At 35.2% G+C, this 72089-nt stretch overlaps 2 protein-coding genes across 2 annotated transcripts; one reads left to right on the top strand and one right to left on the bottom strand.

Annotated features, from left to right (window-relative positions):
• Window positions 1-7006: 7006 nt before the first annotated feature.
• LOC128984407 (tubulin gamma-2 chain-like) lies at window positions 7007-10632 on the bottom strand. Its single transcript, XM_054403725.1, has 3 exons — window positions 10596-10632; window positions 9009-9211; window positions 7007-8275 (listed from the first exon to the last, which is right to left on the bottom strand). Exons 1-3 carry the CDS (start codon window positions 10630-10632, stop codon window positions 7007-7009), a joined length of 1509 nt encoding a protein of 502 aa, XP_054259700.1.
• A 28241-nt stretch (window positions 10633-38873) lies between these two features.
• Window positions 38874-42506, top strand: LOC128985530 (uncharacterized). The gene is made up of 2 exons (XM_054405117.1): window positions 38874-39093; window positions 42000-42506. Exons 1-2 carry the CDS (start codon window positions 38949-38951, stop codon window positions 42413-42415), a joined length of 561 nt encoding a protein of 186 aa, XP_054261092.1. The 5' UTR covers window positions 38874-38948; the 3' UTR covers window positions 42416-42506.
• Window positions 42507-72089: the final 29583 nt, after the last annotated feature.

Here is a 72089-nt window from a genome sequence, read left to right as displayed (position 1 = left end):
TACATGAAATAAATAAAAATGCCTGCGAATCACTTCCATCTTTGACCTCATCTAAGCACAACTTTATCACGCCGAAACATACAGTAAAGTCTAGTAACCTATCAATAGAATCAAACCCAACTACAACAAACAACAGTTTTTCAGCCCTAGCAACGGATTATTCTCAACAACTCGCACCTTGCGGTCAACTGATCCACGTCCAGGCTCAAGTCCATAGACCAGCATCACCTTCTGACGTGCCGAAAAACAAACACCAAAGAACCCCAGACCCCGCGCCGGTAGACACCAAGAATAAAAAGAAGATTACAATACTGGCGGACAGTCACGGAAAGGAGCTAGCTAAATACCTAAAGGAGTTGGAAGAAGAATACGACGTCTTTGTATATGCTAAATCCGGAGCCAAGATTAAGCATGTTATTTATAACGGATCTAACATGGTGAAAAATTTTAATGAAGATGATTTCATAATAATACTGGCCGGTACAAATGACCTACATCACAACGAACCAGCCTAATTCACTATTGCTCAGGGGTTAAATTCACTGTTTTCGCTTACAGTGTACCCTATCGTTATGACAACCCATCACTCAACGACAAAATATTTTTTACGAACTGCTCTATATTAAAAAAAGTGAAGTGTTACAATGGAGGACTTAAATTGGCTTACCAAGATATTAATAGCAATCTAGCTAGGACCAACTATACAAAGCACGGACTCCACCTCAACCGACATGGGAAACAACGCTTAGGAAATCTGATCACAAGATTTATAAGACAAAGTAATAAGCAGTCGCCAAGTTTGACTTCGACTCCAGTAGACATCTCAAATTCATCACAAAGATATTCCATCCGTCGACAAAAGAGCTCCCATTCCCATGAAAATATCTAATGATATTACTGATGTCATTGATGTCTACCCTGAAGTATCGTCCAAACGTTCATCTCAAGCGTCCACCCCGGCCTCATCAGTTTGGCAAACTCCTGGCCTGAGCCTGACCTTGCCCGACCATCCCTTATCTCCAGAACCACATTGCAGCACCACCTTGACCCGGTCAATGGACGAGTTTCCTCCTCTGCGGACTTCGTCAACAACAGAAATGTCTCCCACGTCACTCAGATACACAGCAAGAAGGTTATCAACCACGGGCAATGACGCTGGAGATTCCACAGGATCAGGATCAGTGCCAGCCCAGCGATGTGAAGGAGAGACTACCAACTCGCAAGTTAATCCTTGTAATAATTTTTTAGGGCCATGTCTTTCACCCCTGGGTAATACTTAGAACCAGTTAAAGAATTTAAAATCTTACACCAGAATATGCAAATTGCAACTAACAAAATAGATGAATTGTTTTTTCTAACAAATGAGCTAAAGCCTTCAGTTTTTGTCGCCTCTGAGCATGGTTTTACCGATAATACTTTGGATTTCTTTAAAATTAATGACTATGAGTTAGTTGAGTCGTATCAACGCAAACATCACAGAGGTGGTGGGATATCTGTTTTTGTTAAAAATGAATTAAAATATAAACCACTCTCTCTAAATAAATTTGCTTTTGATCTTAATTTTGAATTGAGTGGAATTGAAGTAAATCTCAGTAAAATAGGAATTGTCAATATTATAGGTATTTATAGATCCCCTAGAAGTAACGCAGAGATATTTTTTGAGCATTTTGATAGTCTATTATGTAAGTTAATGTCTAAGCAGAAATTATTTGTACTTGTAGGGGACTTTATTATAGACGTCCTGAACAAAAATGACCCTGTGACTAAACAGTTTCAGGACATACTCATGACCTATTCACTCCAATGGTCGGTGGACTCACCTACCCGTGTGACTGCCACCACTAAAACTGCCATTGATAACGTCGTCACCAACGTGCTCAATAGTCATGTTACTGTAATTGAAACTGCTATATCTGACCATTTTGCTCAGGAGACGGTTATCGGAGGATGTTTACCGGAACTTGACCCCCTTTTATTAGTATGAAACGTGAAGTCATATATCTCTTTTAAATGAAAATCTCACTAAAGAGACATGGACATTTATAGATAGTTTTCTATCAACAGAAGAAGCTTTCAATGCATTTAATAAAGTTTTAATTTCTAATCTTGATGTAGCCTGTCCATTAAAAAAGTTTTGAAAGAAAATAAAGAACACAAAGAATTCCTGGATCACCCAAGGAATTCTGGTTTCACGACAAAAGATAAAATCTTATTCTCTGATATATAAAACACCCAGCGATGAGCAATTCAAAATATTTTTTAAAAGATACAAACTAATTTATAGGAAGGTTTAAAGTAGCAAAGGCTTATGCTATCAATAAGAAAATAAAAAATTCAGAGAACGTCTCAAAAACAATATGGAGTATTATCAACAATATAAAAAATGATAAAAAAAGTCAATCCAATTGCACTAAACGTCAATGGAAACCTTGTGAATAACCCAGAGGATGTTGCCAATGCTTTCAATATTTTTTTCCAGTCAGTTGGCGAATGTAACTTAAAACAAAACCCAACACCTCTTAACAGTAATTTCTGGCCCACTCCGGTTTCATCAATGATTTTAGCTCCTGCCAGTGAGATTGAGGTTGCACGTGTCATTCATGATCTTCCATTAAAAAAATCTGACGATATTAATGGCATGTCAATGTGGACAGTTAAGCAAATTTATCTGCCAATACTGATCCCATTGACAAAACTCATCAATCTGTCACTTCAGTCAGGAACTTTCCCATCTGCATTGAAAATTTCAAAGGTCATTCCAATATATAAAAAAGATTATCCACAAATTTTAAATAATTACCGCCCAATCTCAATCTTACCAGTTATGAGTAAAATATTTGAGAGGATCTTTCTCAATAGGCTTCAAAACTTTTTGGAAAAACATAATATTATCTCAGAAAATCAATATGAATTTAGACAAGGAAAATCCACCATAGACGCTGTAAATAAATTTATTGAAGATGTCATTGAAGGACTAGAGAATCGAAAAAAGACACTTGGTGTCTTCATCGATCTTTCAAAGGCGTTTGATTGTGTTGATCACGACATACTGTTAAGGAAACTGGAGCTCTGCGGTATCCGTGGAGTCCCACTTATGTGGCTTAGATCTTACCTTATCTGCAATGATGGATGAAACCTGCCTGAAAGAGGTTGATTCCACAAAGTTCTTAGGGATGCACTTGGATAGAGTGCTGAACTGGCAAGATCATGTAGATAGCATCTGTCCAAAAATTGCAAAAGGGGTATTTGCCTTGCGTAATCTCAAGCCTTTATGTTCAACACAAGTTTTGGTCATGGCCTATTATGGCCTCATTCATCCCCATCTTTCCTACGGATTAAGATTGTGGGGGGGGGGGTTGTGCCAAACGAAATTTTAACAGGGCATTTAGGCTTCAAAAAGGAGCCATCAGATTAATTCCAAATCTGAGGCGGAGAGAGTCGTGTAGACAAGCTTTCAGGGAGCTTGGAATTTTGACCCTACCTTCCCTGTATATGTTGGAAACGGCTGTATAATGCCGGTTTCAACATGTGCCTATCCAAGGCACTGCTGTGCACAGCCACGGGACAAGAGCAAGGGAAAGTTTTCGCACTGTCCATCACCGAACAGCTGCATTTGAGAAACTTCCTTCTCAAGTAGGTGTCAGGCTCCTTAACTGTCTTCCTGAAAGGCTTAAAAGTCTGGAAAGTTCCCTTCTATTCAAAACGAAACTGAAGCGTGACTTAAAAAATCAGGCATTCTATTCGGTTGATGAGTTCACAGCACACCGTTGGAGTTAAGGGCCACAGTATTATATTCCCCAGGGGTTATGAGTTAAATATTTTAAGGTTTTCTTGATAAATGTATAATGTTTTTTAGTTTTCATCAAATTCTTAAATGTAGGCCTATTGATTTATTTGTTTAAAGTTAAATTTAATTTAAAGTGTAATTTTATAAAATAACCTCTATGTAATTATAAATATTAGAATCACACAATGTAAAAATGCTACACAATGTAAAAATTGTAAAGAGAAATAAATAAATAAATCTACTGGTGCATTGAGTTCAGATAAGGTGATAATTTTAGAGAAACCTTCTACTTTCTACTGATCATGATTACTGTGAAGTTGTTAGTTCTATGTCTAGTGGTTCAAGCACAGCCATACTCTTGTCCCAAGATATCGACGGTGACTGTAGTACAGTACTTCTACATCAACATCGTCCTACAGTTTAACACCAGGATGTAGCACCAGTATCACGGTATACATGCATGACATAATTGTGACGGCAGATGACATACTGTAGATAAAATGAAAGTTGACTCACCAGATCCGAAATCCAAAGGTAAGAGCAGGAAAGTAAGGAAATATCCAGTGAAACGTAAATTTGTCAGCCAGTAGGAGAAACCAAAATTCAAATACTGGATTACTAAAGGGAAAGAAATACTCAGAGGAGCTGATTGTGCATACTGCAAAGTAAGCTGTACTATTGTAATGTCCCACAAAACAGACCTAAGAAGACATCAAGAACGCTTAACACCAAATTGCAGCAGACACCGTTTCCAAAGTTATACTAATTCCTAAATTTTCAGATGTCTGAATCGTTACATGTAAACAGAGCTATGGTGAAACTGGTAGGCTTTAATAGCCACCGAAAGTCTAGCAATCAGCCTAATGGACTGTGGAAGTGGGCACCATGTCGCCTCTGATGGGAAATTTGTTCCCCGGCTCAAAAATACAGCGGCCTCGCTACTTTGAAAAAAAAAATAAATAACGAACCCATTTTAGTGCGATTTTGTCCAGTTTTCTCACAATGTTTACTATTACATTTTATGAAAAAACGAAGAGCTGTTTGGAATAATTCTTACTTCTAGCTGTCACTGATATGTTTACATCGAATGATGTTTACAAATACCGCAACCATTTCCGATCACGTTTTGTAAGCGCATCCAAACCAATTGGGATTAAAATCATTGTGCCTTATATAACGGATCTGATTAATCGCAAGTGCAACAATTATTTTTGAGTTTTGATCACCGGGGAAAGGACCGTGAATCAGTGTTGTATAGGCCTGGGAAACTTAAATGTTTTAATCGTCGTCGCCAATAGCTTACAAACAAGGTATTCACTCATTGACGGAGCTTCAAGGACAGTTGTGTAAAGTGCAAAGTAAAAAATCACAACTACAGTGGGTGATCGTGGATGTTGCTGTGTTTTTGGAAGATCTTTCCGATTACGCTGTGATCGTAACAGAGGTTTAATTTACAGATGTAGCTAAAATTGCTTTTCCAATTTGTCATTTTTGGTTTCTACTCACCTATTTGTGCTACAATCACTGGACCATACCTCCAATCTTGGCCCATAGCCCATCTCTTGGGTGCGTGGGCATAATTATTCACAATCACATTTCGACGACGATTCTTGATACCGGTATTTACATGCCCCTAGAATACAAAGCCTTCCTACTTAGGATATAAAACTACAAACGTCCAAAACTCCAGCATTGTGCGAATTTGTCACATTTCCTCCTAATGTTTGCTAATACCAATCATTGTTTAGAGATTACGCCATCTATCTATATAAATAAAATTCGAGTTTTGTGTGTGCATAGCTCAGAATTATAAATTTTTAGGTTATTTTTTGTTTTATACATTAAAAAAGCCGAAACAAGTTTCATCTCAATTTCTGTCTGCCTGTCTGTCACGGCCCAAGAACAATTATACGCGGCCTTCTCCTGAAAAAAAACTAGAGTATCTATCAAGATCCAAATCATTTTAATGTATTCACTATGTGTTTTTATGTTTATTTATGTGTTTTTAGCTACAAAAATATGGCCACACTAATTTTAATATAAAATGACGGACGTTTAAAAACCCAATTTTGTGCGATTTTTGTTAAGTTTCCTCCCAATGTTTAGCACATAATCATCTGTGAAATAACGGACAGCTGTTCGGATCAAGATTATTTTTTCTAGTTGTCACTGATATGTTTACATTAAATGCTGTTTACAAATACCGCATCCATTTTCGATCATGTTTTGAAAGCAAATCAAAACCAAGTGAGATTAAAAATGTGTTTCCTTACATAACGGATTTAATTAATCGCGAGTACGATAATTTGTAGGGTAACCGTAAATGAAAATAGAGATTCTTTGTGTATACAATTGTTCTTGAGTTATAATAACAGGGAAGAAACCTTGAATCAGTGTTATGGCTGGGAAACTTATATTTTTTAACAAGCGTTACCAATAGCTTACAAAATTCAACTCATTGATGGCACTTCAATGGCGGTTGTGTAAAGTGTAAAGTGACAACTACAGTGGGTGATTGAATATGTATATATATTGATTTTTATATCTAAACGGTTTTACACGTTGTGGACTTATTTTTCTTTTGTGCGTGTAAAAGAAATTATTTTTTTGTCGAGACGCAATCTATCCCTTTTTTGGGTAAAAGATGAAGAAGGAGTAAGTAAGTAAGTAAGTAAGTAACAGAGGTTTACGGATTATGCTCAACTCGCTTTTCCAATGTGTCTTCTCACCGCTGTGTGCTGCAATCGCTGGACAATACAGCCGATAGGCCAATTGCTCATCTCTTGGGTTCGTAGGCCTAAACAACTATTCATAACCAAATTTCGACAACGATCCTTGATACCGGCACATTTACCTATATAGAATAAGTCAACGAATACTAGCTACGTCTTCCAAAAACGTAAAAGAAACCGGTGTGAGGTACAGTGTGTGTGCTGTTTAAAATAGATTACCGATATTGACATGTTTTATAAGAATCAAAACCATTTCCACCATAAGAATATTAACTTACCGTACCTTTATTTATTTATTAGAGTTATAATGTATATTAGGAGTGAATTTTTTTATTGTTTACATGTTTTAATTCAGAAAAATGCAAAGAATGCAGAATATATTATACTGAATTTTTAGACTAACTATGATGCCTCTATTGTACATACCGTGCTTAGGCCTATACGGACAACCAAAACACCTTTACACACTTTGTAGAGCATATTTCAGTCAGTTGGACATATTACTAGAATAATTACTTGTTAACGCTGACTCATATTCTAAAATAAGATCTTCACAAGAAGTCTTACAAAGTTCCAGTTCATTTTCAAGGTCATCGAAACCAGAAAGACTCATCATCTGTGTTATATAGGCTTTACGTGAGTAGAGCTTGCCAAACTGTGTAAGTGTGCTGTAGAAGAAACTGACAATGGCCGAATGGTTCACCATACTGAGCCCTGACACTCGATTGGGATGAGTTTGGTAGGGCGACCAAGGACATAATGTTGTCTGGTACAGAGACATGGGCTTTGCCCAGGCTAGATAACTTGCCTTCTGTAAAAACTCTTGGCGACTATTTTTCAACACTCCCAGATTTTCTTTATGATTATTTCCTTGGATAACATTAAAAACAGAAATGTAACCGTGACGAGATATTTTAGGATATTTTATGGAAACTAACATATTATTCATCTTTCCCAGATGACTTAACACTGATTCTATTGACGTTTTGACGACGTTCACGGAAGCTGGTGAGTTAAAAGACCTGAGAGGTGTGTATCCGGTCATGAGGAAGTGAAACTTAGGAGCAGGTGTGAGGGCAAGTACCACCTCACTCAGTGAGTTGAACATCATGCCGGGGTATCTGATTGGACCTAGAGAAGCTGTCATTACATCGGAAGCGACTTTATTGATATTAGCAAAAGATGGAAGGGGGAGGAAGTTAGATTTTGATGTTTTATTGTGTAAAGCCAAGTTGTCCAATACTATCACACTATCCGCATAGTTGGTCAATCTCATAAGTGTAAGCAATGAATTGTAAGGTTCTATAACCACGTCTGTGTACTGACCTTCCTTCAATCCCGATTCAGACACTTGGCTTACAGAGGTTGGAAAAACACTGTACGTTTGTATAGTTTTTTTGGGATACACCTCAGTGAGGAGCTCCAATACGGAAGAACCCATACCAGCTCCTGTTCCTCCTGAAATAGCATGGGTAATTAAAAATCCCTCAAGACAATCCATTGTCTCTGTCTCACGCTGAATCAAATCTAAAAGAATCTCTTTGTATTTCTGAGATTGGTTGAAGCCTGTAGCCCAGTTGTTCCCTGCTCCACCACCATCCTGCCCGATGAACATGTTCTGCGCATCAAATAGCTTCCTGCACGCAGAATTGCGTATGTTATGAATGACTCGAGGCTCTAGATCTAGCATGATACATCGTGGGACTAGTCGCCCAGAGTCTAACTCATGGAAGAAACTATTCTTGTTGTCAATTCCCTGTAGAAAATTTGAAGGTCCAATTTGGCCCTCCAAGTTCAAACCATGTTCCAAAGCCATGTTTTGCCAAAATTGCAGCCCAATTGAGTTTCCACACTGCCCGATTTGAAATGAGAGTATTTGTTTTGACATTTTTCTAATTTAAAATTGATACGTGGTTAACGAATTCATAAAAAGTAAGTAATCGTATCGTTTAAAAGCTTAGATTCTTTTGAAACAAACTGATCATTTTATAATAAAAATATTTACATAAAAGTATGAAAATGTACAGATGTTATAAGTCATATGTTATTAAGTGTTAAAGATAGTCCAAATGTTCTAAACAAATCTATTGTGACTGTGATCAAGGCATCACTAGAAAAACGTAAAAAAATTGTTTCTAGTGGGGCCTTACTGTGATACTATCCAGTCTAGCCTGAACATGGGTGGATCCAAGAAAGAGATGTATTTCCTTCCACCATGGCCCCCCCTTTTGAAAAATATATCTAAAAATATCAAAACCTAAGAACATTAAATGTGTTCTTAAAATAATATTTTGAAACAAATTTTGTCCATAACAGTGACATGTCCATTGTTATAAACAAATGTAATTTAAAAGAATACACGAAATAAAAATGTTATTTTATATATTTTTTTTTGTTATTTACAACTTGTACAATTACCTTACAGTATATTTAGTTAAACATTTAAATCTATAATTGCAGGAGATTCATTTATTTTTCTGACCACTGACTCTCATGGTTGTCCCCAACCTCTTCATGAGACTTCTCCAGCTCAGTGTTTGCTGCTGTCTGTTGGTTGCTGTTGTTTTGGCGTCTCTCTTGGCTGAACCCTCTCCAAGTTGTGCCGTGTCTTTCTGAGGACCAAGCTCTACCAAGACTTGCGCATCAACATTCCTGCCGAGTCTGAAGCCAAGTCCAAATCTGGAATCTTGGCCTAAAAAACACTACTTTATTAGTATATTTTAGTATAAGTTATACAGTATGTTGAAACTATAGGGATTAAATCTTGATTTTGTTTAATGGGAGTGGAGCTTTCATTGGATGTTGTCATTACATTTACATCTAAATCTGATTTAGCATTTATTTCCTCTTCTTATAATAATGATTTATTTAGATTTTCTTGATAGATTTCTAAATCCTGATCAGATATTTTATTTTTAACTATTAAAAATTTCTCTGACAGATCTCTTATCTTTGATTCTAGCTGCTCTAGTGTGATAGCTAAACTTGGGATGACTTGACATTGTTTTAGGTTAGTGATTCTTAACTGTACATGACTTAACTTAGCCTTTATCTTAGCTATTTGTAGGTTAGTAGGATTTTCTTCAGCTTGTTCAATCAATAACCCTAGTAAGTCTATTTTAGCCTGTACTGTGTTAAATTCTTCATTTACACTAAGTTTGCCAGTTAAGTTAGATATATCTGGCAATGTACTTATAATACACCGTAGTTCCTTTCTTAATGCTTCTACATTATCATGTGTAGATTCTTGATTTCTACACAAAATCTCATATTTGAGTTCGTCCTTACTCAAATAATTAATATTGAATTTTTCCATTACGGAAAATTATTATTCAATTTAATTCACCATTTAATTTCCCTGTGATTATTATGCTTGAAATATAATCACTTCATATAATATTGACAGTCTGTTTTGTATTTAGCTTGAAGTTTGCTTGTTAAATAAATATTTAATTTTTTTTAATTTGGCAAGTTGACAAGTCAGCAGAGTCGCGCACTTTTATGTACCGCAAGCCTTGAACCAAGTGCTTGCATTTGATGGTAAAATGATTAATTGCATAATTTGCACTTTTTGTTCAAACACTTGATGATATAGGGTAATTTACAAGATGTTTTAGATAGCAGCAGTGTTGGTTCCCCATGTATCACTTTGCCCAATTATATGCCAATTTTGGGACAAACAGTACTTTACTATTTGAATTTCCCCTTGTCTAGCCTTTTTAAATATTAAATATTATTTTCTTCTTCAGATATTCATATGCTATACTACAATTGGTTAAATGGTGAGCAATCAACGATCTTCATAGTAATATACATGACATTTAATTAAATCAAATTCTTCCCTTCTAAGTACATTACTTCTTGTAACTAATTACTTCTAATATAAAAAAAAACAGTCTTACTTTAGTCAGTAGACTTGCAAATATAGCACCGGACTGGTACCCCAGGGCTCGGATTCGAGTTGTCAAATTGATAGCCACAGCACACTTGAAACTCGTTCTGGAAATATGTCCAGAAAATACTAGTAAAAGGTAATCATTATTTTAATATTAGAGCATTTTAAAATATATTCATACCTTTCACAGCATGTGATTTCCTGACCAAAACAATCATGAATAGTACTGTGACAATTGTTACTTTACATTTTAATTTAACAGTTTCTCAAGGTGAAGTTATATAAAATCATCACATACTTATTAATTCAAACATATTAACATTAATTAGCATAGCTTGAATAATATTTAATTAATTTTCAATATTTGTGAAACATGTGCTTTTTATACAATCTGTAACAGGAAATTGACTTTGTATTTACATTACAATATTACACTTTGTGATCACTTGCAAAAATATGAATTCATTATTTTTGACCATATAAGAGTCTTGATACCTGAAATACAATACATTATACATTTGTTCAACTTAATATTATAATTAAATAATTGTAACTTACATGACAACGAGTGTGTGTTTGCTATGGGGCCCAGACATGAACTAGAACTGAACTAATGACTTTACCATGAATCTCATCTTTGACCAAGGATGATAACAGCTGATTTGCAGGATAGCCAACAGGTTAGAGTGATTTGCTCTTCTTAACCAAACAACAAATTATATCATATACTGTATTTTATCCTAAGTGCTCATTTAATTTACTTTGTTTTAAAATGATGAAAATTAAAATATTTACATAGTAGTACAAAATATCCCCACGCTTCTCAATTTTCAGCTATTTTAAAACTAAACACTTTCATTTATGAACTATTATAACTTAAAATAATATTTCCTTCTTTTCATTTATCATTTGAATTCGTGCCTTTTTATCAACAATGCTAAGACAACGTACTGCACAGCTGATAACCTGCAATAGTACACATCTTTGCTGTCTGAGCGCAGCACTGACCAGGCGGCGGGTCATTGCATTATTACTGTAATACCAACCTCATGTTTTACATACAACTTATTTAATTGCATCCATTTCACCGATATGAGTTTCATAACTGATACATTTTGCCCTTCAAATTACTAAACGACCTCTATTTACAAGAAAATTCATTATTATAATATAAACCAAACCATGTCTGTGAGTTTAAAATCGTAATACATTTATTTAAATACAACATTTCTGTATTTCTCAAACAAGGAAACAAGTTGCGTTGGCAATACTGGTCGCGTGATTTCAGATATTATTTTATTCCTAGCTACACATTCTTCTTTTTCATTATGTATCTGTTTAACGTGTGCGTGTGTCGTGTTGTGTTTGTGTTAAATCGTGTGTTTTTAGTGTTTAAAATTCATTTATATACAATCGTTCAGTGTAGTGAAGTGTTATGTATAGCAATTAATGTCTCCTAATACTAATTCTCATTCTCTCTCTACATTTATACACAAATATACAACTTTCGCATCACATTCATCATCTAACATACAACACATTAACTCTAGTCATGCATCCCTCTTGTGATTTAACCTTTTAATATCCGAAATCGTTCGCGTTGTAAACTCTAATCCAAATCGTTACGTTACACAATTAATTATTGTATTACGACCTTAAATCATCCCTAAATAACATACATAAAATAATTAATTCCCTTCTCAATCTCTGAATCTCATCATGTTATCTCATGTTAACTTTTCCCTACATGACTTAACAAGTTAAAATTCCAAGTATTCCCAGTAATGTTTTGCATCTTAACCTTTTTTCTTATTTACATTTTCTAGTAATGCGACTATAATACAAAGTACAATTCTTAGACTCGTTTCAATTAACCTGGTTCATATAATTTCAAATCTATTATATGTACCTTCCTAACATCAAGTGGGTCACTTGTTCGTTGTATCAAACATGTTACATCAGTTAACCAATGTATTATGCGAAAAATTCCTATGTATCTGGGGGCTAGTTTCTTACAAAACTTGTTAACTTTGCTACTTAAATAATGCGTTCTGACATATACTAAACAATTTAGCTTAAATGGATGTTTAGTTCTTGAAGCGGAGAATCTCTGACGGTTTCGGTTGAATTGGATACTTTTTCTTGCATTCATTATAGCTTTCTTCAGATTTTCTTTTCTTTCTTCTAAGGTTAATTCCGATGAAATTAGGCTCTTGATGTCCCATAGGTTAGTCAAGGCGCAGCTAGGCTCGTGGTTAAACATCAGTTTGAAGCTACTGGATTTTGTTGAAGAGTTTACAGCTGTGTTGAGACTAATCTGAATTAAATCCAGCTCTGTATCCCATTCAGTTTGTTTATCATGATAAAAACTTCTTAATACGGCTCCTAGGTCTCTAAAAATGCGTTCCGTTTTGTTTCCACTACTTTTATATGCAGGGGTACATCTTTGGCTGATAAAATGTTTAAATAAATATGACTTAAATTGGTTTGATACGAAATAACTAGCATTATCTGTAACAATTGTTTTTGGTATAGAAAAGTTGGCAAATGTCCATTTCAATTTTTCAATAATGGATTTTGAATTGCATTCCTTCAATGTATATAGCCAAGTATACCTCGTGAATGCATCGTGTAATGCTAATATATATTTGTTCCCTTTTTTGGAACGTACTAGAGGTCCTAATACATCCATGTATATTGTATCCATAGCATTTTCAGCAGTAATTGAAATTAATTTTCCCTCATATTTTCTTTGTGTACTTTTTGACATCATGCAAATGTTACAGCCTTTTACTTTTTGTGCTATGAAGTTATTTAACTGAGGATGGTAAAAATATTCATTTATTCTGGCAGTAGTTCTTGCAATTCCAAAGTGAGCTCCAAAAATGGTGTTGTGGTAAAATGTAAATATTAGATTAAATAACTTTTCAGGCAAGTAGATCCGTGGTTTATCTTTGCTATTTTTGTACATTAAAATATTGTTCTTCATGAAATAACAGTTACTATGTTCTCCTTTTGTTATACTAGCTTTTATCTTAGTACAGTCCGCGTCATTATTCTGTTGGTATTCCAATTGTGTGAATGCTAAGGGAATTTCATCTACTAAATTGCAAAAATGTTTATCTTCAATGGATGACTTCGGTGATCTGTTATCTCCTTCATTCATAGACTTTGTTCTAGTGTGATTTTGGGTTGCATTCTTCTTATCAGTTTTGCACTTATTTAATATCATATTTATTTCTTGATGTGACTCCGAAGTTATTTGATCATCTTCATTTGGAGTTTCCGCATATAATCTTGATAAACAATCCGCCAGTATATTTTCGGAACCATGACGAAATTCAACACTGTAATCTAGATTTATTAATCGCTCTACCCAACGAGCTAAACGTCCAATCTTGCGTTTTGTGTTTAGGACATAACTTAAAGCTTGATTGTCAGTAATCAGTTTAAATTTTCTCACTTCCAAATATTGGTGAAAATGTTCCATGGCATATATAGCGCTTAAGGCTTCCTTCTCATAGATGGAATATTTTAATTCTGCATCTGTAAATTTTCGGGAAAAATATCCTATCGGTAATAAATCTTCTAAGTCATTGGCTTGTAAAAGTACAGCACCAGCACCTATGCTAGAAGCATCCGTTTGTAGTACAAATGGTTTGTTAAAATCTGCCAGTTGCAATAACGGTGGGTTACTTATGTGTTGCTTTAGTTTTTCAAATGCTTCCTGACATTCATTATCCCATTTAAATTTAACACCCTTTCTCTTTAGTCGATGCAATGGCGCGCATATATCTGAGTATCTCGGGATATATCGGCTCCAGTATCCGCACATACCTACGAATCTGCGTACCTGTTTTACTGTGTTCGGTACGGGAAAATCTTTAATGGCCACGGTGCGCTCGGGATCAATGCATATAGTGTTATCCTTTATGCGATGGCCAAGAAAATTTATCTCCCTGCAGAAAAATTTGGCTTTTTCTACATTTACGGTAAGGTTGTTTTGAGATAAGCGGTTTATTACTTCCTTTAAATGCTTTAGATGATCTTCTTTGTCCTTGCTATATATTACAATGTCATCCAGGAATTTTATTAAATATACAAACTTTATGTCGTGAAATAAACCATCAAGATAACTCGATAATACGCTGCTACCTACTTGAAGTCCAAAGCTGACTCGCTTATATTGGTATTTACCAAATGATGTGCAAAAAGCTGTTAAATGGCGGCTGTCCTTTGTTAAAGGGCATTGTAAAAATGCTTTGTTCAGGTCTATTACAGAAAAATATCGGGCTCCTTGTAGATGTTGGTATAGGTTATTTAGGTCACCTATCGGGTAATCCATTTTTACGAGTTTCTTATTTAGTTCTGTATAGTTTATAACTAATCGATCCTTTTTGGTGAGGAATGCGGGTGATGAATATGGACTAGTCGATACTTCAATGATATCTTGAGCTAATAAATCGTCAACTATGGTTTTCATTTTTTGTAAGTTTGGCGGACTTAAGTAGTAAGGTCTGGAACTTACTGGAATGTTATCTGTAACTTCAAGTTTCGCCTCTAGATTTAATGCAGAACCAATTTTATCTGTGAATACATTTTGATAATTATTTATTAATTCGTTGACTTCCTGTCTCATGTCAGAACAACCAATTAACATTTCATTTAATGATTCATTTTCTTCATTTAATGAATTGTTAAGCTTTATTATTTTTCCAGGCTTATATTTGAAGTAGCAAACATTATTCTCTAAATCAATTATCAGTCCTTTGTTTGACATAAATGGCATGCCTAAAATCATGTCATAGTTGTCATGTTTCATGACCAAAAAATCCTCCCTCCAAGTAAATGAACCAATCTTGATTTTAAATTTACATTTACCCAACACGTTTATTTCGCTATTGTTAGCAGCGAACATGGTACCTTTCCAATTTGTTAGTGACTTTACAACCTTTAATTTGTTAAGTTGCTTATATAGGTCATGTGTTATGAAGTTTTGGCTGGCTCCAGTATCCAATAAAGTATTTACAATTAAATTTTTATGTACATTGACTTGAATACAAGGTAGCTTATTATTTACATATACTTTCACTCGGTTATGTTTTACATTCCTGAATTTATTCCAATCCTTTATTATTTTTCTCAACTCAGTTTTATATTCAGGTGATTGATTTTCAGTATTAGATATCTTGGTGTCATCGGGAATACAAGTATTTAAGTTAGTATTACTCAATACTCCCTCATTTATGAGTTTTTTTTCTTCCTATAACATTGGCTAGCAATATGACCTGTTCTATTGCAATTAAAACATGTTTTAATCCTAGCATCATGATTAGAGCTTGAATAATATGGTCTAGCTTGATTTTGGTGAGGTTTAGAATGCTGATTACACTGAGGTGTGAAATTAGGTCTCAAGTTATTGCTGGTGGGTTGACAATATTGCTGAGGTGTGAAGTTGTGGACTTGAGTTTGGTTAGTAAACATGTTATCCCGTAAGTAATCATTGTATCCAATGTTGTTGAGGCTTATACATAATTGCTCTAGGTCACTGAATGTTTTAGGATTACTTTCAAAAATTATTTGATTCCTAATTTCTGGTCTCAATCCGTTCTTGATGAAACAAATAAGCTCAGGTTCAGATAACTTAGTTTTAAGGATCTGATTGCTTATCTTGACCTCGTTTATGTACAAAGATAACGGTTCATTTGGGTATTGGGGTCTGTATATTAATTCTTGCTTAAGTTTTTCTCTCAATGTTATTGGAATGAAAGTGTTGACAATATCTTCATGTACTTTATCCAAAGTTATTCCCTGTATTTTCCCTTGTAATATTTTTGTACTGAGGGGAGGTTGCGAATAGCTTGGCAAAATTTCATAAAGTTGGAAGTCTGTTAAATTGGTTTCAGATCTTATTTTAACCAAATTTCTTAAAAATGCGAGTAATGGGTTTATGTCAAGTCCATTTGTGATTGTTATATTATGTAAATAAGCTTCAGCTGGGTTAGATAATTTATTGAAAATACTTAGATTTGGATTTGAGTTTGGAGCTTGCTGTGAGTTTAACATAGCTACTTGAATTGATGGGTCTTGCACATTTATTGGAATCATTGGGTAAAAGTTTGGGTTAGCTTCAAGTGTAGTTTTAGCTTCATTAACTATTACTTGATTTTGTTTAATGGGAGTGGAGCTTTCATTGGATGTTGTCATTACATTTACATCTAAATCTGATTTAGCATTTATTTCCTCTTCTTCTAATAATGATTTATTTAGATTTTCTTGATAGATTTCTAAATCCTGATCAGATATTTTATTTTTAACTATTAAAAATTTCTCTGACAGATCTCTTATCTTTGATTCTAGCTGCTCTAGTGTGATAGCTAAACTTGGGATGACTTGACATTGTTTTAGGTTAGTGATTCTTAACTGTACATGACTTAACTTAGCCTTTATCTTAGCTATTTGTAGGTTAGTAGGATTTTCTTCAGCTTGTTCAATCAATAACCCTAGTAAGTCTATTTTAGCCTGTACTGTGTTAAATTCTTCATTTACACTAAGTTTGCCAGTTAAGTTAGATATATCTGGCAATGTACTTATAATACACCGTAGTTCCTTTCTTAATGCTTCTACATTATCATGTGTAGATTCTTGATTTCTACACAAAATCTCATATTTGAGTTCGTCCTTACTCAAATAATTAATATTGAATTTTTCCATTACGGAAAATTATTATTCAATTTAATTCACCATTTAATTTCCCTGTGATTATTATGCTTGAAATATAATCACTTCATATAATATTGACAGTCTGTTTTGTATTTAGCTTGAAGTTTGCTTGTTAAATAAATATTTAATTTTTTTTTAATTTGGCAAGTTGACAAGTCAGCAGAGTTGCGCACTTTTATGTACCGCAAGCCTTGAACCAAGTGCTTGCATTTGATGGTAAAATGATTAATTGCATAATTTGCACTTTTTGTTCAAACACTTGATGATATAGGGTAATTTACAAGATGTTTTAGATAGCAGCAGTGTTGGTTCCCCATGTATCACTTTGCCCAATTATATGCCAATTTTGGGACAAACAGTACTTTACTATTTGAATTTCCCCTTGTCTAGCCTTTTTAAATATTAAATATTATTTTCTTCTTCAGATATTCATATGCTATACTACAATTGGTTAAATGGTGAGCAATCAACGATCTTCATAGTAATATACATGACATTTAATTAAATCAAATTCTTCCCTTCTAAGTACATTACTTCTTGTAACTAATTACTTCTAATATAAAAAAAAACAGTCTTACTTTAGTCAGTAGACTTGCAAATATAGCACCGGACTGGTACCCCAGGGCTCGGATTCGAGTTGTCAAATTGATAGCCACAGCACACTTGAAACTCGTTCTGGAAATATGTCCAGAAAATACTAGTAAAAGGTAATCATTATTTTAATATTAGAGCATTTTAAAATATATTCATACCTTTCACAGCATGTGATTTCCTGACCAAAACAATCATGAATAGTACTGTGACAATTGTTACTTTACATTTTAATTTAACAGTTTCTCAAGGTGAAGTTATATAAAATCATCACATACTTATTAATTCAAACATATTAACATTAATTAGCATAGCTTGAATAATATTTAATTAATTTTCAATATTTGTGAAACATGTGCTTTTTATACAATCTGTAACAGGAAATTGACTTTGTATTTACATTACAATATTACACTTTGTGATCACTTGCAAAAATATGAATTCATTATTTTTGACCATATAAGAGTCTTGATACCTGAAATACAATACATTATACATTTGTTCAACTTAATATTATAATTAAATAATTGTAACTTACATGACAACGAGTGTGTGTTTGCTATGGGGCCCAGACATGAACTAGAACTGAACTAATGACTTTACCATGAATCTCATCTTTGACCAAGGATGATAACAGCTGATTTGCAGGATAGCCAACAGGTTAGAGTGATTTGCTCTTCTTAACCAAACAACAAATTATATCATATACTGTATTTTATCCTAAGTGCTCATTTAATTTACTTTGTTTTAAAATGATGAAAATTAAAATATTTACATAGTAGTACAGTTTTAAACTCAATCGTAGTTTAGTACCAAAAGACCTATAACTTATGATATGGAGAAAACACCACAGTCACAGCTACTGTTTTTCTACGGACACTTCATTTCAGTAACTAACTGATGTTTCAAGACTTGAAAGAATTGTTCTTGCAAATGTTTTGTCACATTCAGATTTTTTCGTTAAAGAGTAGAGAATTCCAGAGGCTTCCTCCTGCACATGACACTGACACATATGTGCATGTGTCACTGACATCCTGACATCTTTATTTCCTGATGACGACTTCTACGTGAGTAAAAACTGGTTACAATTTAGCAACACATTGGATCGCATATGAAAGCAGGCATTTACATTAATTTATAGTAAAACAACTTTGATGTTAAATATATGATAAATACTAACAGAGTACCCGTCCTTCGTACGGGAGTGGCATATAAGTATAATATGCTTAGTACAGTTATACTCAAGCTTAGCGTTTGCAATGAGGGAGGACAAAGTTTGATAAAATTTGCTTGTTTAAATTTACGGTATACTATAGTATTACACATCTACGATAGCCAAAATGTTCTACCACTTCACCCAAACAATAGAAAAAAATGAATTATTAAAGATTCACAAAATATCGCAAATTATTCGTGAAATTAAAAACATAAACATAACTGTAAACAGACAGTTCTCATTGTGTATCACAGTTTTTTCTTGCTGCTTAGTTCAAATTAGCTGTTTTCATAAATGAAAAAAAAATAGTGCTGCATCCTGTTGGTAAATCTTATAACTTTTAATGCCTTTGCATATCATAAAACCAACCTTTTTAGTTGAAACAGCTGACTAAATTCTTTAATTCCGTAAGGTTAACCTGGGAAACTCTAGAGCCACTTTTGAGACAAAAATATGCCTATATGTTAATCAGGAATGTGAGCTATCAATATGCCAAATTTGAGCCCAATCCATCCAGTAATTAATACGTGATTGAACTTCAAACACACAAACAAACAAACACACAAACTTTCACATTTATAATATTAGTAAGATTTTACATTAAATGTGTTCTTAAAATAATATTTTGAAACAAATTTTGTCCACAGTGACAAGTCCATTCTTATAAAAAAATGTAATTTAAAAGAAAACACGAAATAAAAATGTTATTTTATATATTTTTTTTTGTTATTTACAACTTGTACAATTACCTTACAGTATATTTAGTTAAACATTTAAATCTATAATTGCAGGAGATTCATTTATTTTTCTGACCACTGACTCTCATGGTTGTCCCCAACCTCTTCATGAGACTTCTCCAGCTCAGTGTTTGCTGCTGTCTGTTGGTTGCTGTTGTTTTGGCGTCTCTCTTGGCTGAACCCTCTCCAAGTTGTGCCGTGTCTTTCTGAGGACCAAGCTCTACCAAGACTTGCGCATCAACATTCCTGCCGAGTCTGAAGCCAAGTCCAAATCTGGAATCTTGGCCTAAAAAACACTACTTTATTAGTATATTTTAGTATAAGTTATACAGTATGTTGAAACTATAGGGATTAAATAGTGTATTTAGGATAGATTTCAATTGTGATAATTTTACCTCGTAATTAATAGCCTTCAGATCAAATCCTAGGTTACAGAAATGAAAAAAATGGATAAGTCAGAAATTGTTAACATTATGTCTAGATGGGAAAATGGCAACGAACACTAAAAGTTGCCAGCCATTCTTATGGGTCACACTTAATGAATTGCTGAGTTCCTAAAAAAAGACCAGACAAACTAAATTTTCAAAAAGGAAAAAAATTACGGGTAGAAATAAAACATTATGGAGTAAGAAATTTAGGTTTATAGAGCAAACTAATTAAAATAGTAATACCTTTAACTATTTATACAATCCAATAGTTAATGGTAGTACTCAAACTCAAGGTAATACTACATAAAGTCAAAATTAAAAAAAAACCCTGCATCAGAAGTTGGTTCGAAATATGTACATGGGTTCCATCGGGAACGCGTCAAGGCGCCACCACATCAACCCGCCACCAAAAAGAAGAAGACGTTTGAGGTGGCGGGTTGACGTGGTGGCTCGTTGTCAGAGTGGCACGTTGACTTGACCGTACACGACGACCCGCCACCTCGGATAAATGTGGGGTAGCGAGTTGTCGTGGTGGCATGTTGTCGTCTACGTGCGAGGTGGCGGGTTGACGGCAGCGATAATGGGGCGTACACGACAACCCGCCAACTTCGTTGGCCAAAGCCGCGGCTGTTGTCCGTGCATTATAAAATGCATCACTTTTTGCAGTTTACCTGGACATGTGTTATCTAGTTTACTGTTAAGTTAACTAGACATTAGTAATTGAGCAGAGCGAAGCGAAGCTCTTTGGGATCAACTTCAATGCAATCTTTATAATACTTACCTAATCTCAATAACGGCTGAACATATTCTAGCCAAACTTATGAACGTTGTTTTGTCGAATGTTTAGATGGTTTAGACGGAACTAATTTCAATTTTTGATAATGCCTATATAATTTTAAAGCAACTCAAAGTTTGTTTTAAATTTTAACATTGGTCTTATGGGTTGCCATGGTTGTTACAAAATAACAACGTAAATGTAAACAAAACAAAGAATCATAGCATATGTTTAAATCAAGCCATGGCCTAAACACAGTACAAAGGAAAACAATTTGAAGATGACAACTGATCAAATAATACAGATAAAGTCTTAGGTTTACATTTATATAAGTCGCAATTTAGAAACGACCACTGATGGAATATAGGTACAGTCATAGATAAATAATACTTTCATAGGTACAGTAGTTAACAGATTTGATTTACGTAGCAAAATAATAATTATAACAAATAACATTTTATCTTAAACAAATTGTAGGTAATCAAATTCATGGATCAATCTCATAAATGGCAAACTTAAACAGGTCCATGACATAGGAAGTGGTGAAGGAAGTGTAGTAAAGGCGAGAAGTGCAGAGTTTGGGCAATGTTTGTGGCAGTTACATTAATGTATCTGCAATACTAAAATGTTATGGGAAGGGAGGGAAACAGGCCCACCTTAGGAAGTAGTGAAGGAAATAGTAAAGGGGAACGATCTGGAGTGTGGTAACCGTATGTGGCAGTTAGATTAATGTATCTGCAATACTGTAATGCTATGGTAAGGAAGGGAAACAGGTCCATGACGTAGGAAATGGCGAAGGAAGTATATGGAGTTTGGGAAACGTTTGTGGCAGTTACATTAATGTATCTTGAGCCGTGACTACTTTCCACCGGCGAATGTCACGACTCATAATCAATGGTCAAATTGTTTTTTTTTTTTTTTTATAGTAGGTTAGTATGTGTTCGCTTTGTTGCTGTTCAAGCTTCACTCAATGACTCTGTGCGTCACGTTTTCTCCCCTGTGCCGAGATTGTCATAGGTTGAGTGACCGTGTTTGTGACTACATCGTCCGTCTACATTTATCTACTATCATCCAAGTTTTGTTTTTTCAATTACTTGTTTTTTGGTGATTTTTAAATTGCTGTGGATACCTTTTAAATGATGGAGTAGTCTCTCGTGCCACCGGCACCTTGATGGGGCCCGTGAGGAGGACTATGAGCTGGACCGTTTCGACCTTGGCGAAGAGGAAGTTTGCAACACCCTGGCTGCCTCTTGGACTATGGCCCCATCTCCGCCCTGCTTGCTTCCCCCTCCGGTGCTGAACGTATAGACCTAGCCCAAAACTCAAACCGCACAACCGCAAGTTACCGCCTGTTGTTATGTTTTGTAGATTTTTATTTATAAAAAAAAAACAAGGAAGAGACTCTATTTACAGTTATGGTTATAGGCCTTCACAGTCTTTATTAGTTGTTATTGCTTTTTAAATTTTATTCACTAAATTCCTTGTTATTGTTTTTCAGATTTTATGTCAAAAGCCCTTATAATTTTTAATTTTAGATTCATTCTGATTTTTGGGGCCCCTAAATAATTCAAGTTACCAATTCTAAATAAAAGAGTTATATATATATATATATATTTATATATATATATTTATATATATATATTGTTGCTATTTTTAATATTCATAATTTTTGAAGGTTAAAACTTATTAATTTCCTTTTACTGTTACTAGCCTATTTTGACGATTAAAAAAATGTTTGTAAGTTAGTAGGCTATTTGGGTAGCCAAATCATTTTAAGTTTATTGAGGGTTTCATGTATTATTGTTAATGTTTGTAGTTGTTTATTTAAATGGTTTATTACAGCTCGTTTCTCTCAAATAGTGCGTTGTTCTTGAACCTCCATCCATGGTTCTCACTTTGTTTGTTTTTTTTTTGTGGGCCGCTCCTCGGGCCTGCAATACAAGTCGTTGGCCTGGGTGCAGGTACGAGGGCGCGGTTCAATCTACAATACTAAAATATTATGGGAAGTGAGGAAAACAGGTCAAAGACGTAGGAAGTAGTGTAGAAAATAGTAAAGGCGAACAATCCGGAGTGAGGTAACCGTCTGTGGCAGTTAGATTATCTGTAATACTATAATGCTAGGGGAAGGAAGGAAAACAGGTTCACGACGTAGGAAGTGGAAGTAGTAATAGCTAGCAGTGCAGAGTGTGGGAACGCTTTAATGGAAGTTAGATTAATGTATCTAAACTATTAATATGCTATGGGAAGGAAGGGAAACAGGCCCATGACGTAGGAGATGGTGAGGGGAGTAGTTTAGCAGTGCGGAGTGTGGGAACGCTTTGGGGCAGTTAAATTAACGTATCTAGGATACTAAAATACCATGGGAAGGAAGGGAAACAGGTCCACGACGTAGGAAGTGGTGAACGAAGTAGTAAAGGCTAGCAGTGCGGAGTGTGGTAATGCTTTGGGGCAATTAGATTAACGTATCTAAAATACTAAAATACTATGGGAAGGAAGGGAAACAGGTTCACAACTTGGGGAGCGATGAAGGAAGTAGGGGAGACCGGGACTGGTTGTCACATGGGCTAGTTGTCACAAGGGTTGTAGGTCCTCTAGTTTCCACTAGAATGTGCCGATTTGTGCTTCAGCCTATGCAGCATCCTTCCGTTGTTTGTTCAAAGTAGTATCAGACCCTTAAGTAAACAGGTGGTTGTGTTGTGTCCAAAAATCATTTTTTCTACTGGCTGAGTAAGTTTTTCTTCGTTAACATATTACAATACTGTACAGTAGTACTTAAGTTATTTGAAGGGTTAAGTGGATGAAGGTGGTAAGTAACATTTTTGTAAAATATGAGTTAGCTAGATGGATGAAGACTATAAGTGATGCTTTATTTGGGACACTGGTCGCCTTAGTCCAAAACACAACAATAACTGAGATAGTTTTTACAATTAGGGGGTAAGTGCAGGTAACTGAAACAAATGTAATGAATGAAGGTGGTAAGTGTTCCCACTTACCACCTTCATCCACTAAATTCTACACTTACCCCTTTTATCCATTCACTGATGTGCATTCCACCATGGATGTGCACTTATTGCTTTCATCCATTACTCTATGTGTACTTATTCCCTTCATCCAGTCAATCAGCTGTGTTTATGTTTACCTTAGTTGGGTTACAAACCATAGTGTGTTGATGCTATATAAACAAGTTTTTCGTTTTATAACAATTCTAAGTAGTCATGTCTCGCAGAGCAGATAAAATACTAGGATTACTGACTAATCCACAAACAACTATTGAAGTAAATGATCCTGCAAGTGTTGAAAAACTACCTAATGATTGTCCTAACCTACCAACCACAGAGGAGAATAAAGAAAACCAGAAAGTGAATGCCTTGTTTGAAACCTTTGAAGGTAAGCATTTAGGTTATATATTATTCAGTAAGTTCTTTTTAATACATTTGTTGTTGATTCAATTTAATAGCAGGTTATTGTTGATGCAACTGTTTTTTTTCATGTGTAATATAAGGAAATGCCACACGGAATGAATACCCTAGTGTTCCTAATAAAACCTTAATTTTTAGATTTTGTGCCTACTAACTTATATTTGGGACATTTACTGAATGCATATTATTTTGTCTTAAAATTAACTGAAAACTAGTTATACTAAACTACCCCACTTCATGCTGCAGCAGTAAGGTTATGTGAGTTTGTAGGTAATAACCCTTGGTTTGTTGTACATTTTAAACAATGGTAACCTAACATAATCTTAACTGGCTTTGTAATCTTTATTATGTACTTCTAATTTCTCCTGTTTCTTTCAGGTGAATTTGTGTCGCCATCAAGTACGCCTAGTGAAAGCTCAATCTCCGATCTCTTCAGCTCTGACGGCGAAGAAGAATACGTACCGGACTTAAATGACCTTTCATCAAGTGATAATGATCTAACTTTTGTTAAAAAGGTAACAAACAAAATTGAAAACAAGAAACAAAAACGTTATGTCGATATCAGTGATGAAGAAGGGATCGCTGGAAGTACTGATAGTGACAGTAATAGTGGTAACATTGGTTTCTCTCTTATAACACGTAAATATTCATCAAAATGTGTAAAGACCAGTGAAGTTGAAAAACTAAGTAGGCCTAGGCCTAAATCAAACCATCAGGAAAATGTGTATGTTAAGCCTAATACTGCGGTTGAAAACCCAAGTAAAGTAACATCTGATCAGGAAAATCACGATCATTGTCATGCTAACGATGACCAAATCAGTGATTAAGAAGTGATCGCAGGAACTACTGATAGTGATAGTGATAGTAACATTTATTTCTCTTCTCTAACATGTAAGTATTCCTCAAAACGTGTAAAGACCAGTGAAGTTGAAAAGCTAAGTAGGCCTAAATCAAACAGTCAGGAAAATAGGTGTGTTAAGCCTAATACTGAGGACGAAACCCCAAGTAACGTAACATCTGATCAGGAAAATCACAATCATAGTCATGCCAATAATAATCAACAAGGACAAGAAACTGAACCTCCAAGAAAAAAACAAAAAGTGTTTAACCTGCCTGAAAAAAAATCAAGGAAACGAATTTGCAATCCTGATACTTGGAAGAGAAATAAAGCGAAAATTCTCAGACAGCAGGGAAAAGCCTACACCTCCCAGAAAGGGATAGTCATGAATGAAAAGGTTGTTAACGAAGTGATATTATGTACCTAATGGAAATTGCAGATTCAAATGTAACGAGAACTTTAATCTTGAACAAAGAAAAGAAATACTATCTAGTTTTTATAAACTGGATGTTAACTCCAAAAACAACTTATTGTTCAGATCGATTGTGCCTGTAAAAGTTGAGAGACCCAAAAACAATGTCCCAAAAAATAGAAGTGCCTACCAGTTCTATGTAAGAAGCAATAATGATGACATAAGAGTCTGCAAAAAAGCCTTATGTTCGTTATTTCAAGTAGGTGTTAAAAAAATAGATTTATTACATGCTAAAATGGTAGATGGAGCAAGTGCACCTCCTTCTGACGGAAGAGGCCGCCACGATTCAAGGCCTCATAAAATAACACATGTAGTAAAGAAATATATACGGGAGCACATTCAGTCATTTCCAGCCGAGTCTTCGCACTACTCAAGGAATGTAAATCATTACAAGAAGTATCTTTCTCCATTACTAGATGTGCCCAAGATGCATAAATTGTACTTAGAGCTATGTGAACTTGAAAACAAACCTTCAGAGTTCAAAGTGAAAGAATGTTCCTACCGGAAAGTATTTAATCAAGATTTTAATTTATCATTTGGCCATCCCCGTAGCGATACATGTTGTAGGGGAGACCGGGGATACTTGATACATAGGGAGACTTGATACACCCCACCTAATTTATTACTCTATGGTTAGAATCAGCTGCAAATCAAACCAGATACTCTTTAGGTTGTTTCTAGTTTCCTGTGTTGTCTGGAATAATCTGCTGCACATGATCTGCATATGGTCTTGAAATATTTCATTTCCACACTTAAAAGTAAGTATTTCCTATATCTATATAAATGTGTCTCACGCATATAATTTATATTTTTTAGTTGAAATAACATGTTACATTGTAAGGTACATATTTAGTATATATGCTCTATCAACCTCAGCTCTTCTAAGTTAACCTCAAAGGAGATATGGAACTTGTTATGAAAAATGGTCATAGAGGGACACTTGATACAGTTTTCAAAGGGATATTTGATACACTGTATCAAGTCTCCCTATATTCAAATTCATCTTCTTTAGCCATTTTTTATAAATGTTTGTTATAAATATTTATATATCTGTGTCAAATACTGTTGGTTTTATTGGCTAAACTTGTAAAATGACCACTTTAAGTTTAACCTATAACTATGTTAGCTTGTGTGATTTGAGTTTGTAGTTACCGGTATTTTGCCATTTATTTTTTATTTGTGTAGTTATTTACGGCCTAATAGGTCTAACTTAATTAGCCCACTTATAACCTCAGACTTTATGAGCCTAGGCCTAAACCTAGGTAAAACTAGGTTACAACACTAATCCTTTGGACTAACTTGTTACTACAAGTGTTTTTTTCTTTTTTTTTAGATGCCGATGTTTTACAAACCGAAGCCTACTACCAATGTACGAAAGAAAATCTCATCTGAAACAATGGAGGCAGCTGTACGAGAAGTTGTTGACGATGGAATAGGATTGCGGAGAACAGCACTTAAGTATGATATCGACAAAATGACCCTTCAGCGGTATGTTAAAAAATTCTTGTCAAAAAATGCAGAACCATCTTCAATGACATTTGAGCCAAACTACCATCAACAACAGGTTTTTACAAAACAGGAGGAGACCATGCTTGATTTTCTTCCAGCCTCAACCACAGACAGACCAAACCCGGAGGCTTCTGAAGGAAACTCCTCAGACCAGCAACCCACCGGGCCTAATAACACGAGTTCAAATCCAGGAACGTCAAGCGATATTCCAACTGACAATTATTTATCTCCTGTAATAGGCCTAGAGATTGAAGTAACAAGTACTCCTGTCTCTAAGAACTTGAAAGAGAGAGAAGGGGAGCGCCACATTCTTACCCCTGAAGACATAGCTCCATATCCGAAGGCAGGTCCTAGGAAGGCCCAAAGAAAAGGTGGGAAGAAAAAGGGCAAAACTCTTATTTTAACAGACACCCCTGTTAAATTACAAATTGAGAAAGAAGTGAAGGAAAAGGAGGAAAAAAAGAATCAGAAGAAAGTGAAATTAAATTTGTTTACATCAAAAAGTAGGCCTGTGAAAAAATTTAAATCAAGCACAAAACATACGCAACCCTCATCTGAAGAAGAAGAGTGGGAGTCAAGTGGGAGTTCCAGTAACTTTGAACCAGAACCACTGTCGGAAGAAGAAGATAATTCAATAAATGTTGGAGACTGGGTGCTCGTAGCCTATAGGTCAAAGAAAAAGGTTCGTAGATTCGTGGGAGTCCTTAAGGAGAAAATTTCTTTTGATGAATGGAACGTTAAGTTTGCTCGCCACATCGAAGGCAGTAAGTTTAAGTGGCCTGATTGTGAAGACATCAGCTGTATCGATGACGGTCAAATTGAAAAAAAACTGTCACCACCCAAATTTCAAGAAAAAAATGACAGATTGACGTTTTCTTTTCAATGAAAAATTTGAAGGACTATGTATCGAATAAGACAAAAATTATCTTGACTTTGTTATGAAACATGGCCAATATCCGATGTATTTAAATATATCTATAAATGTTCTTCAGGTGGCCTAGTTATATTGTTAACGAAAGTAATGTTTATTTTGTGAAGGAAAACCAATTTGTAAGGTTAAATTTTGTCTTTTAAAAGTTCAATTATAGCCTAGACTTGTATTTTTAATATAACTGTAAGCTGTTTTTTATACTTTTTGAATAAAACCATAAACATATCTTGTGAGTTCTTACTATTATAACCAATTTAACCCTGTGTATCAAGTGTCCCCAAAGCTGTCTCAAGTATCCCACCCCTGGGGAGAATTGATACACTTTGCAGGCTTTTATTAAATAAAAATAAAAAAATATATAACATGATTTTTAATGTTTGAAACTTTGGGTTTAGCTAACCAAAATGTTCTGTTAACAGAAAAAACTGGTTAGGTGGTTCTAGGGAAAATAGGAAAAAATAGAAAAATATAAGTTATAAAACTGTATCAAGTATCCCCGGTCTCCCCTACATGTGATGCGGGAGAGAATAACGAAGAACACGAATTCACCTACAAAGAGGCGTTCTCTCATCAAATAGCCGACAGAGAAAAAGCTCGAACCACCGAAAAAGTCTGTTACATCACTGTTGATCTTCAACAAACTATGCCTCTTCCAAGACTTACCACATCAAAGGCTTTTTATCTAAGGCAGTTATGGTTTTATAACCTAGGAGTGCACATAATAGCAAAAGACACTGAAAAAGCAGACTTTTGTACATGGACAGAAGACATTGCAAATAGAGGCAGCAGTGAGGTAGCTAGCTCACTGATGACACTATTTGAATTGGACCCAACTTTAAAACTAAATACAGACCATTTAATAATATGGTCGGACTCATGTTCAGGCCAGAACAAGAACTTTGGCCTAATCCTTCTTTACCAGTACCTTATAACCAAGAAAGTCTATAAAATAATTGACCATAAATTTCCTGTTGTAGGTCATAGTTACCTCGATTCTGACCGTGATTTCGGTCACATAGAAAAGGACCTTAGGAAACATGAAAATATTTATGTACCTGAACAGTACAGGAATATTATTTCTAAGGCAAGCAAAAATAACATGGTGGTTGATATGGCCCCACACTTTCGGGATTTTGATAATCTGAAGGAGAAACTCGATCTTACTCAAAGAAAGACTGACTTGCTCGGTGAAAATGTCAGATTCCGAGATGGAATCAAATGGATCAGAGTAGAGGAGTACGGAAGCTATTTATTTAAAGAAACGTACGATGAGTATACTCCGTTCAAAAAAGTTTCATTAAAAAAGCAAGTCCCCAACACGAAGTCTCGAAAGAATGAAGCCCTTAGTGCTCAAAATCTTACACCACCAGCAACTCCAAAGAACGTCCGTATCGACAGAATTCAAAAACCACATGTAGTCCAGCAGCTAGCTATACTTTAGTGTGCAAACTTGCGTATACTCAATATTCTTGCATAACGTTTTAGTTTGATGTCTAGGGAGTTTAAAAAACCTAGGTGTTTACCTCCTACCCCCCACGTTTTCCGGCTATGACGTAATCGAAATGGCGGCCATTGATTTTTAAAAAGCGTATATTTCGCAAACTATTTGTCGGATCGGAATGAACCTTTTTTTATTTAAAAGATAAAATTAAATGCTATCTGTTTTACATTTACACATTTGTTGTGTGTTTAGTAAATTTTTCGTAATTTTGCAAAAACCTGTATTTTTTAATATTTTTGTGTTATTTTTGTTTGTAACGTTTTATTGATACAATATATCAAAAACCACCAATAGAAAAAGTTGTAGAACGTTTAAAAAGCTTTACAAAAATACCAAATTCGATATGTTTTACTCAAAAGATTACGTCAGGAAACTAGATAAATCTCATAAAAACCTATTTTGGCACAAAAACGCCTATTAGTCCGGCATCTAGGGCAGTGCACAAGTCTTATATAGACAGTTTTACCATTCAATGTTGATGTATGTGTCTAAATAAGTGTTTTCAACTCGGGTGTCATGTCTGCACCCACTGCAGTTTTCGGTTATGACGTCATCAAAATGGCGAAAAGGGCTATATTAAAAATAACTATATTTTACATACCATGTATCGGATTGGAATGAACCTTTTTTTGTTTGAAAGATAAGTTTACATGCTATCTTTCATACATTTACACTTTTGTTGTATGTTTAGTACATTTTTCGTAATTTTGCAAAAACCTATATTTTTAAATATTTTTGTGTTATTTTTGTTGATTACGTTTTATTGATACAATATATCAGAAATGACTTAAAGAGAAGGTTGTAGCACGTTAAAAGGGCTTTACAAAAATACCAAATTCGATATACTTTACTCAAAGGATCACGTCAAGAAACTAGAAAAATCGTACAAAACAACCTAATTTGGCGCAAAAACTCATATAAATCCGACATCGATGGCTGTGTACGAGTCATATATAGACAGTTTTGCCATTCAATGTTGATGTATGTGTCTATAGAAGTGTTTTTAATTTGGGTGTCACGTCTGGACCCACTTCAGTTTCCGGTTATGATGTCTTTAAAATTGCTACATGTTACGATTTCACCAACTATTTTACTTAAAATAAGACCATTACCCCCTTTTATGCAAATAAAAGCACAACAAATCAATGTAATTAGTCCATAGGAATGTTCCCACTATATAAATACCCCGGGTGCAGCAATCCTGTTGACTAAGCGAATTTCCATTTGCCTGGGTTGATTTTCAATTAATCTATTAAATTAACATTGTTTAAGAGTGCCTAGGTTTGCTGCTAAAGGGAAACTAATAAAGTGGATTTTTTATTAAAATATTAATGGCTTAGGGTTGTATAAATAAATCTGCCAAGTTTGATCAAAATATATCCATAAACAAGCCAACTACTACAATTTACAATATTGTCCATAAATAACATTGGAATTTTAAATGAAAAATGTTTTTATTTTCTCCTTAACCAATAACCGTACAAAAACACTTTTACATACTGTACTACATTATTTGTTTTTTCAAGGTCTTTCAAAAGGTTCGGAGAAATATTGATAAATTTTGTGTTATAAGGGTAAAAAAAAGAGAAAATCCCATTTTAGTCCCATAAAACCACTCTTTGAACTCCGTTCCTATCATCCGATCCATTATCCGATCATGCTGGTTTGCGAAATTATCCAAATTTATCCCGCCTTACACCTTCAAACCAAATTTCATCTAACAATCTAACATTTGAGCACATAGGTTTTTGGCCTCTGGGGACATCAAAATAAAAAATGTAAACGGTCCCGGACCTAGGTATTACAATGAGACTTGCGATAATAGCTACTTTCAAATGTGGAAAATTCGCTAAAATGTGCTTTTGAAAATCACGTAACTGCCTTCCACCATTTGTGTCCAACTAATAGTGCAAAAGTACTTGATGCTGTCGCAAATAAATATACAAATTAACTTAATAAACAACTTTATTATTAAAAGACAATATTTGTTTGTGCAACTAGTGAGCAAAGGAAAAATATAATGTGCAACTCGAGTGCAAAGTGCGATTGACACTTTCGAGAGAAATACTTACTCGAATGGTTTCTCGAGTGAGTCAATCGCACTTTGCACTCGAATTGCACATTATATTTTTCCTACAGTTACCATAAAACAAATAAATTGGTAAATAAACGTAACATATTTTTACACAGAAGTGAACTTTTAATATGACATTTAATGATACAACAGTACAACAGCTGACCAGCTGATTTACAGCCAGTGCTGCCAACGTATTTCGCGCGCATACGACCTTGTCTGCATGTTACGCGCTCACTATTTCGTGCCTTCACGTTGTAAATCTGAAGCGAGTGAGACAAGTACGGTAATTAGAGTGAGACAATGTTTTTTGATGTGCGAATTGGCCACTTTGCTTTCTCAAATCAGTGAGAGAACATGTACATTGTTAGGTATCTTTAGGAAAAAGTATTTCCTTATCACACAACCAATGGACTGTAAACAACACACATTGTTGAATACCTATCAAGTACAACTAAATTTATAACTGTCCTGATTGTTTTTTTTTACCCGTCTGATACTTAGGTAACATACCAATTAAATAAGTTACAACTTAACTTAATTGGCCAATAATGGTATTGCTTGGTACTAGGTAAGCTTTTGCTTAAGATTAAAATTAGGATATTATTCCTATAATATATTGGTTTATCACTCTTAGTAAAAAACACGTTCAATTGTTCGTATATGAATAACTTAGACTTCCAGTATAGACCCCATTATTCAAAATACAGTGAAAAAGGGAAGACTATAAACGTTGTGTGTCCGTAGAGACGATAACTTGAGTTACTTTTGACTTGAGTATGATTTCGATGTAATTTGGTTTGTAGGTGTAAGGCGGGATTAATTTCAATAATTTTGCGAACCAGCATGATCGGACCATAGGAACTGAGTTCAAAGAGTGGTTTTATGGGACTAAAATGGGATTTTCTCTTTTTTTTACCCTTATAACACAAAATTTATCAATATTTCTCCGAACCTTTTGAAAGACCTTGAAAAAACAAATAATGTAGTACAGTATGTAAAAGTGTTTTTGTACGGTTATTGGTTAAGGAGAAAATAAAAACACTTTTCATTTAAAATTCCAATGTTATTTTTATGGACAATATTGTAAATTGTAGTAGTTGGCTTGTTTATGGATATATTTTGATCAAACTTGGCAGATTTATTTATCCAACCCTAAGCCATTAATATTTTAATAAAAAATCCACTTTATTAGTTTCCCTTTAGCAGCAAACCTAGGCACTCTTAAACAATGTTAATTTAATAGATTAATTGAAAATCAACCCAGGCAAATGGAAATTTGCTTAGTCAACAGGATTGCTGCACCCGGGGTATTTATATAGTGGGAACATTCCTATGGACTAATTACATTGATTTGTTGTGCTTTTATTTGCATAAAAGGGGGTAATGGTCTTATTTTAAGTAAAATAGTTGGTGAAATCGTAACATGTAGCAATTTTAAAGACATCATAACCGGAAACTGAAGTGGGTCCAGACGTGACACCCAAATTAAAAACACTTCTATAGACACATACATCAACATTGAATGGCAAAACTGTCTATATATGACTCGTACACAGCCATCGATGTCGGATTTATATGAGTTTTTGCGCCAAATTAGGTTGTTTTGTACGATTTTTCTAGTTTCTTGACGTGATTCTTTGAGTAAAGTATATCGAATTTGGTATTTTTGTAAAGCCCTTTTAACGTGCTACAACCTTCTCTTTAAGTCATTTCTGATATATTGTATCAATAAAACGTAATCAACAAAAATAACACAAAAATATTTAAAAATATAGGTTTTTGCAAAATTACGAAAAATGCACTAAACATACAACAAAAGTGTAAATGTATGAAAGATAGCATGTAAACTTATCTTTCAAACAAAAAAAAGGTTCATTCCAATCCGATACATGGTATGTAAAATATAGTTATTTTTAATATAGCCCTTTTCGCCATTTTGATGACGTCATAACCGGAAACTGCAGTGGGTGCAGACGTGACACCCGAGTTGAAAACACTTATTTAGACACATACATCAACATTGAATGGTAAAACTGTCTATATAAGACTTGTGCACTGCCCTAGATGCCGGACTAATAGGCGTTTTTGTGCCAAAATAGGTGTTTTTATGAGATTTATCTAGTTTCCTGACGTAATCTTTTGAGTAAAACATATCGAATTTGGTATTTTTGTAAAGCTTTTTAAACGTTCTACAACTTTTTCCATTGGTGGTTTTTGAAATATTGTGTCAATAAAACGTTACAAACAAAAATAACACAAAAATATTAAAAATACAGGTTTTTGCAAAATTACGAAAAATTTACTAAACACACAACAAATGTGTAAACGTAAAACATATAGCATTTAAACTTATCTTTTAAATAAAAAAAGGTTCATTCCGATCCGACAAATAGTTTGCGAAATATACGCTTTTTAAAAATCAATGGCCGCCATTTTGATTACGTCATAGCCGGAAAACGTGGGGGGTCGGAGGTAAACACCCAGGTTTTTTAAACTCCCTAGACATCAAACTAAAACGTTTTGCAAGAATATTGAGTATACGCAAGTTTGCACACTAAAGTATAGCTAGCTGCAGGACTAATGGTAATGTGACCAAAGAAAAAATAATTACCTAAGAGAACAAATGAAATTTGTTAAAGAGGAACATCGCTGGTTCTACGAGCATGTGTTTGATGAACACAAGGAAAAAGAATCATTGAACTGTGGAACATAAGAACTGAGTTAGTTTATTTAGGCTTTAAAACTTAAAGGATAATTTTAAGACTAAATCTCTTTATTTTAAACATCCAAAAATATAACATAGGTAGCCTAAATACTGATTTTTATAAAAGTCTTTTTAAAGTAACATAAGATTGATTTTCTTTTAAGTTATAGGCCTAGGCCTATTTTGTTTTAGAAGTTGTGTTTTAACATTATTTTAAGGGCAACATAAAGACAGAATTTGAAATGATATTGAACATTTCTGAAGATTAACATAAAGGATGATTTTTAATTTGTTTGTGGGTAAAACATTTGTATAAAAATTGATTTTCTGTAGTATTTTGGTTTTTTGAAAATGTGTTTCATGAAACAAGGAACGTTGACTGATAAAAACTTAACATGAAATACTGAGTTTCTTTAGTTATAGCAATTAAAGTGCAACATGAAGACTGCATTTCTGTAGTTTTAACAAAAGACTACTCAAAAACTTATAAATTTATTTTTAGTGTTTTAAAAGCTAACATATTGATTGATTTTATTTAGAGTTTTTAGGTTATTGTGTTGGTTTCTGTTTTAATGGCATAAAATGTACCTGCAGTAATTTCATTGAACCTTGTTAGTAATAAATAAACAAGTTTTATACCTTTGAGAATAGACTTTGCTTTTCCCTTTACCCTTTTACAGATTTAATCCTTGCAATATACAGGGTGTTTTTTTAAAAACTTGCATCTTTATTTATGTAAAAACCGCAATAGATAGAAATATGCAGTTTGCGGGAATCATCTATTGTCGTAGGGGGACCAATTGTTTTGAATTCAACGTTACATTCACATTCCCCCCCTTTCCCCCCCTGCCCCCAACTTAATTTTTTTAAATAGCAAAGTACCCCTTGTGACATATCAAATAAAAGAGCATGAAAAAAGAAAATGTTTGATGAAAAAAAATTGAAAATCGGTTCATAAATTTGTGAGATATTCCCCCCCTCACCCCCCCGGAACTTATTTTTTTTTTAATAGCAAAGTACCCCTTGTGACATATCAAATAAAAGAGCATGAAAAAAGAAAAATTTTGGCGAAATTTATTTTTCATTTGATATGTCACAAGGGCGGGTACCTTGCTATTAAAAAACAAGTTATGGGTAGGGGAAAAGGGGGGTGATTATCTCACAAATTCATGAGCCGATTTTAAATTTTTTTTCACCAAAAATTTTCTTTTTTCATGCTCTTTTATTTGATATGTCACAAGGGGTACTTTGCTATAAAAAAAATTAAGTTCCGAGGGGGTGAGGGGGGGAATATCTCACAAATTTATGAACCGATTTTCAATTTTTTTTCATCAAACATTTTCTTTTTTCATGCTCTTTTATTTGATATGTCACAAGGGGTACCTTGCTATTTAAAAAAATTAAGTTGGGGGCAGGGGGGAAAGGGGGGGAATGTGAATGTAACGTTGAATTCAAAACAATTGGTCCCCCTACGACAATAGATGATTCCCGCAAACTGCATATTTCTATCTATTGCGGTTTTTACATAAATAAAGATGCAAGTTTTTAAAAAAACACCCTGTATATATACAATGATAGATGACATCACTTAACACCTTATTCCATTCTGAAGATACAAAATTCCAGTGGATAAAGGAGGTAAGTGATAAAAAACTATAAAAATGAGCTAGACCTGGTTGGATTATATCTAATTAGAGGTTTTGTATAAAATTTAATTTTTTATTTCTCTCTACAGACATTAAGTTGAAAAAATTGGTCAAGGAAAAAAAATCTTATAGCCCAAAAACTTTGGATCCATTTTACTCAAAACTAGCAAAATGTTACGTTACTTACCACCTTCATCCACTTAACCCTTCATTTGTTTATTGCTAAGGTGTTTATGAAAGCTCACATTTAGAGGTATATTTATGTGTGTTAGAAACTAGAATTAGTTTAACAAGTAGGTTTGCTGCCACAGGGAGGGTAAAAAATAGAAATTTGTTGTAAAATGTTAATAGTTTAGTAAAAAACAAATGCATATTTCAAATTTGATCAAAATATGTTCTAAATACATAAGTTTACTGCATAAGAAGAAGTTTACGGTTGAAGTTTAAGGAAATGCTTAAGAAGTTTACTGTTCTCCATAAGAAAAACATGGGAATTTTAAATTTACTATTTTTAAGAATTTTCTCCGTAACCATTAGGCGCATAGTAACGCTTCAATATGAATATGAATGGCCTCTAGGGACCTCAAAACGAAAAAGTTAATCGGTCTCGGGTCAAGGTATTACCATCTACGATAATAGCTTATTCCCTATACTAACTAGCTGTGTACCCGTTCTACGCACGGGGATCTTTTAGTATTCAGTTGAAACCTTCATATATAAAAACAGCAGTTGGTTTGCATGTTTTCAGATATGCTGGCCAAACTACTAAACATAACTTCATTTTATGTTGTTTGTTGTTGTTCCGGATCGGCATGACAATCAATAAAAGGTTAAATGACCTGTGATCCTAATGTATCCTATTACAGGAGATGCATTTCGGCAAAATTAAATCGCCATCATCAGTCCTAATATAAGGTCTTGAGCTTCCCCATTAGGTGCGTCTTGGAGTTTTTGAAACACATACACGAACTGTACACTTATACACATGACGAATAAAAAATAAATACACGGTATCCCTACTTTTATATTTACTATGGACATGTAGACGCACGTCGGTCGTTTGCCGAGTCTCGACTGAAAACGCTCATTTAAAAAAATGTCAGTTTCCCAGCCATATACAACACTGATATAAGGTCTTTTTCCCGGTTATCAAAACTCAAGAACAATTTTATACACAAAGAATCTCTATTTTCATTTACGGATACCCTACAAATTATTGCACTTGCGATTAATTAAATACGTTATGTAAGGAAAAACGTTTTTAATCTTACTTGGTTTGGATTTGCTTTCAAAACGTGATCGGAAATGGTTGCGGTATTTGTGAACAACATTCAATGTAAACATATCAGTGACAGCTAGAAGAAATAATCTTGATTCGAACAGCTGTTCGGTATTTCATAGATGAATATATGTGATAAACATTGGGGAAACTTTACAAAGAATCGCACAAAATTGGGTTTTTAAACGTCCGTCATTTTATTTACAAAGTAGTGACGCAATATTTTAATTGCTAAAGACAATCTCGCCAATCCAGTGAATACGTTAAAACGATTTGGAACTAGATTGGTACTCTCGTTTTTCAGGAGAAGGCCGCGTAATATGGCTCTTGGGCCGTGACAGACAGGAAGACAGACAGGTAGACGGACAGACAGACAGACATAAATTTAGATGAGACTTGTTTCGGTTTCTTTAATGTATAATACGTAAAAATAACCTAAAAGTTTATGATTTTGAGCAATGTGCAGACAAAACTCTAATTTTATTTATATAGATGGGAAATTCGCTAAAAAGTAATTGAATTTATCATAGGAGGAATTTGTGGTGTAGGTCTAGAGGCTTTGGTATATACACATTGGACTCGATCTATCAGTTGTTAATAATTGTATTACCTATTTATCTTTCAGATGCTTCCGAAAATATACTAAAATTTCTAGAAATGCTATTTAAGAGTTAAATTAAATTTTTCTAAATTAACTGAATCAAAGTACAATATATTTAATTCTACAGAATATAAATCCAACTGATTGACGACAAGTGTGCAAGGTGGCGGTTTGTCGAGGTGGCAAGTTGTCGCTTATGGGCGAGGTGGCGCGTTGACGGCGACGAACACTGAGCGTACACGTCAACCGACCACCTCGTAAAAGAGTGGTGGCGGGTTGACTGGGAGGCACGTTGTCGCCTACGTGCGAGGTGGCGGGTTGCCGACATCGCACATGGAGCTTCACGACTACCCGCCATCTCTGATAAAAACTGGTGTTGACGGGTTGCCGTGGTGGCATGTTGCCGTGGTGGCATGTTGACGTGGTGGCTCATTGACGCGAGTGTGCACGACAACCCGCCACCTCGGATACATGTGTGGTGGTGGACTGTTGTCGATGTGGCGGGTTGACTTGTACGTACACGTCAACCCGCCACCCCGGTTTCTTTGTGGTGGCGGGTTGACACCTCTGACCAAAACACCGAGGTGGCGGTTTGACGTGGTGGCGCCTTGACAGCGACCCATATTTCAAACAATTCAAAGGATATCATTGTGCAAGCAAACTTACTCGTATAGGATTTGACTTGAGTGTGTATGGAAGAGAGTGGTGGGTTTATACAACCTGATAAATAATTCAAATAAAAAATTAAAAAAATCATCAAATTACTAACCAATTCCTTAAAACACCTTAATAAGTATTTATATAATTTATTTAATTTATTTATAAAAACAGAAACTGAATTAATTTTTAGTCAAAAAGAAAAATATTTATTATTTTACACAGTATGTTTTTATTTTGTAACCTAGTCAACTAAGTTACAGATGATATAAAATCAGGCACTGAAATTAAAACTGTTAATCATATTGTTTGATTTGAAATTATTTTGTTTATTCTAACATTTATTGTTTGTTTATTGGAGTATCAAACTGTTAAGTGAAATTGATTATATCAAAACTATCATGTTTCTTATCTGATATTTGACTAAATAATGAGGGGACTAGATATAGCACTTGCTCAAGTTGTGTTATCAGCTTCTTCTGGATATTCCCTGTACTGGGGAAGTGATTTGAAATTTGTCAGAATAGCATTTGGACTTTGCCTTATAAATGGTGTTGTAGGGATCCTAGATTATGGTAAGTAGCAATATTTATTATTTTAATTACAAACCATGTACGTTGTTCGTTCCAAGAGGTTGTCACCAATCTTAACAGGTTGCCATTTTATTGAAAAGTAGTAAAGTAGTAAAGACGTCGTGAAAGAGAGCGGCGTGTTCAGGTACAACCTTACCCACCTCGGTCACCTTAGGACGTAGTGTATGAAGGTTCCACTGCTTTTAACATCCTTTCAGATGACAATTTCTCGAACTTGGGCACTTTAAATGAAATATTAAGTCAAAGTTGATTAAATTAATTTAATGGTGGCTTCTGTACACCCGTGAATTCGCGGGTAGAACCTCTTGTAATGACTTAAAATAGTATAATTTTAAAAGATGGAAGCATGCCATGGTACACTTAGCGCTAGTGCTAGTGTCTATGACAATGATCCCTCTTGCCTTTATGTACTATAATTACCAGTATTACAAAACATAGTTGTGTGAGCCAGTCACAAAACACGCTAATGTCTAAAATTATATTTTCTATCTTATGTTTTGTTGCTGACGTAGTTGATTGCGATAGCTCATAATAAGTCGTTCCATCAGATTGACTTGGTAATTAATTCTATATATTCGTCAGAAATGAATAAATTAAATCAGCACAATCTGTTATGATGGCTCACACCACCTAAGATGATTTTTGATTCAAAAATTAGCGACAACTTAAACGTGGGGATGGAACTTCTAAACCCTCAATTAAATAAGTATCGGGACTGGTTCAATTTAGCCTCAAGAAATCGGTGAAGGGGGGACGGGTCAGGCTCGATAGAGGGGTCCACTATTCAGGAGCACTTAGTTGGTTCAGTGTCTGTCACCTGCATTCGTTGATATGTGAGGTTGATTTTTGTGCTAAGTGTTTTCCATTGCGTCGTCATGCAAACACGTAGCGTACTGTCGAGCAATGTTATGCTATGAACTTTTGATTTTAAATCATAAAATCGTTAGAGACCATTATTAAAAAGGCTAAAGGAGATAATGCCAAACCGCACAAGAGTTTTTGAGTGGCACGAAGGAAGGCTGGGAACTCATAAAACGAGTACCGGTACCGCATCAGATACCCGACGACCGCTCAAATCAAGGCTCAGGTGGCCAAAGAGAAAGAAGTTTTGGACTCGAACAGGCATTTAACCATCGCTCAATTCAGTGAGAAGACCAGCCTCTCCATGGGGACCGTTCACATTCGTAACTGTCGCGGGTGGAAATTTCACTAGACGTCTTGGAAAAGCTTACATGTCCAAATCCAAAACCAAGATCGATGTGGTATGTTCACAAGGAGTTTGTACCTACTGTAACGACCTAATGCTGTATTTAACGTGCCGGTAGTTTTTTTGTAGTTTTTTTTTTAAAGGGAGAGGAGGGAAAATGCTTTTACGCACACAGGTAGCCAGTGTGAGACTCCTGACTTTACACAGACTACTAACTAAAAAACCCCCTCTACTCTGTTGGACACAGACCTGGAATTGTTTGTCACATTACTTCAAGTCAGGCCAACATGTGACCTAAGCCCTCAGGGCACTCACCATTTCTGGCATTTAGATACATTATGACCTACGCCGCATCCCGGTCAAGGTCGAGCTTCTTGGCACTGAGAATACCCTGGATGTAATGTGACACACAGGTCCAATTGTGTTCACCCTCTGTCATCACCGGTATGACCGTGCCCACCGACAGCAGTTCTACTAACTGTTGAGCCTCCAAGCTGGGGACTTTCCCAACGCTGGCAGTGGAAAAGGTATGTTACACGTCATCGGGAATGCCTGGGCAGTATATGCAATCGGGTGACACGGCTTTGCCCATCCTGAACAGGTACGACCGGAAAAAGCCATGACCCGTCATAAATTAGGTGAGGTAGAAGTCCACCTCTCCGCACCGCCGATTAACCCGAGGTTTGACTTGCTGTATCAGTCGGCTGGTCCAGCGTCCCCGTGTCTCCTGTTCCCAGCTCTCCTGCCACAGCTGGTAGGTTCGGGTGCCTTTCTCTGTTCGTGCCTGGACCTCTCCACTGCGCTGATAAATTGCCTTCCTCTCCGCCGCAAAAAGTTTGACGGGGATGACTCCCCGTCATCGCAACCACCAGGATGGCGGGTTCGGACACTGTTCGGTAGGCGGATGCAACTCTTAGTGTTGCCTGACGCTGCACTCGGGAGAGCCGCATCCTATATACCTCCTTATTGAGAGCGTCTGCCCACTCCTCCGCACCGTACAAGAGAACGGACTGGACAGAAGACCAGCCTCTACACACACAACACAGCCTTCCCTTGACAGCCTTCTACGGCTGGACCGAGGCCCTCCGACATTGGCTATCAACCGGCTAAGAGAGGAAACCGCCCTAGCGGCATAGTCCGCCGTACGGAAAATCTGATCCCAACAGCTGAAACGTGCCGGTAGTGGGCCGCCTACGAAATCGCGTAATACACGTGTGACCAGCCGTCTTGCAGAATTGGCAACTTGACCACGACAACGCGCCGTGTATAGTGCCACGGTGTGATTGTTGTGCAGCAGCTACTAGCGAAATTCGGCGTAGCCATGTTATCTCAGGCCCCCTACAGCCTAGATCAGACTCCACCTGACTTTTTCTTATTTCCACAAGTAAAAAGGCAGCTGAAAGCACAGCGGTTTTCCTCCATCGAGGCGGCGACGACATAGGCTCTAAACAGAATTCTGGAAACCTACTTCCAGCTGGCTTTACTCAAAATGGTTCGAACTATGTGTATCGAAGCAGAAGGGATGCATTTTTTTGAATTGTATTAAGTAATTGTAATGTTACCAATCAGTCCCGATGATTACTGAATTGACCCTGTATCAATAGTCAAAAGTTGTACTGTCAGAGTTTATTTGTTTGACGTTATCGATTTATAGTCATTAATAAACTTAAAATTTAAACAGGCCTGTCCATAAAGAGAAGGATTACAAGAGTACGGGAACTACGAGATTATGTGGATTTCCTTGACAGAGTTTCAAGGAAATCCTATACACCCCTTGTTGCTGCAGAGGCTTTAGTCTTTATTGGACATGACAAGAAGTCCTCCTTATCCATACTGGTGTATCCTTTCTTATACATTGTGCTGACAGAGCTTCTAGAAGAAAGAGTTAACCAAGATAAAAATATAGTTTTCGTTTTCAATTTGAATTCAATCTGCTACTCTATTTTGCTGTCAAAGGATTATTTGTTTGGAGGAACTATGTTGCTACTCAACATGGCAGCTTTCTGGATGAAACAACACAGCAGAACAAAATACTTTCTAACAATAGGAGTTGCCAACTTAGCAGCACTACAGTATTTTAAACAACTATTTGATTAGACTGAGAAAGGTAATAGAATAGCATTATCTAGATTTTTCCAGTACTGTTTGTTAATCATTCCTAAGAATTTCTTTCTGATAAAATTAAACACTTGGCAAGTAAACTGTTGTTGTAATGTTTCCAACAAGTTTTGTACAGTACAATGATGTTTTAACGTGTTCTCAATATTAAGGCCTTGGTCTCTATATAACTATTGAACCAATTGCTACCATCGGAAAGTCCGTGATGTACGATATCACACCTGATGTATTGGTACGTCAGCTATGATATTTGAAAATAAGATTTTTTATGTATCATAACATGGTATATATTCATGGTGATTTTCCTTCCACCATGGTATATATCATAGTATACCATCATTCTACAATATACATTTAAATTTGTTTATCAATAGTTATTATAATAACTCGTAGGCGAAGTAGCACTTTGCCAAGCACGAGTTTCTCGAGTGCAGCAAAGGCAGTTTGCACTCGTTTTATACATTAAATTTTTCCTACAGTCACTATAAAATTATATAAACAATTAGTCTTTCAAACAATGTGCAACACGTTTTAGGTTAGATTAAATCCAAACATTGAACGAAATTAGAAACGCTACACCAGTCGTAATATTTTTAAGTGTTGCCAACTTATTTTCAAGCGTACACAGATTACGTGCATATTAAAAGCACGCTGTTTTGTGTTGTTTGATTGGAATACCGGTGTGCGCCAAAGTACAAACTGTGCGCCAAAGTAAGGCTTTCTGTACTATAATCTGTGCAAGAAAGCCCACTTTGTGGGGTGACTGTAAGAAAAATATTATATTCCTTGAAAGATTTGATTACGTAATACAGGCAGGTATGCACATATTTTGATATTTTTTTAGAAGAATAAGTTTTATATGTATACTCATGTGGACATTACATACATATCCTTTGTATCGGTATTTTTCCTGTGTTTACTTGCTAATGTCTCTGATGTAACCACAGTTCTGGTTGAACGTGACCATGAACCTAAACCAATCGAAATTTTCTCAATCTTGGCCCGATTTTGCAATTAATTCAGGCATAAATAATTATGCATGGATCCATACGATTAGCAAATGTTACTTTTTAAAGTCTTGCCAGCTTTAAGATAAAGAATTGCACAAATAGTGGTCAACATACCTGAGGTTTGTTTTCTTAAATTTTGTACATTTAAGGGGAGGTCAGCAGTTTTTCGATCAAAAAATAAATTTGTTTTATTATTGTAAAATATTCTCCATTTTATGCTGTTTCCAAATATATATAACACTCTATAGGTAAAAATATTATTTACCATAAGAAAAAATATTAAAGAAATATATCTCCGGTTTTTTTTCCATTATTAAAATCAATCACAAAATCCAAACATATTTTATAGTATACTCTGTATTTTCAATTTTCCTTTTCAATGTTATAGGTTGGTCAACCTGGTTGTGTTTTAGTGCTTACTTACTGTACTGAGTCAGCTGTTATTTGTTTCAGTTCTGCTTTGTTGTTTATATGTGCAAAAGTTTCCAACAACAATAGTTCATTGAATTAGATTTGATAATCAGTGTTTTAGTTTTGAAAAGTGGTGAATTTGAGCTGTTAGTGCTTAGTGTTATAGTTTAGTGATGCCTAGAGTCAGGAAATTCAATTCAAGTAAAAAATTCACAGGCAACAGATTTACAAAGCCTAGGCCTAGTGCTGAAAGATGTAAAACAGGCCAAACTCCTCCCTCTGCTGCTCAACCTGTAGGCCTAAAATCATCTAGTTCGAAGAAACTTAAGAACTCCAAACTTCCTAAAGACTATACATATGATGTAGATGATGTAAATATAGTTGTAAGTGTACCCATCTTATCCAGTTTAGTTAGAGGATTTACCAGTTGTAATACATGCTCCAATACGGATTGCATTCATTTGCGTATTGATGAAAATTATCAGAATGGTTTGTGCCATAGGATTATTATTGAATGTAATAGGCCTACCTGCAAATCGAGCCAAACATCTTTAAATAGCAAAACAGTTATCGATAGGTAGGGGAACAGAGGCAGGAAAAACCTTTTCTGCGATAATGAACTTGGCCTCACCAAACACGAGACTGCAGCACTACTATAATACCATATTGCCAGCTGCTACTGATGTTTGTGAGGCATCAATGCGTAATGCTGCCATTGAGTCAATTGAAATTAATGATAACAACAAAGACATTGCAGCTGCGTTTGATGGTACGTGGCAGAAGCGTGGGCACTCGTCTCGGAATGGCGTAATGACAGTCACGTCCTTTGACACCGGCAAAGTATTAGATTTTCACTGTCTCTCCAAGTTTTGTATTACATGCTCCAGAAATCAACAAGGCCTAGGCCTAAGGGACCCTGAAGAACTTGAACAGCACAAGAAAGTATGTGGAGCAAATTACGAAGGGACAAGTGGCGGGATGGAGGTAGCTGGGGCTAAACTTTTGTGTGGACGTTCGGAAGCGAAACTTGGTGTACGATACACAAGGTATTTAGGAGACGGTGACTCCAAGGGCTTTGTTTCAGTTCTAGAAAGCAAACCTTATGGTGAAAATGTAGAGATAAAAAAAAAACTAGAATGTGTCGGGCACGTACAGAAGAGGCTCGGCACTAGACTCAGAAACTTAAAATTATCGATGAAATAAAAGTACTACGTGATGGAAAAGTAATTGGTGGCAAAGGTCGGTTGACCGATGTTGAAATTGACGATCTCCAAAGATATTATGGCCTAGCCATAAGGAGGAATCTAAAAGATGTACAAAGCATGCAAAATGCAGTTTGGGCAACGTACTTCCATAAAATGTCAACAGACGACAACCCCCAACACCATTTATGCCCAGAAGATGAAGATACATGGTGTAAATATAATCAATCTAAATACACCAACATACCTTACAAGCACACAAAATCCTTACCAATGGCTGTGATGAATGAGATCAAACCAATATATTATGACATTTTGACGGATGAAAAACTTCTCGAACGATGTTTACACGGGAAGACTAAAAACCCGAACAAGAGTTTTAACAACTGTATTTGGAGGAGAGTCCCTAAAACTGACTTTGTTAGTCCAAACTCTCTAAAACTAGGAGTCATAGATGCAGTAATTTGCTTTAGGCCCGGTTTCCCCAACTCATTTAAATTTAGTTTTAAGTTAACGGCGATTTAAACTTAGTTTAACTTTGATTTGTGTTTCCCCAAATTTAAACTAGGTACTAATCTAAGTTCAAACTAAACCACCTCTCGACTTGTAGTCCAGTGCAATTAGGTTATGACCCGGACAAAATTGATAACAGGCTGAAAATTGGTGGAAATGTTCAAAACAATGTCCTGAGTGGCCCACACAAAGTCCCAAGAAATCCCAGTTGGGGAACGGCCGCCATTTTGAAAAAACTGCCGCCATCTTGGAAATTTAGATTTCTTGCTGTATCTTTTGAAGTAATTGTCCGAAAGACCTTATTGATGTCTCAAATTAAACGTTTTGGCCTCATGTATTAGGGTAATATATAATTAAAGAGTTTATTATGTTCTAAGCATAAATATTATTTATATTAACCTCAAAAATATCTATAATAATGATATAGATATGGTTATGTCCCCCCTTTTATACGAATTGTGGGTATTTATAGGCATGCAAGGTGGATGCGATGCTCTCTGGTGTGGTAACGTCCGCACTAGTGAGTACTATGACTATCCGCAGTACTATCCTGATAATTAGACCAATTCGTTAATTAAAAGAAAAAAATGTGGTTCGGATTCCACTATAAATGGTAGGTCCCTTAGTTGCCACTAGCTGCATGGTCTATTAATTAACATCTGTGTCTAAGGAACACATGTCGGCCTTAGTCACTAACAAGACTACAAGATCGCGCCACTCATCCTACACTCATCCTTCACTCATATTTGGTTAAAATATGCACATAGTGGCGTCCCCATATAAAATAATAATGATATAAATATACAAAATATTTTCAAAATAAGCTTTTTCTCTTTTTTCGTAATTGACTTGTTTAAGCCATTAACCCTATTGAATTTTCTTGCACCCCACAATGCTTAGTCTTTGGAATTGGTTAAATATAGATATAATATCTATTTAACTATGATAAAGCTTTAAAGAGGAGACAACTAATACAGCTCATGCAATTATTGCTGCAGCTCGACCACGATCTTTCACATCGCCCCTGCTCCCCAACCTTCACGGACGGTATGGCTCAAAGTTGCCGTTAGACATTCTATCGTAGCTCGGAGTTTGCTCGACATACAAGAAGGTTGTCAATTATGAGACTTCGATAGTTGATAATGTATCACCTTCAATAGATGATGGAGCTTACGTTCATTATGTTTTCGACAACGCGGATTACAGCATTAAAACACTTGATGGACATGGTACTCTTCACGCCATGGGTGGCATTGAGTGCATAACACCAGCCGAAATGTGTCAAAGCAAATGCTCCTGTACCACGATCTACAATCCCAAAAGCAAAAAGTGTCCTTCTATCCCATGGCTTTCAGCCAGTGACACATCCGCCTAAGCCTGGGAGATCTTTAGTAGTGTTGGGAGATGTCAGTACAGCCATTTCCGAACCAAAAATAGTTGTAGATGCTTGTCTTGCTGACACCCTATGGCTCATTAACCACCAACTGAATGACAAACCAAGTCCACGTTGAAATTGATACATGGATACAGTACAACGCCCCTATGGTCTTAATTGTACCACGATGCATGGATACTGCACTGGAAACGGATGTGCCAACCGTAGTTACATTATAATTTTATATGCAATATTGAAATATAATGTTAATCAATTATTGCAACTATATCTAGATGACTCTATTTTTCAGATCAGAACGAACAAAATTATTAATTGCTTTTTCATAATTTATTTTGTACTTCATTGTTAAATTGTTGCTTTTCTAGTCAAGATTATATTTCCTGTCCTGATGTATATTACCGATGTTGCTCTGCTCTTGCCATAGATTTAAGTTAGTTAAGTGTTCTGTAAAATGCCTGTTCACTTAGGCTTCTTGAATCCACATTGTAAATTGGTGATCTTGCAGTTGGAATAAATAAATAAATAACAAATTACAGCATTTAGGTGAATAAAAAGTCGATACCCCCCTTCTCTAATATTTTCTAAGTGAATATACAGAGATATCCTTTTTGGCGGTCATCCAATCTTAGCAGGGAGTTTCATTTTATGATTTTTAAATTTTTAAATGTTCCCCAAAAAGGGGGGATTTTGGAACAATTCAAAAATTTTAAACGTAAACCCCCTTCAAGTGAAATCTAATTTTTATGTATTTACAAAGACTTTATGAATGGTGAAAACCAGAGTTTGCTTTTTCATCTTTATCAAAAATGGTTGCCCGTCAAACGTTATGGAAAATCAATGGTAATATTGGTTTGTAATTGTAATATTGGCTTACATTTTGGACAGAGGAGAATACTCAAAGATTTTAAAATCATAAAATGTAACTTCCTGCTAAGGTTGTATCACCACCAAAAGGATTACTCTGTAATATTTACTTAGGAACAAATAAGAAGGGGGGGGATTACGTTTTATTACACAAGAAAAATAATGTAACAGTATCGTCATTAAACTTTTGACGGGCTACCATTTTGGACAGAGAAGATATAGCGAACTCTGGTTTTCACCATTCTTTAAGTTTTTGTAAACACTACAGGATGAGGTGTCACTTGAATAGGATTTAGTTTAAAATTTTTGAGTTGCCCCCAAAAATCCCCCTTTTTGGGGGACACTTAAAATTTCAAAACCATCAAATGAAACTTCCTACTAAGATTGCAAGACCACCAAAAGGATATTTCTGTAGGCTATATTTCCTTAGCAAAATATTAGAGGGGGGTCTTGACTTTTTATTCACCCGGTATTTAACCAATTCCAAAGACTAAACATTGTGAATTGCAACAAATATCAGAGGGGTTAATGGCTTTAACAAGTCCATTAAGAACAAAAGAGAAAAAAATCATTTTGTAAATATTTTGTAAATTTATATCATTATTATAGATATATTATGGGTTAATATAAATAATCTTTATGCTTAGAACGTATTAAACTCTTTAATTATATACTACCCTCATACATGAATTCAAAACGCTTAATTTGAGACATAAATAATGCCTTTCGGACTATTACTTCAAAAGATACAGCAAAAAATCTAAATTTTCAAGATGGCGGCAGTTTTTCCAAGATGGCGGCCGTTCCCCAACTGGGATTTCTTGGGACTTTGTGTGGGCCACTCAGGACATTGTTCTGAACGTTTCTACCAATTTTCAGCCTGTTATCAATTTTGTCCAGGTCAAGGTCATTTTTTGTCTAATTGCACTGGACTATTGGTTTAACTACCGGGGATAAAATAAACTGAGTTCAAATTAGTAAATTACAACAGTAACATAACCTCAAATCAAAACAAAACGTAGGGGTTAAAACAATAATAATTGAAGCAACTACAAATTCATTTGGACGAAAATATGATTGGTTTAGGGCTAGCGTATAAGTTAAGTTTTATTTATATTGTAATTTATTGTTTTTATTAAGTTCTTTTTTTACATTTGATTTTATTTCAAGTTAGGCTACTTTGATTGCAGTACTTGCCCCTTAACTCAAGCGGAAGAGTTAATAGACATTTTAGAAGCAGTAGAAGATAAAGATTATGACACTTTACTACCTAGAACAAGAGAGCCTACTAAAATAAGGGACAGAATTTACCATTTCAATAAATGGAATGAATCTGAATTTGGCAACAACTTATAATAACTTGATAACATAACCCTAAACAGTGATGTTATTCTAGCTGCATTCGCATTTTGCTGTCTGCTCTACTGAGTTGTAGCGTAGCGTTGTGGTGGTTGTAGGAAACACTAGCCCAAAGCCCACCGAAGATTCCTTACAAATACACATTCAGGATTGCCAACCGCTTGAATTGCCGTTTATCTTAAACGAAGCCAGTAAAATGTTGGAGAAACCGAACACACATTTTAAACGGAGTTTAAAAATAAACTAGTTTATTATAAACGTAGTTTACACCATTTTGGGGAAACCGGGCCTTAATGAAGGATCCATATCCAAGGTGAATGTTTTCCAAAGGTTAGGCATCAATCCTGGGAAGTTCATGGTTGAAGGCCTACAATTAATCGATCGACGGAGGATATTAAAAGCCGAAAAAGAAACCAAAGAACAGAACAAGAAGAAGAGGATCAGAAGGAGATTATTATATATAATTAATATATATATATATATATATAATATATATAATTATACTAGGAGAGTACCCGTCCTTCGTACGGGGTTGGAATATAAGTATAAAATGCTTATTGCAGTTATACTCAAGCTTTGCGATTGCAATGGGTGGAGGACACAGTTTGATAAAATTTGCTTTTTTAAATTTACAGTATTCTATAGTATTACACATCTACCATAGCCATAATGTTCTACCATTTTACCTAAACAATGGAGAAAAATAAATTATCAATTCGCAAAATATCACAAATTATTCATGAAATGAAAAACATATACATAACTGTAAACAATCCTACTTTGACAGTTCTCATTGCGAATCACAGTTTTTTGTTGCTGCTTAGTTCAAATTAGCTGCTTCATAAATGCAAAAAATATATAGTGCTGCACCCTGTTGGTAAATCTTATAACTTTTTAATGCTTTTCCATATCATAGAACCAACTTTTTTAGTTGAAACAGCTGACTAAATTCTTTAATTCCCTTTAAATATGAATACTCATAAGGTTAACATGGGGAATTACAGAGCCACTGGGGCGGAGCCCGAAAGGATTTTTTAGATAAGAATATGCCTATATGTTAATCGGGAATGTAAGCTATCATCATGCCAAATTTCAGCCCAATCCGTCCAGTGGTTTATGCGGGATTGAACTTCAAACAAACAAACAAACAAACACACAAACTTTCACATTTATAATATTAGTAAGATATAAGTCAAAGGAAGAGGTGGAGGTAGAGAAACAGGACTATTTGCCTGGAGGATTTTAGAAAGGTAGGCTAAATTAACATGTTCAACTAAATATGGGGTTTTCCGTAACCTAGGTTACCTACTCCTCTTCACTTGAAATTTTTTTTGTCATACATAACTATGCTGCAATGAAAATGACCTAGAATTCTGACAAACAAATTAAAATTATGGTTTGGAAAAAATATTTAAAAAAAAATATTTTTTTTTAAATAAACTTTTATATATTTTTTGTTTTGTTAGCTATGACTTTAGTTGTAGAACATCTTTTTCATATATATTATAAAGAGTGTGTGGTAAAAGTTTCAACCTCGTAGGCCTAATAGTTTTTTTCTTAAATGGTACCTAGTTAAACCAACTTTCCCCCATATGAATAACATTGAGACCGATAAACCGCTGACCTTCCCAACATAATTATGAAAAGCATTGTTTTCAAGATAGTGTTCTACATTCAACTATCTCAAAACATTACCAGAAGAAGCTGTTTGTGCGTTTATTACTCTTCTTCATTTCCTACAAATATCAGGCAGTTTTTAAGAATGCATTCTGAAATTTTCCTTAATATGACACTCTTATGCGATTTAGGCATTTTCTTGTAAAACGAAAACGCATAAAATAGCCTACTTCATCCTTCTTGGGCAATAATATACAACAAGTCGTTGCCAACACAACAATCGATACAACAAGGGTGTTGCCAACATGATAATATCATTAAACATATGCCAAAGTAAATAATAAGAAGGCATGGTCATAATAGCCTATTTAGATAAAAATATTGATATAAGAATACCTAGTTATTTGAACTGCAGAACCATGTAGTTGTTTTAATTCCCAATAACATAAGATAAATGTTATTTGTATAACCTTCTTTAGCTAAGTAAATCAAATCTGTAAAATACTGTACCTATTCGATCAGTGGTTGTTTCCAAATTGCGACTTAAATGTAAACTTAAAATTTGTCTGTTTTATTGGATACTGAAGTAGACTTCCCATCTACGAGTATATGGACCAGCTCTAGCCAATTTTTTTTTATAAAAAAGAACGTAGTTGTGTGAGTCAGTCATAGAATGCGCTAGTGTCTAAAATACTATTTTACACCTTATTTATTGTTGCTGACCAGGTTGATGGGTCATAACAGTTAAATAGAACTCATCATCATAAGTCATCCCCTAAGTTTGGCTTAGTAAAAAAGGTTGTATATTTGACATAATTTAGCAATTTAGATCAGCGCAATCTGTAGGTGGAACTTCAACCTGGAGGCGAGTTAGCGTAACGAACGAGCTAACCTGAAGGCAATTGAGCGCAGCGAGCGAGCTCTAACCTAAAATAGAGTGAGCGTAGCGAACGAACTTCAACCAGGACGTGATTGAGCCATGCGAACGAGCTCACTTATGAAGTTAAACGGGGCAAAGCCCGCGGGTACAGCTAGTTTGACATAATTTAGCAATTTTGATCAGCGCAATCTGTAGGTGGCTCACATCAAGTACGACGATTTTGATAAAAAAAGCTGGCTACAAATTTAACATGGGGATGGAATGTCTAGTTCAATCAGTGGCCATCATCTGATTTTTTCTGTTGTACTTTGTTTAGGTCGTGGTTTGATTTTAACATATGCTATAATTCTTTGTTGTGTTTACATTTACATAAACATGTGTACATTTGTTCTCTAACACAAGTCAGTGCTGCTTTGTCAAGATCTACATGGCTAATCTACTATCTAGGCTTGTAAAGGGTAGTTACTAAACTACTCATTATCTGAGTTTCAACTCCAAAGTCACTTGTCTGGTCCAGAACAAATGTTTACATGAATTTCCAGACGTTCCGTTTACCCTTTATCAGTGCAAAACAAATTTTAATAAAATCCCACTCATTATGTTCGTGCTGAACACCACCTACTCCTTCGTTTATGTTTCAAACATTACATTTAATAATAGGTAATGCCACAATTGTATACAGTGGCTTTAATGCTGGATGGGAGGGTCCAGCTTGCATGTATACTTATAATATTAAAGGGTGTCGGGATTCAACATAGAATTTATTTATTTAATACCTTACCGACTTTTACCGGTGGAAGCTGTGAGTAAATTATGTTGGCAACAGATTGAACATCGTCTGGGAAGAGAACACCAACGCCGTTCACACCTGGGGAATAAAACATTTAATGTTATAACAAAGTTGTTTTCATTTATAAAAATAGTTCCTTAACTTGAAAATTGAGTATATGTTGTACAACAGGTCTCTTACATTTTTGCTTCTACTGAACATTTTGCTATTTGGCACTTACAACGTTATGGAATGGAACCCTTCAATTGTAGAAGTTTTTAAGGGACTCGCCTTAAATTTATAATCTTGTCTAACACTATCTTTACGCGATCGTAGCCTAAACTACTATTAAATAACTCAGCTGGTAATCATATAAGTTAACAATAAGATGATATTTTTTCAGTTTTTTTTTTTCAAAGACAATATCATTATAAAAATTAGTAGCAGCTATACCCGCGCCTTACAACGGGGTCAGTATGCAAAAGAGACGATGTTGATTCTTTGAATTTGCCTTAAAAATGGTTTCAATCCTACCATTTAATTTAGAAACTAAATTATACTGTATTATTTCACTTGATAATATTATATAATAGTAAGTTTATTTTTGTAAACATTATTATTTAGTAACATCATTATTTTATATTTATAATCCATGCTCTTTCTGTTCTAATATTCGTGCAGTATTTAATACTAGCATGCGAGTAAATTTGTGGTTGACACTTGTTCGAGCACGAATGCGAGCAGAACTGGAATGCGAGCTCGAATTTATGTAAACGTGCCTTTAGAGGAGTTATTTCAAAACGAATAACAGTCATATTTACAATGAGTTTAAAAGAGTCAACTCAAAGATTACCGGTGTGTAACTCAGATCATATTTATCTTCGTTATTGATAAACCTAAAGCGATCCGGCCGATTTTCTCCTTCTCAAAGTGCCTCGTTGTACAGGCAATAAAGATCATTGATAGAGGGCCAATTGAGAACGAAAAGTCGTTTTGGGGTAGTGTTAGGGCGCATTTGTAGCCTAATAGTTGAGATTGTCCAGGGTCAGGTGCTGACTGTGATGATTTAAGCCTATTACCATCGATGTATAATAACGCCCTTTACGCGCCACTGTTCTGTAGCTGCGGTCGTTATCACGATTACGCCTCTTGTCTATGTTTCGTTGTCGTCGCGTCGGAGGCATTTAAAAGGAAAAACAACAAATAAACAAATTATAGCTAGACAAAACAACGATAAATGCACAAATTTAAGTTACAATCATGCTAACTCGATCCGTCATAGCGACACAAAACAACGATAAATACACAAATTTAAGATACAACAACCATACTAATACGATCCATCTTGGGGGTTATGTTTACACAAACTCAAATAGTAAATAAATGTACTCAATGCGTTTCATTGAATGGAAAAATAAATAACAACAGTTAAATTATACAGCTGATCAAAATGTAAACAATTATGTTCTTCATAAGGATAACATGGGAACTTTCAAAGCCACTGGGGCAGAGCCCAAGGGACTTTTTCAACAATTTAAGGCCAGTTTGCAAATCTACGCGACACGCTCTTTCCAATGAGACGTCAATGGATAAAATCGGTTAAGAAATGGTGGAGGAGTTCAACCGACAAAGTTTCATGTAGCGTATTAATTATATAGACTAGTGTCCCTGTTGCTCGAATTCGAGCAATTACTAAGTATTACAGGCGTAATTTTAAAACGAATTACAGTAATAATTGCCGATGACTTTGAAAGAGTCAACTCAAAGATTATGGAAATACTTAAGATGTACATAACAGAAAGATACAATCAACATTTCTTGTAAATATCTTATCATTATTCAAAACCTGATCTTGTTTTTTAGTGTTTTCTACAAATAGCCGCATTAGGTTGTCCATAATAACAATTATAAATAAAAAAAAAAAAACATTATTTATATTTCTTCTCTTTAGTGGTGTTCTATAATGACTTTCCTATGTTTCCATAGTTTGCAAATAGGCTCTTTCAATGATTACTAAGAAATGCAGCACGGTGTTAATTCAGTTTTATTTTTAGTACATCAATTTATCCAGGAACTCTCGCTTTTTTCCATTGTAATACCAGTGTTTCCATTGTGTTAAAAAAAGTTGGAGATTACTTTTTAACTTTGTACAATTAAATATACAGTTCTGCTGGATCGATTTTATTAAATAATGTGTCTTTGGTATTCATAAACTCTTTGAGTTGCTTTTTCGTTCGATGTGTATTTTATAGCGGTAAGTTTAATAGTATAAAAGTTATAAAGCGTTGAAACCGGGTGAGTTATTTTGAAACACCCAGTATTTACGCCAACCCAAAATCAAATAGTAAATATTTCATTTAAACCATGTATGTAAATGTTCGTGGCAAACTTTAGACTGTTTACAATTAAAATTTGTTCTTCTCACTTTTAATTTCTGACAACAGCTGGAGTTTCATAACAATTTTTCCCATGTTAATCTTATGGAGAAATACGAAACTTTAAAGGGCCGTGTTAATTCAGTTTTATTTTTAGTACATCAATTAATTTATCCAGGAACTCTCGCTTTTTTCCATTGTAATACCAGTGTTTCCATTGTGTTAAAAAAAGTTGGAGATTACTTTTTAACTTTGTACAATTAAATCTACAGTTCTGCTGGATCGATTTTATTAAATAATGTGTCTTTGGTAGGCATAAACTCTTTGAGTTGCTTTTTCGTTCGATGTGTATTTTATAGCGGTAAGTTTAATAGTATAAAAGTTATAAAGCGTTGAAACCGGGTGAGTTATTTTGAAACACCCGGTATTTACGCCAACCCAAAATCAAATAGTAAATATTTCATTTAAACCATGTATGTAAATGTTCGTAGCAAACTTTTGACTGTTTACAATTAAAATTTGTTCTTCTCACTTTTAATTTCTGACAACAGCTGGAGTTTCATAACAATTTTTTCCCATGTTAATCTTATGGAGAAATACGAAACTTTAAAGGGTCTTTAAAGTTTTGTTTGATATCATATGTGTTAATGATTTTCAACATGGTTACCATTGTTGGCATAAAGATAGTCAATTCGGCTGTCCAATTCAGCCCACACTCTATGGCGCATTTCGTCAGTAATGTTAGTAAAGGCTGCATTTATTCTTTGCCTCAATTCTTGGACATCGGAAACTTCTGTCTTATAAACTTATAATTTTGACAAATTTAACTCAAACAGCGAGCAGACTTTCGAGGGTCGTGAAGAAATAATTGTTGCACGTTTTCAATCAATTGATTTTGAATTTTCGGCCTACCTTTACCTTTTAAATGTTGTAAGCTTCCAGTTAACATAAATTTGTCATACCAGGCTCGAATGCTGTTCCGTGATGGAGGACGTCGACCATAGCGTCTTCTAAATGTTCTTTGCACTGCAATATCTGACTTACTTTGAATGTACCACTCAAAGCATTGCGCTTTCTCTCGTGCGTTCATGGTGCCTGCTTAATGACAAGGCAATGTTTTTAAATTTCAAGTATCAAGCGACAACAATGAATCAGCTGATAGTTACAATTAATATTGAACAAAACTTCATGAGCTCAGTTATCATATGATCACCTTCAAAGTAGATTAGGTATGCCTGGACGTATTATATAACTATTTAAAATTGTTCAGTTTTTTTTGGGACACGGTGTAGAACAGAACCAACTTGTTTAATTGAAACAGCTGTTAAGATTCATTAATTAAAGAAACGGAGCCCGAGAGTCTGATCAGAATAAAAACTACTTAGTTTTCCTATTTAATGCCTAAAGAGTCAGTGTAGCAAATTTCAGCCTCATAGGTAAATGGTAAGTAAGAGAATTAGTGATGAGTGAGTCAGTCAGTGAGGGCTTTGCCTTTTGTATATAGATATTTTTTTCAAAATTGGAAACTCTGTATTCTAATGATCCTGGAAAAATACTATAATAGTTCGTTCAATTCGAGCAAGACTATGATGAATCCAGTGTTTTAATTATTTATTCTCTTTACCTTTAGTTTACTTAGAATGATCATACTAATATTATAAATGTGAAAGTTTGTGTGTTTGTTTGTTTGTTTGAAGTTCAATCTCGCTTAAACCACTGGACGGATTGGGCTGAAATTTTGCATGATGATAGCTTACATTCCCGATTAACATATAGGCATATTCTGAACCCAAAAATCCTTTCGGGCTCCGTCCCAGTGGCTCTGTAGTTCCCCATGTTAACCTTATGAGTATTCATATTAAAGAGAATTAAAGAATTTAGTCAGCTGTTTTAACTAAAAAGTTATTTCTATGATATACAAAAGCATTAAAAAGTTATAAGATTTACCGACAGGGTGCAGCACTATATGTTTGTTTTCATTTATGTAAACAGCTTATTTGAACTAAGCAGCAACAATAGTTATTTGTGTAACTAGTGGGGAAAGTGGCACTTTGCTGTATTTTAATTTATAAAGGGATTCTGCACACCTACAAAAAAATATCTTTCTAACAGTATGCATATATTTTCCCTACGATGCACATGAGCTGAGAAAAAAGGTTTTAAAGAAACATGCTTGCCTATTAATATATAGATAGATAGATGTTTGAACCCAAGATGTATCGAGTAATTTACGAGTATTTTACTCGAGTATTTTAATATAGATTTTATTTAATATCGAGTATTTTACTCCATGCATCTTGGTTTGAACCAGCTGTGTGAAAATTTGAAATTAAAACTCATTTGACAGTAGTTCTGCGTTTTAGGTCTGTTCTTTGTTACCATGGAGACCAATCAATATTTACTTTTGAAACTCTCACCTTAGAACTTTGAAAGCCCGCGGGGAAGAGTCCTAGGTCAATATAGAAGCGGGAATAGTTATATATGTATCCTCGGAGCTGTAGCTTTATTTTTGTCCAATTTGAGTCCAGTCGCTTCAGTAGTTTTAGCGAATTTCCCATATAGGGAATAAGCTATTACCGTAGTACTCATGGTAAGACCTGGACGCGGGACCGATTTTTTTTTCGTTTTGAGGTCCCTAGAGGCCAAAAACACCATCCGTTCAAATTCATATATATATATATATATATTTATATATTTATATATATATATATATATATATATATATGTGTCCGTCAGCACGATAACTCGAGCAAAAATGATCCGATTTTGATGAAATTTGGTACAAACGTGTAAACCTACGTTTATTCGAACGAGTTCGCGATCCAGCATGATCGGACCATGGGAACGGGTGTTTACGGGGGGTTTTATGGGGTAAAAAAAGGTTTTTCCCATATTTGACCCAAAAAACATAAAATTTAGCAATTTATTTCCAAACCATTTTGTAGAGCTTCAAAAAACAAATAATTTAGTATATTGAAGCGTTATTATGCGCCTAATGGTTACGGAGAAAATTCCAAAAAATTGTAAATTTAAAATTCCCGTGTTATTCTTATGGAGAATGAGTAAACTGATGTAGTTTGCTTGTTTATGAACATATTTTGATCAAATTTGGAAAATGTTTTTATTTCTTACTAACTATTAACATTTTACAAAAAAAAAAACAGTTTTACCCTCCCTGATGCAGCATACCTAAGTACTTGTTAAACTAATTCTATTTAAATCGGGAATAAATGTTATATTTTTAAGTAGACATTTCAGTGTAAATCCAATCAGTCAAATGGAAATTCGCTTAGTCTGCAGGTTTGCTGCGGCGGGGGTATTTTGAGTTTATCTCATACAAACGTCCATATTATTTCCTTCAAATATTAGTTTTATTATTTTTATTTTTATTACAAAGTTTTTGACGTGGAATTGGTGAATTGGTGAATTTAAGTGATTCCTTTCTAAGGTTAAAGTTGAATTTGTTCTTTGTAACAACTACTCAATCAATTTATCATCCTGGTATTGTTTTTCCACAGAAATACAGTAACATAAATTAATTACGATATTTCCTGTTTAGATTAATATTTATTTTATTTCCCTAGCTGACGTACGGTAACTTCCTCATGTGCCTGACGACATTTCAAAAGCAGTGCGTCCAAATTACGGCTAACAATTAAATGATTTACCTTAAATTTGTGTTTCTAAAAATATTTTTTATATTTTCATGCAAACTAAATCTTATGTAAATTTTAGTTTGTGAGTCAATGTTACACTGTCACAACTTCATTTAAATTCCTCACAAACCCATAACTATCCTTGTAACTATTACTTACGGTGTAGTAAAAAAAGATAAACCACTAACACTCCAAACACAGTTGTCCCCAAATCGTTACTCATCTTGTAGATGACCAATACTATGGACACAGGGTAGTTCTACAGCCCCACACTACAACTTCCCTAGCACTGAGTCTAGACTGTGTGTGTCTGTTGCCAGGCTGGAGGCTGTCTACAAATACAACTCATTGCAACTTGCGAGGTTGTGTCATCTGGGATCCCAGTAACATGAATCATTCAAAGCTACTGACTCTCATCGTTTGATTATTACTTAGACCCTTTGGTATAAATTATCATGCATTAATACTTGATTGTATTATCTTACCTATTTTTATATAGATAAATTATTCGTCCATGGTAATTGGGTCTGTTACTATTTTATACTATTTTCCAAACAAAAAAATACAACTATATTTGAAAATCAACCAGATTTTTTTAATACACTAGTAATTAAACATTAAGATAAACATTTGGATATGACACTAATTTATAATTTATTTTATTTGTACCAAGTATTCGTGATTTGTACTGAGCAAATATTTTCTATTGTTTAAATTATCCCGTAAAATTGACTTTGGATAGCGCACGAAGGCATATAATCAATTATAATATCTGAAGCATGATTTGAAATGCATTTCATCTTAGTAACACTTAAGTGTCCGGTGAAATTTGTTTGTAGACTCAGGGAACCATTTATAGTTGAAAATTAGTATTGTACTGCGTTTAAGGCATGTTCTAAGTTACAATACAAGAAATACATCGTAAACAAAAAAAAAATACCTTTTACCTTTGACTATTAATATTTCTTTATAAATCGGAAATTAAATCGTCTTCAGCCATTCAATAAATACCCCCGACGCAGGCTAAACGAACCAAACCTTCAGGCTAAACGAATTTTTATTTGCCTGATTGGATTTACACTAGAATGTCTCCTTAAAAATGTCACATTTATTCCCTATTTAAATATAAGTTTAACGAGTGGTTAGGTTTGTCGCAAGAGGAAGGGGAAAAAGTGACATTTTCTAACGTTAATAGTTTAGAAAGAAATAAACGTATCTCCAAACTTGATCAAAATCTGTTCATAAACAAGCAAACTACAACGGTTTACTTATTCGCCATAAGAATAAAATAGGAATTTTAAATTTATTTATTTTTTTTAGTTTTCTTCCTAACCATTAGGCTCATAATAAAGCTTCAATATACTAAATTATTTGTTGTTTTAAGCTCTGTAAAATGGATTGGAAAGAAATTGCAAAAGTTTATGTTTTTTGGGGTCAAAAATAGGAATAAACTATTTTTACCCCATGAAAACCCCCCATAAACCCCCGTTCCTATAGTCCGATAATGCTCGTTCGTAATCTCGTTCGAATAACTAATTGTGGGTTAGCACGTTCTTGTTTTTCTAGTGGGGCCTTGGTTCATACCAAATTCCAACAAAATAGGATGATTAATTACCGAGGACCTCTCTGTTTAATCGGATCATCTGACCTCTTTAATTACAGAAAAGTTGTATAATGTTGACACTGGCAAAATGAACTATTCAATGTACAAAAAATGAATTTCAGATATAAAGACTGAGTTTGATTTGATTTTAAACACAAATAAAACAAAATTGATATAATTATAGAAAATTGGACTGTAGAATAAAATCATGTCGAAAAAAGTAAAAGAAAAGCTAAGCAATATGTGGTTGTTATTGATTCCTATCTAAGGCAACATTTCAATAATTCACGCCAAGAATATTTTTACAATTAAAATTTTAGACTTTTAGCAGACAAAAATCCACAAACATTCTAATGACTTATTAGTTACCAGAACTGTAATTTACTTGTATCATCCACAGACCAACCACAGATATTGGCAATGGTGACGAAATTCCAGTTAGGTCAAAACAACTTTCAAAATCCCTCAGTTGCTTCATCAGACTCAATATTATTATTTTTGCAACACGCTAGGTTACTAGAGTGTCATTGAAATACTTCCTGCCTAAATATAACATTTCGGTAATTCCAAATAATCAGCTTAACATTGTTCTGCTATTTCAGAATACTTTTTATGTAGTTTTGAAACCACTGTTCAGTGTATGTGATTGGTTGAGATTAGCTAGGTGTAGTGACTTCTATTTTGTATGCCAGACCTTGACCTACACAATACTGTTTATACACATCATTGAATAGGGAGATCAACTTTCTCTTCCTTGGCTCGGTGATTTGAGGACATTGCATAGACAAGTGGTGTGATAATAACCAAGTGGAATCCATTGATTACATTCCTACTCTGTTTAAGTTAATTCAAAATGAGCATTTGTCCCCATAATATGTATAAGAGTTTGCTATGGTTGTGGTTAAATTAGGAACCATTAGAGGTTTTGTGGAAATAATGTAAAGAAAGGATCGTGTATACAGTAGATTACTACGCACAGGGGAGAATAAAAAAATCTTCTACATCTGACTTGTTGGAGAGCGAAGACGTTTCCTGTCTACAGTCCTCACACACCCAAGTTGTTACACTGCGCGACGACGGTCAGTTTAGCAAGAGTTTTCACCCGACACCATAGCGCGTGGTGGTCACGAGTTCATTTTCTCGTACTAATGTCACCGCACACAAAAGCCAAAACGTCAAAAATGAAAGAAAATAAATAGGATAGCATGAGTCGTTGCGGACAGACTATCACTGACCTTCATAAACGTTAGGTAGAATTTGACCCACCTCCAAGAAAATAATTCTCGTGATCGTTATGAATGGCTTTTTAAGGTTAATATGTAAAGCAAATATATTAAATATCTGAAGGTAAATTTTTTTTACAATCCACTTAAGTTGGTCTATAATTGGATTCTTTATTTGCTACTAGCTGTTACCAATAGGCTTTGTCCGATATAATTTTGCGTTTTGGAAATTTAAAATTACTCCCTCTATAATTAAATAAACTTATTAATTACTAATTAATTTAAAATATTGCTGTAAATAGCGCTGGCAAATGACCCGATGATTTCTTGTTGACCATAACCATTCGTATGGTCACCATTTCAGAATAAATAAAGTATAAAGAATGAATAACCCTTAAAGGCTCTAAATTGTTTCAGATCCACGTTATCTACAATGCTTTTACTAAGCGGAATGTGCAACCATAAAATTGGCTTTTTGAAATTCTACAATAAAATAAATATTTCTACTTGATATCTTTAACCTGATAAAAAAGAACCCTTTATGGGTTGTGGGAAGTGTCGCATAGTGTTTCATGTGGCGTGCACACGTGTCGAATCAATCGAAAACTTTAAACTACTCACGAGCCAGCAGAAATCGTCGAGGTTGTGTGACGCGTGTGAAGTGAAACCCTCGTCTCAACGTGGACATTTAGACTATGATACGATAATCACATCGATTCGGAGCCTGGAGAAGAACCTCAGCGGCCAGATTGGACAAGTCAACCTGAACATTGAGGATGTGAAAGGTCAGTTAGCAGGTGTTAACAGCATTCGCATCAATGCAAACTAAATAATCTGGTGTCTGAAAATGAGACCATTAAATGCGATATCAATGATATTCTGGAAGAAAACACAAATCTGAGAAAGGAAGTAGACGAGATCAAATATAGCCTGCAAAATCTTGAACAGTATTCAAGAAGAGACAATATTGAAATTGGGGGTGTGTCCTACTCCAAGGAAGACAATTTTACTCAGTAGTAGCTGAGATAGTAACTCTCATACAAATTAAGTGTAACACATCTCAATTTCACACCGACTTCCCGTTACTGATAAATACCCCAACCCCGCTATCATCGTAAAATTTGTGACGCGAGAATGTATAGCAGAGTGGATGAATGGAACCTACATACATCGACAGAAACTGACAAGAGCAGCTATCAGTGACTCATGGCCGTCGTACTACTTCTACATCAACGATCATCTCACGATGTACTATAAGAAGATCCTCAGCGCAGCTAGAACGGCGGTCAAGGAAAAGAAGTAGAACTCCGTCTGGACCCGGGACTGCAAGTTGTGGGCGAGGAAGACGGAAGACCCAGGGTGTTAGCCAGTTTGTCTCAACACGATGGAAGATCTCAAGAATCTCCTTAAATAAGTGAGCGAGTAAAATGTTACTACTACATTATCACATTTAGTCATTTTCATTATTAATTTTTTCTCTCAAATTAACAGATTTTATTTTTTTATATTCATTTGTATAGAGGAAAAGGTTTAAGTTCCTGTCCACCAACTTACAGAATTACCCTAATTATAAGTGTTCACACACAAGTATCATATGCAAAACAAATCAAAAAAGACCTACAAGCAATAAAGAAAATAACTAGTTAATTTTAACCATAAATTTATTTTAATTACTTCTTTTCAGGCAGGCTGTATATTATTTTACATTTTTAATTACTCTTGAACATTTTTTAACTTTACAAAATGAATAAAACTTTATTTGTATGGATATTCTGTTTATTTAAACAGTATTATAATTATACTTAGCCCATCTATTGGATGCTCATAGATTATTTGTTATATACAAGTTTAACATATACATTTTTGCCAGCTAGTTTATTCAAAATTGTAAACTCTGTATTCTAATGATCCTGGAAAAATGCTATAATAGTTCGTTCAATTTGAGCAAGACTATGATGAATCTAGTGTTTTAATTATTTATTCTCTTTACCTTTAGTTTACTTTGAATTATTGCTCGTAAATGTGTGATTAAATTATTAGTTTACTTAACTTTATTAAATGAAGTGATAATTTTATCTCTATCAGTCAAACTACCTATCAATCTTTATCAGTGATATGTATCTATGTATGTAAAATTCAAAAACTTCCTTACTACTTTCATTATTACTAATTTTTAGCCAAATTGGAATGGTGCAAGACTTCAAGGAGATCGAAGAAATAAGAAAAATATGCAGAATGTGCTCAGCGTTGGCGCTTGTACCAGAGGAGAAGGTAGAAGAGGGTTTTATGTTTATAATGGAAGGTAAAGATGAACATGACAAATTGAATCAATTCCTTGATTACTTCGTCAGTCAATGGATGGATAATCCACCAATTCCTGTAAGGATATGGAACGTGCACGGGCAGCGGCATCGAACCAACAATCCCGTGGAGGGTTGGAATTGTAAATTAAACAAGACAATATCCACTGCCAACGTTTACTTTTTTATCAAAACCCTAAAGGAGGATGCTGTAAATGTAAAGGCAAAGGTGATGCGGCTATAGATGTGCCTTAAAAATGAAAAAAGAAGAAAGAAGTATGTAGATTTAGATGCACACATTGAAGAGATTTTGGAACGCTACTTGATTGAAGATCTTCACAAATGCCTTCAAGTTCTGGCTCTTGTAGCAAAATTTGAGTAGTTTGAAACTATCTTCAGTTGTCATATAGCATACCGGGTATATACAGACTCCCTATAAAATATTTTGTGCCTTTTCTCAGGTCGTAGCAATAAAATATTTAAAAAATATTGGTCGAAAATGCTTTATTTTCCTTCAGTCCTTTCCTTTGTATGTGTTATTTGCAAAGAACTCATAGCTCCTAAACTGTTTAAGGTACAGCAATGATACTATACATAAATGAGTATGTTAATAGGAACTATTCTTTGCATAATAAACAGGTAAACTGTCTGTGATATTACGGTAAAACCACCAAATATCGACATGTCATAAAATATCGACAGGCTCAGTTTTTAACTAGAAAAATAAGGTAGTTGAGAATTAATTTTAGTCGTCTTTGGTTATGTGACGTAGCCTGGTCTGTTTTCTGCGCACCGAATTGGCGGGAAGAGTGTGTTTTTTTTTTTTTTTTTTTTTTTTTGTAGAACTGAACTATCTTTCAGAGCGGCCTCACGAACTCTTCAATTTCGGTAAGTATCTTATGCTTTTTCGTAAGGAAACTGGCATTTTCCTTAAGGGATTACAAATAACTGATGATTGTAGGACGTAAACAAAATATGTTGTTCAATTAAGTATTAGTTTAAAGTTGTTAATTGATCAAAAACGGTAGCTGAAAGATCTATTTTAATTTAATTATGAGGGTGTCGATTTTTGATTCATCATTACCTTGAGTTTATTCAATATCAACGCCGATGTCAATACTTAATTAATTCAATATCTAGCAAAAATGTTATATCGACAGATGCTTTAAAATGTTTCATTAGTTGATTTTTATTAACTAATGATTAAAGCGATTAAAGTGCTAATCACGATTCTAATCACTACTTGCGACGTGGATTAAAATTGTATTTAGCCTGCCAGAATGTAAATAACTTTTGTGTTATATTATATAATTGCACGTTAACTTTATTGTTTGTTTACTTAAGCTATTTGTTAAAAAAAATATGGTGCACATAAGAAATTATGTTTCAACGTACTAAACATAGTTTGGTTTACATCCACGTCGCGAATAGCGCTAGTGACAAGTTCGTTTACGTCACAATAACTGTCTATGTACACACCTTTTTTTAATCCTTACACCCTTAACTCAACATTATGTTAATGCCGTGTTATATTTTGCAGAATGGGGACTGTGAAAAGAAGAAATTACTCCAATCAGCAGATGGAGGATGCTTTAGCTGCTGCTAGAGAAGCTATGGCTTCCGCAACCCGTCGGTTCGGCGTTCCGAGGGTTACCTTATTGGACAAGTTAAAAGGAAGAGTCCCTGAAAACTGCAAACTTGGGCGAAAATCTATTTTGTCTCCCGATGAAGAAACAATCCTCGTTAATTGGCTCCTTCACTACGGAAGATGGGATTTCCTGTATCAGTCGACCAACTGCTATTTAGTGTCGGGCACTTGCTTAAATCATTGTACCGACCAAACCCTTTCAGTTATAAGGCTAACCCTTCTAGAATCTGGTACACACTTTTTATGAGAAGGCATCCCGAACTTACAGATAGGGAGTGTCAGACCCTCACAACGTCGAGAGCTTCGGTTACGCTTGAAGCTTTAACTATAGTTCGGCCGCTTAGAAAACGACCTGCGTGCTAATGCTAAACCAATGCTGGAGGAGGTCGCTTTCTAAGCGGCCGAACTATAATTGGTTTGAAGAAGTCAAGACACATCTTAAAGACAAACACCTAATTGAAGTTCTCAACCAACCAGATCGTATCTTCAATTGTGACGAGACGGCATTTTATCTCAGTCCAAAGAAAGGCAAATTAATTGTAGGAAGGGGTGACAGGTCAGTCCATATCATTTCGGGAAACAACGAGATAGAAAATATATCAGTTATGTTAACGGTATCGGCCGATGGGAAAATAGCTCCAACATTTGTACAACAACATTTGTACACTCATACAAGAGAATACAAACCCAGAACACAGCCAAATAGATGTGCTGAAGCGGTAGACGAGCGTGCTCAACGCCTTCTAGAACAGCGTCGTCGTACAGCTGAAATACGACAGAACTCTAAGCGTAATCAACTTCAACCCTATAAAGCCGCTTCCTCAAGCCTCTTAGAGTACAGCAATTTGAGAATGTTTGACATTGCATGTGTGAATTTTGGTACTGTTCATTTTTTGAAAGAGAGAGTGCAGAACAGAATTCACCTTATTTCGTTTAGTGAATGTTGCCTTCATGGTCGCATTGAACAATCTGCGCCAGAGTTTCCCAATGAATTGGCGTTACTGTACACAAAACAACAAGAAGTTTCACGATAAGATTCGAAATATTTCTGCCTGTTTTGCTTTTTATTCATTCAATGTTGCTGATAGGACTTTTAATAGTAAAGGAGCTACTTTTTCACAGACGAAGAGCTAAAAAGTTTTATGATCAATTGAAACAAGAGAAACAAGGTAAGCAAGATCATTCCCGTTCAGGATACTTTCTACATGCGCTAGTTGACATTGAATGTATTGGGAATTCATAATATTAAGGCTGGCCAGTCCAACATTTACCTGTATCACGAAGGCCAAGCCAAAAAGGGCCCAAATGAAGTGTGCTCTCTTTTGACGGATTACCGACGTTCCTGAAAGTGTTACTGAACTTCACGTTTACGCCAATTTTGGCCAACTTGCTACACATCTGCAGGAAGTTTCCATGACTTTGGCGAAGTTTTTCTTCCAGTCGCTTTCTCAGATTTACATATTCGGTCTTATTCCCTTGTATATGGTATCCTTCTACGCGGGCTAGTACTGCCACCTCTTCGGAAATGATTTCATTCATTTCTCTAGCCATTTTTTTAGTTTGGTTTCCCATTGAACGGTCACTAGGGTGTCATGGAGGTGCATTGCACCATACAAAGATAGACAGAATGCCATTGCCCGGCTTTTCTTTTCATCTTTATATACCAAGGAAAAATGTGGTTCTGATTCCACTATAAACTGTAGGTCCCTTAGATGCCATTAGCTGTATGGGCTATTAATTAACAGCTGTGTCTAAGGAATGTCGGCCTTAGTCACTAACAAGACTACAAGATCGCGCCACTCATCCTACACTCATCTCCATTCATACTTGGCTTAAAATACCTACTATGTATGGTCGCCATTTCATTGAACAGAACAGTATCTTTACATGATCCCAAAACCCTAATTAGTTCTCCAAGATCTCGAACTTGGTTACCAGTAACAGCTATTGTTATATTATCTGATACTATCCTTGATTATTCTAGTGTAGTTTACGGTGAAATTTCCGTTTATCATGGATTCTTCGACAATTATTTCCACCTTTCTTTGGGAAGCATCGGCTGTGTAGTGATTTGGCCGTAGACAGTTCATCTTTGGCTGGTCTTTGATCGCACGGCCACCCTTGAACAGATCATTGATGTTGACACCCGATGTGAAACACTCTTTCTCTACGGGTATCGTCATCAGTGGGCTCATTGGTGGTGTTGGTTTGAATGAGACTCTTTTTTCCCTTTTGGGCCTGTTGTTGTTGTTGTGCCTCCTGAGCACACATAGTTTTAGCTATCTCAACCGGTCGTCCATCGTTATCACGGCCGATGTTGACACCCGATGTGAAACACTCTTTCAGATAAAGACAATCAGGACGATCCAGATGAAGTGGATGATGTTGGCTCTGTGGTCGATGACTCAGACGCCGACCCTGACTACGTGATGCGTCAAAGTGAGGCAGACGAATCGAGTAGTTCGGACGCAGATGCAATGCTAGTGGACGACGTAGACGTGGGTGAGTCAAGTGTCATAATAAATGCTGTCGCTCCAGATGTTCCGCTTCCTAAATATTTCCTTGAAAGGATGAGGAAAAAGGAACAGGCTCTCCAAATGGTTGGACCAGCAAACATCCTCCCTGAAATGTAAGGACTCCCGCCAGAAATATTCTTAGAGGAGGATTGCCTGGGATCACAGGGCCTGCACGAGCGTTAGGAGATGCGTCCAATAAAACAGAGGTATGGCAACTGTTTTTGATGCAGAGATTATTTCTAAAAAAGTTACCAGTACCAACATAAAGTTATTATCAGTTCGAGACAAAATCCCCCCTGGGCAAAGTAAAGTCAATTTTAGAAACACTAACAATGAAGAGGTGACTACTCTAATTGGAATACTACTACTGTCTTCAATTCTAAAATCAAATGACGAGACAATGGATCGATGTTTACGAGAGACGAGTTTAGTCGACCAATCATTCGAGCTACCATGACCTTAAATCGCTACAAAGCTCTTGTGGGTTCTTTACGGTTTGACGATGCTCAAACCAGAGAGCAAAGAAAAACAACCGATAAAGCGGCAGCCATTTCAGAGATTTTGTTTAAACCATTAGCAATAGTCAGGCAGTGTATCGCCCTTCAGCATATGTTACAATTTACGAAATGCTAATTCCTTTTCGAGGTCGAAGCAGTTTTCGGATGTACATGCAAAAAAAAGCCAAAAAAGTACGGTATCAAGCTAATTTGCTTAGCCGATGCCAAAACCTCCTACCTGTGCAATGCACACATTTACACAGGAAAAGGAAGTGATGGAGTTGGATTGACAGAAGCAGAAAAGAATCTTAGTATTCCAACTCAGTCAGTGATTCGTTTGGGTGAAGTAATCGAGGGAACTAACAGAAATGTGACAGCAGACAATTAATTGGTTTTCTTCTGTGGAGGGTGTAGACGAACTTCGCAAAAGGAAGCTTACATAGGTCGGTACACTGAAAAAGAATAAACTCTGCATACCAGTTGAGTCCCTTCCAATAATAATGATCGTCCTGTCATTTCTACCCTGTATGGTTTCAGGGATGAATTAACACTTCTATCTTTTGTCCCGAGAAAGAACAGAGCAGTTTGTCGAGCATGCATCACACAATCGACACTAATAAGATATAAAACCGGAGATAATCTGCTTCTACAACAGCACTAAAGCAGGTGTCGACCTCATCGACATGAAATGTGCCATATACTCTTCAAGTAGAAAAACCAGAAGATAGCCACTAGCTGTTTTTTACAGGCTAATAAACATTGCCAGTGTAAATTCCTTCATTGTGTACATGTCCTACACCCGAACAACAAAGGTCACACGCTTTGGTTTTATAAAGAGCCTTGCAAAAGAGTTGATCGTCCCTCATCTTCAAAAGAGGCTCACTGAAGCGGTTAATCTTCCAAGGGAATTGAAACAGGGAATCCAGAAAATACTAGGAAATGATGCTGCTCCCCAGATAGAAGGTGTTCCTGATGATCGTCTGGAGAAACGAAAAACTTGTCAGAAGTGTCCCGGTGGAAGTGACCGCAAAACACAACATAAGTGTATAAAGTGTAACCTCGCCATATGCAGACAATGTCAAGGAAGAGTGTGTACAGACTGTGCTGAAGAATGTGTGTAGGTAACAGCCATGAGACTTTGGACATTTGCCAAATTTACAAGTGATATAGAGAAATTTGTAAATTTTTACAACAAACAATATTTGTTCTTAGGTAATATGTTCAAAAATGTAATACGTATTTCACTAGTCATTTCTCATAAACTTTTATTTGTTAAATTAATTAATTTATTTATGTTAATTTATTTGTTTTATTTGTTTTACTTTGTATTACCATACTATACATTTAAAACAACAATAAGGAAAAAAACACAAAAATGCACAAAACGGTCATAATGACCGGATATGTTCTTTAACGTTATAAAAGACATGTGGTCTTATAAGTGTTTTAAGAAATATTTGGTAGAGTGGGCTATCTCATGAAACGTGACTCATTCTAATTTGTCCTACTTGCTCAGTGTAAAAAAAACACACACACAAAGATTTAAAAGACATCCCAGTTGATGCCCGAACAATATTAAAGACTCCATGGAGCATTCCCATAAAACAAATTAGCGGTGGTGATTTTGTCTATCTAGGAGTTTCAGAAGGACTGAAAGATATTCTTAGCAAAGAAGCAGTATTGCCCGAAAAAATTGATTTTTTAGTGGGGGTTGATGGTTTACCAATCGCCAAAAGTTCTAGTAGCCAACTCTATGGCCCATTCTGGGTAAAATTCGGTCCTTGCCTAACACTCCAGTGTATGTAATAGGTGTTTATAATGGATACCATAAACCGGACGATAGCAATAAATATCTAAAAGATTTTATAGATAAATTGAAAATGTGCCGTGAAGAAGGGATCAATTTAAGTGGCGGAAGAGTTATTGATCTGTCCCATGTTGGAATTGTATGCGATGCTCCTGCCAAATCTTTCATTCTGCAAACAAAGACTCACAAAGGGTATTTTTCTTGCTTCCGATGTGAAGTCGAGGGAAAACATCCTAAATATCAAGTTTGCTTCTCAACAGAGAGTGGGCCTAAAAGAAACCATCAGAAGTTTGTTCTCCAATCAAACGAGCATTACCATGTCGGTGAAATCATTTGATAAATGTTCCAGGGCTAGATGTAGTCAGAGACTTGCCTCTAGACTACATGCATCTTGTATGTCTAGGGGTGGTAAAAAAGATTTTGACTTTGTGGGTAGAAGGAAAATTAACTTACAGATTGTCCACAAACCAAAACTCAAAAGTTAACAAGACCATTAGATCTTTTAGGAAGTTTGTACTAACAGAATTCGCCAGGAAACCCCGTAGCTTAGATGAGCTTCCCAGATGGAAGGCCACTGAGCTAAGACAATTTGACACCGGCCCTTTCATTTTGGCCAAACACAAGCTTGATTTTAAGCCTGATGTTTCCGAAAACTGTACCACCATATCAATGGCGATAAATATTCTCCTGAGCCCCCAACACATCCATAGAGTATTGTGAATTTGTAAGGTCTCTGCTGGAGGTTTTTGTAGTCAATTTCCAAAAAATATATGGAAAACACCATATCAGGCTTGGAAAACACACAATGGTCACGGCTTGCTTCATATAGCAGACGACGTTGCAACATTTGGGGCAGATGACAATTGCAGTGCATTTCAATTTGAGAACCAAATTCAGAATCTAAAATCTCTTATAAGAAGTTTGCAAAATTGAAATTCCTGTGCACCAAGCCGCAGTATAAAACTCTGAAAAGACCAAATTTTGTAATATCTTCCAATGAAAAAGATGGATTTTGCATGTTAAAATCACAAACTATTGTCAACATTCTTAATTTTGCCTTTTGACCTAAAAAAAAATGAAATTGTGGCAATCGGTCATGAATATGAGCAGTCAGAGATTTGTTCAAAAAGCCATCCAAATCCTCAAAAATTGCTGTTTCCCTAATAAGTAAAAAAAAAGAACAAAGAATTGAAGACATGGAATGTCGAAGCGATTGACAAGAAGATGGTAATCCTTTCGTTAAAAAAATGCTGGGCTGCCATGACACTAATTCATTCATGATCTGAAGTGATGCCCAAATAGTAAAATATTGAGGTCACGATATTGTAAGCTGTAAATAATAACGTAAGTAAATTTACCTAACCAGTCATGTTAAACTTCCCTATCCCAAGCGTGATGTATACAACTTCTTTACTTCTCGAGTGATGTAAAGTTTAAAAAAAACTCACTCGGTGAGGTAATGAAACCCATTTAAATAACATTGAGTGCATAACTTAAAAAATATAAATAAATAAATAAATAAAAATGCCTTTATTTCCGAGCGTCTCTCAGTACAAATATTACTGTTTTACAGAGTAACTCAGGTCAAAACTAACTAAAAATACAATACTATTATAATACAAGACATCATGTGATAAAATAAAAATATAAAGTATATATATACAACTATTTTACAAGATTAATACGCTTTTTTAAGTTTCTTTTAAAAGCCAGGACCCCCAGCTGTTTTAGGTCCAAGGGGAGGTCATTGTAAATCTTTGGGCCAAAGTATGAAAACCCTTTCCTTCCCACTTCCAGGCGCACTTTTTGAAAGTGGAGCAAGGCGTTGTGCCGGGTCTCGCGTTGGGTCATCTCCCCACGTGCCACAAGCCTTTCCACCAGGTACTTAGGCTCTTGCTGAACCAAGACCCGGTGGATGAGGCTACAAGTCTGCGCCCTGCACACGGCACCCATTGACAGCAACCCCGCAGCATCCCGGAATGGGGATACGCGTTCATGCTTACGGAT

This window comes from Macrosteles quadrilineatus, unplaced genomic scaffold, assembly GCF_028750875.1.
Source record: "Macrosteles quadrilineatus isolate MER2022 unplaced genomic scaffold, UCM_ALF_1.0 Scaffold_2__2_contigs__length_208266976, whole genome shotgun sequence".
NCBI classification, from domain to species: Eukaryota; Metazoa; Arthropoda; class Insecta; order Hemiptera; family Cicadellidae; genus Macrosteles; species Macrosteles quadrilineatus.
The sequence above is the reverse complement of the archived record's forward strand: the minus strand, read 5'-3'. Positions and strand labels throughout refer to the sequence as shown.

Bases quoted from the DNA above. Each gene is read 5' to 3' on its own strand.
- LOC128984407 (XM_054403725.1), bottom strand. From the start codon at position 10,632: ATGATTGTTTTGGTCAGGAAATCACATGCTGTGAAAG. The intron at 9,212-10,595 runs GTATGAATATAT...AGTGTTTTTTAG, and splicing joins GAAATCACATGCTGTGAAAG to GCCAAGATTCCAGATTTGGA. The intron at 8,276-9,008 runs GTCAGTGGTCAG...AATTTTCTACAG, and splicing joins GGTTGGGGACAACCATGAGA to GGAATTGACAACAAGAATAG.
- LOC128985530 (XM_054405117.1), top strand. From the start codon at position 38,949: ATGAGGGGACTAGATATAGCACTTGCTCAAGTTGTGTTATCAGCTTCT. The intron at 39,094-41,999 runs GTAAGTAGCAAT...AAATTTAAACAG, and splicing joins TGTAGGGATCCTAGATTATG to GCCTGTCCATAAAGAGAAGG.